At 43.2% G+C, this 72,089-nt stretch overlaps 1 protein-coding gene across 1 annotated transcript; it reads right to left on the bottom strand.

Moving 5' to 3' along the window:
- Positions 1-17,288: 17,288 nt before the first annotated feature.
- LOC139374909 (spermine oxidase-like) lies at positions 17,289-47,832 on the bottom strand. The gene is made up of 7 exons (XM_071116128.1): positions 47,683-47,832; positions 39,423-39,657; positions 38,102-38,328; positions 29,117-29,290; positions 22,682-23,432; positions 20,404-20,564; positions 17,289-17,828 (listed from the first exon to the last, which is right to left on the bottom strand). Exons 2-7 carry the CDS (start codon positions 39,628-39,630, stop codon positions 17,679-17,681), a joined length of 1,671 nt encoding a protein of 556 aa, XP_070972229.1. The 5' UTR covers positions 39,631-39,657; positions 47,683-47,832; the 3' UTR covers positions 17,289-17,678.
- Between the last annotated feature and the right edge of the window lie 24,257 nt (positions 47,833-72,089).

Genomic DNA, 72,089 nt, shown 5'->3' with positions numbered 1-72,089 from the left:
TGAGTCAGGTAGGCCTCCTTGCTCGAACACGCTTTTTAAGTTCTGCCCACAAATTTTCTATAGGATTGAGGTCAGGGTTTTGTGATGGAAACTCCAATACCTTGACTTTGTTGTCCTTAATTAAACCTGTCTAGGACTGGGGTTCCGCTAGCGGAACACCTCGCCAAAAGCCAATGAAATTGCAGGGCGCCAAATAACAAAAATCTCATAAATCAAATTTCTCAAACATACAAGTCTTAGGCACCATTTTAAATATAGAATTCTCGTTAATCCAGCCATAGTGTCTGATTTAAAAAATGCTTTACAGCGAAAGCTCCACAAACGATCATGTTAGGTCACCACCAAGCCACAGAAAAACCCAGCCATTTTTCCAGCCAAAGAGAGGAGTCACAAAAAGCACAAATAGAGATAAAATGAATCACTAACCTTTGATGATCTTCATCAGATGACACACATAGGACTTCATGTTACACAATACATGTATGTTTTGTTCGATAAAGTGCATATTTATATCAATAATTCTCATTTTACATTGGCGCATTACGTTCAGTAGTTCTAAAACATGCGGTGATTGTGCAGAGCCACATGAATTCACAGAAATACTCATTATAAATGTTGATGAAAATTCAAGTGTTATGCATGGAACTTTAGATACACTTCTCCTTAATGCAACCGCTGTGTCAGATTTCAAAAAAACTTTACGGAAAAAGCATAATCTGAGTACGGCGCTCAGAGCCCAAACCAGCCAAAATAAATATCAGCCATGTTGCGCAGTCAACATTAGTCATAAATAGCATTACAAATATTCACTTACCTTTGATGATCCTCATCGGAATGCACTCCCAGGAATCGCAGTTCCACAATAAATGTTTGTTTTGTTCGATAATGTCCATTTATGTCCAAATAGTTTATTTTGTTAGGGTGTTTGGTAAACAAATCCAAAAGCGCGTTCAGATCCAGTCGGACGAAAAGTTCAAAAAGTTATATTACAAGTCGAAGAAACTTGTCAAACTAAGTATAGAATCAATCTTTAGGATGTTTTTATCATAAATGTTCAATAATGTTCCAACCGGAGAATTCCATTGTCTGTAGAAAAGCAATGGAACGGAGCTACCTCTCATGTGAAATGTGCGTGACCAGCGCGTGACTCTCTGCCAGACCACTGACTCAAAGAGCTCTCATCTGGTCCCACTTCACAGTAGAAGCCTGAAACAACGTTCTAAAGATGGTTGACATCTAATGGAAGACATAGGAAGTGCAACTTGACCCATATCCCATTGTGTATTCGATAGGGCTGAGTTCAAAAACTACAAACCTCAGATTTCCCACTTCCTGTTTGGATTCTTTCTCAGGTTTTTGCCTGCCATATGAGTTCTGTTATACTCACAGACATCAATTCAAACAGTTTTAGAAACTTCAGAGTGCTTTCCATCTAATACTATGCATATATTAGCATTTGAGACTGAGTAGGAGGCAGTTTACTCTGGGCACGCTATTCAACCAAAAGTAAAAATGCTGCCCCCTATCCCAAAGAAGTTTTAAGACATTTTGCCACAACTTTGGAAGTATGCTTGGACTTTTACTGTGGATATAGATACTTTTGTACCTGTTTCCTCCAGCAACTTCACAAGGTCCTTTGCTGTTGTTCTGGGATTGATTTGCACTTTTCGCACCAAAGTACATTAATCTCTGGCAGACAGAACGCGTCTCCTTCCTGAGCAGTATGATGGCTCTGTGGTCTCATGGTGTTTATACTTGCGTCCTATTGTGTGGTACCTTCAAAAAAAGTGAGCAAGTGACAGAGAGAAAGAGTGACAGTATATGTATTAACGTCTGACTTTGAGCTCTCTGTCGTTGTCTCTGCCCTTGATGTGTTTCATCATATAGGCAGACTCCCTGTCTCCATTGGCGTCCATGGTAACGTCCAGAAAACAAACATGTGGGCTATCCACACCTGAAGTGTCATTATGTTTTAAATACAGTCATATACAAGTAAATTCCAAAATAAAGGAAACACATTTTAAGGCATGGGCCAAAATAATGGGCTACTGGTTATTTTTATACAAGACGCAAAGCATGATGGAATGTAAATTGCTTAATTAACTCAGGAACCACACCTGTGTTGAAGCAATTGCTTTCAATATACTTTGTATTCCTCATTTACTCAAGTTATTTCTCTGTTTTTGCAGTTACCTGTACATCTCTTTGTGAGGCAAAGAAGCTGCCTTCTTGGCCAGGTCTCCATAGAAAAATAGGTATTTTGACCTCAATGGGACTGCTGTGCAAAACATAAAGAATAAAATGAAATAATAAACATAAAGAATAAAATGAAATAATTGTAGTTTATAACTGTAAATAATATCTGTATATAATCTCAATGAATTTTTAACTGCAACCATTAACCATTAAAGTTACCTATCTGATAACATACAGGTGAAATGAATAATACAAAATGGCTGACCTGTGAAGGTTCGGTTCCACATCTTGCGAGTTATGGTGAAGCCGTCGTATGGGTCTCCACGTTCCGCCAGGGTTTCATTCAGAGCCTGAGCGTACAGCCATACAGTCATGGGCTATGGCTGCCAGGACCGACACCTGCCATTGGACAAACAGTTAAGAAACAGAGAGTTACATATACTGTAAAAGGATTCTTCGCAGAACCCATTTTGGTTCCAGGTAGAATGCTCTGTAGAAAGGGTTCTACATGGGACCCAAAATAGTTCTACCTGGAACCAAAAAAGGTTCTTTAAAGGGTTCTCCTACAGGGACAGCCGAAGCACTCTTAGGTTCTAGATTGCACCTTTTTTTCCTAAGAGTGTACAGTATATAGAGTTAAACATAGTAGCTAAGTACCAGACCCGGTTTCAAAATAGTATTTGGAAATTGGTCAAATCTTTTAGCTGCGCTTAATTGAGCTTGCCTGGCGCAATGGAATGAATGAAATAGTCCCAAAAGTACAAAGGCCACCCCATCTGGCACTCCAGACAGGTTCAAGCGACAGGTGTGTGTGTGTTTTATCGCACACCTTTTCGTTGGGTGAGTAGGCATAGCCAAAGTCCTCTCTGGATCTGCGGATGACGTCATTGGAGAAGTTCCAGTACCTCTGGTCGTTGGGTTTGTACAGAGAGAGTAGAAACAGAGCCTGGTAAGGCCTGCTTAGCCACGGAGTCATCCACATCTCCTACAACACAGCAACACCATTCATTGATTCGTCCTAAGGTTATAAAATTCCAGTAGCATTCCCAAAATTCCCATGTAGTATTGTGTTGTATTGTAGGGTGCCAATTGGGACACACTACACGATTATTGCTTGGATTACTTTTGAATTAAAAAAGGTTTGAGAAAACAATACATTGACACTTTTCTGTGTTCTCAATGACATTCAATTCAGAATTGAAAAAAGGTGCAAGTTTAAGTTTGTTCCACCTGAGTAAGTCTCACTGTAAGTCAGAGACCACTATGATGACACACCAAATATGTTTAACGGACCCTTTTTGTCTTCTTTTAATGCTTCTTAAATTAAAGCAATACAAAAGTAACAGAAAGTGATACAATTTCGTTACAGAATTTCAGGTAATCCAAAAGTTTAGTGATTGATTACAATTTTGGACAGGTAACTACTAACTGTAATGAATTACATTTAGAAAGCAACCTACCCAACCCTGAGATTGTTAATGGTTAATAAATTAAGTTGTTCAGGTTTACTTCCTCCTTGGGGCTACAGTCCCAACTGGGATGTTACATTGAATTTAATAGATTTCTCCAAGTGCAGTTTCAAACAATTCCCTTTTTAAGAATGGTTGTTTTCTCATTTGTCTTATTTCACAGGGGATTTGGGAAGTAAAATAGCCAAAAGGTTTATGAAAAACACACATATGAAAGAAAAATATATCTAATTTTTTTTATTGACAAAAGTCCCCTTATCTATAAACTGTGAGAAAACAGGATCATGGGAAATGGCTTGAAGCTCCAACCAGGCTGAAAGCCAAAGGAGGCCTATCGCTACTGCAAATAGATTCAACACCACTAGTCTGCATGAGAAATAAAGACAAATGGTGTCTGCTCAGCCTGAAGAAGGACGTTTCAGAAAAGAGTAGCTTCCTCTTAGAAAAACAGCTATGTTTATATTGAGGACTGGACCCAAGTCAGTGTCGTAGCAATTATTCAGAAGTCAATGTTAAAACAACGTGATAGCACGTCATTTATGGTGGCGATGTTCCAGAAAGAAACTGAATTCATAAACATCAAAATATTGAATTGTCACATTGGGTAGATAAGATTTAATTATAAGGGCCAGAGTCTCTGACCCGGATTAAACCTACTCCTGGACCAAAAAGCACTGAGCACAAAATCTGGGTCAGTTAAACCGCTATGGGGTTATACTTTAATCTTATCTCAAAAAATAATGATCACACAATAAGGCCCTCTGGGAAGTTTCCCCTTCTATCCCACATGCACAAACGCACACTTCAGTTTTTTCCTATCCAACAGTTTCATCAGCAGGTTTGGTTAGACTCGAACCTTCCCTCCCCTTTCGGTCTCACCTTTGTCATTATTGAGTCAGAGGTCAATCTCACCCCCTTAACCCTAACCCCTGACACTAGTTGGTCATTAGTCCGATATCGGTCAGCCATTTACTCTCCGTCACTGATGATATTGCATGTGTGCCTACAACTGCGTGAGTGAGGGCGAAAGCGAGAGAGAAAGCTTGAGAGCGAGTAATGTGTCAGTAGGCCTACCATAGAGAGGTGTTGATGTGGTTCTAGGCGACCTTCCATTACTATCAGGTCATGGACTGTTGCTTTGCTGTAGTGATTTATTGTCAACAAGATCATGACAGGCATGAGTGCTGGTGGCTGCTGAGCTAAATGGTGGAGATGGATTGACTTGTTTTTTTTTGCCAATGTCATAACATAGAGTTGAAGTCAGAAGTTTACATACACCTTAGTCAAATACATTTAAACTCGGTATTTCACAATTCCTGACATTTAATCCCTGTAAAAAATGCCCTGTCTTAGGTCAGTTAGGATCAACACTATATTTGAAGAATGTGAAATGTCAGAATAATAGTAGAGAGAATAATTTTTTCAGCTTTAATTTTTTTCATCACATTCCCAGTGGGTCAGAAGTTTACATACACTCAATTAGTATTTGGCAGCATTACCTTTAAATTGTTTAACTTGGGTCAAACGTTTCGGGTAGCCTTCCACAAGCTTCCCACAATAAGTTGGGTGAATTTTGGCCCCTTCCTCCTCACAGAGCTGGTGTAACTGAGTCAAGTTTGTCGGCCTCCTTGCTCGCACACGCTTTTTCAGTTCTGCCCACACATTTTCTATGGGATTGAGGTCAGGGTTTTGTGATGGCCACTCCAATACCTTGACTTTGTTGTCCTTAAGACATTTTGCCACAACTTTGGAAGTATGCTTGGGGTCATTATCCATTTGGAAGACCCATTTGGGGCGGCAGGGTAGCCTAGTGGTTAGAGCGTTGGACTAGTAACTGAAAGGTTGAAAGTTTGAATCCCCGAGCTGACACGGTACAAATCTGTCGTTCTGCCCCTGAACAGGCAGTTAACCCACTGTTTCTAGGCCGTTATTGAAAATAAGAATTTGTTTTGAACTGACTTGCCTAGTGAAATAAAGGTAAAAATAAAATAAAAATTGCGACCAAGCTTTAACTTGAGATGTTGCTTCAATATATCCACATAATTTTTCTTCCTCATGTCATCTATGTTGTGAAGTGCACCAGTCGCTCCTGCAGCAAAGCACCCCCACATCATGATGCTGCCACCCCTGTGCTTCACGGTTGGGATGGTGTTCTTCGGCTTGCAAGAGTCCCCCTTTGTCCTCCAAACATAACGATGGTAATCATGGCCAAACAGTTCTATTTTTGTTTCATAAGACCAGAGGACATTTCTCCAAAAAGTGTGATCTTTGTCCCCAACTGTAGTCTGGCTTTTTTATGGCGGTTTTGGAGGAGTGGCTTCTTCCTTGCTGAGCGGCCTTTCAGGTTATGTCGATATAGGACTCATTTTACTGTGGATATAGATACTTTTGTACCTGTTTCCTCCAGCATCTTCACAAGGTCCTTTGCTGTTGTTCTGGGATTGATTTGCACTTTTTGCACCAAAGTACGTTCATTTCTGGCAGACAGAACGCGTCTCCTTCCTGAGAGGTATGATGACTCTGTGGTCTCATGGTGTTTATACTTGCGTACTATTGTTTGTACAGATGAACGTGGTACATTCAGACATTTGGAAATTGCTCCCAAGGATGAACCAGGCTTGTGGAGGTCTACAAGTTGTTTTCTGAGGTCTTGGCTGATTTCTTTAGATTTTCCCACGATGTCAAGCAAAGATGCACTGAGTTTGAAGGTAGGCCTTGAAATACATCCACAGGTACACCTCCAATTGACTCAAATTATGTCAATTAGCTTATCAGAAGCTTCTAAAGCCATGACATAATTTTCTGGGATTTTCCAAGCTCTTTAAAGGCACAGTCAACTTAGTGTATGTAAACTTCTGACCCACTGGAATTGTGATACAGTGAATTATAAGTTAAATAATCTGTCTGTAAACAATAGTTGGAAAAATGACATGTGTCATGCACAAAGTCGATGTCCTAACTGACTTGCAAAAACTATATTTTGCTAACAAGTAATTTGTGGAATGGCTGAAAAACGAGTTTTAGTGACTTCAACCTAAGTGTATGTAAACTTCCGACTTCAACTGTAGCATGACATAACATGTCCTAACTTCCAGAGCTCTCCGCTAACTTTTTCCCCTAGGAGTACATGTGCTTCTAAATGAAAAAAATGTAGGAGCACACAAAGAAATGTAGGACCACCGTGAAAAATGTAACACAGAGTTTATTAACAAACAATTGATTACATTCATATTCATACTGCATGTGTGAGTGTGTGTGTGTGTACCAAAGGACACACATCTGTGGAACAGCACATACCACCAAAATTACACATTGACCCATGCCTACTAGACGCAAAGGATATCAGTTGTCCAGCTGCTTTTGTATGTCGGCCGTCTGGCACGCTTAGAGGTCAGCCGTCTGGCACGCTTAGAGGTCAGCCAGCAGTCCACGGCAGGAGTGGGATCCACAACTCCTCGACAGAAGGCCCCTCCAGGCTGATCCTCATCAGGTCTTCGCTGGTGGAGACCCCAAGGCAGCTTCTTGTCTAATTCTTAATCCGGTTCTGCGCAGAGAAGCCTCGCTCACACCGGGCGGCTGAAATGGGCAGCACCAGCATATTACTGCACCAACTCCAGTATGTTCCAGGGAAAAGACGATATCTTTCAATTTCATTTAAACTCTTACCATTAACTTATCAAAACCAACCACAGGATACCATACATAACCACTCAGGACTCGTAGTCTTCTTTTGTAATCGTACCTGCAGGGGTTCTTTGTCAACATGGTCTCCCACAGGCCACTGTAGGACTTGTCCTTGAAATTGTGGCTGACCAGGATTTTCAGCCCCTGCCACTCATCCTGGATTGCAGCCATGTTGCACCCCAATCTGCAAAATTGAACAGAGCAAGTGAGTTTGCAAATATGCAAACATAACATTGTCTCATATGGCAACGCAGTGTCAAATAAATTCTTAACTCTCTAGAGGCTCCTTGAAAAATGCCTCATCAGGTGTGCCACACCATCATCGCCAAAGGTGAGGAGGCTGGCCTGGTCTTCTGGCCATGTGTCAGGGTGTAGCACTCTGAAAGACTCCACTGGGGTCTGGACATCCTCATCCTTCAGCAGACCACCAAATCTGGCTTTGAGATCATCCACGCCCATGTTGATGGCCGCCTCCACGTGTTGCTTCAGCTGGGGATTGGTGAGGTCCGTGAAGCCTTTCAGATTCCCCTTCAGTGTTATTCCCTTCACACACAGAGAGACACACCCAACACACAACAAAATGTCTGGCCATTTGTCTGTCTCCCATGTAAAGACTTCTCCACGGCATTTCCCTCCTTATCCTCAAATCGTTCTATTGGGCAACGAATACATTGATTCTCACACTGAGAATCTGTCTTAATCATCCATTTTAATACATTTCTCTTACATCCTAACAAGCTCTCATCCTAACACACCTGGAATCTCCTCTCATCACTCTGCTGCTTAGCAAGCATGGTCTGGATCTTTTCCAGCATGACTCCTGCCTTTGCCCTAAGTTTTAGTGCTTCCAGTCTGGTCACTGTCTTCCTCAACTCTGATGTGACTTGGGGGAGGGTCAGGTCATTCCTTTGCAGGGTGAGGCTAAGTGAGGATAGCTCCTCAAACATGTCTGAAAGAAAATGGCAGAATACACAAGAGTGCATTCTCCATTTCCCGCTTTTTCTGTTAAGTAGTAAGTAAATAAACTGTCACCTGTCAATTACTTGATTCTGAAAGTTAATTTGAGTCTTGAACCTATTTTTTAAAACTAGGGTGGTATTACATTTCCCGTGTAAAACTGACCTTCTTCCCCGCCCTTGAACTTCAGCTGTTGTTGATGCTATACCGATACTATTTTCCAGTGTTGTTCACCATTCTCTCTCTGACTGGACTGCCTCATCACAGAAAACTATACTGTGGTTGGCGCATGCCGCTTGTGGAATGTGGGACTTGTAGTTTTTAAACAATTAGCAGCGGGGGGGGAATAGATTACGGTAGGTTGTAATCTTTAATCGCACACCGTGCTCGTAAATATTTTTTCCGGTTCACACATATCTATTTTTAGGGGCAAATACGAGTGAAATACTTGCACTGAACTTGTTAGGTTCATATTCGGCATCCCAGGTGGAACCTGGGTCCTGGATTGTAATAATTTTGACATGTAAAATGTGCATTTTTACATTAAATTCAAGGATATTGCATTGGAGGGTTCCCTTTCCCGTTTCTACCACTGGTCATAGTCTAGGCTGGTGATTAACTGTTCTGTACATTAAGTATATCAAGTACCTAGAGACAACAGATGGAAAAACTGCTAGGACTACCATACACTTGAGTCCCATATCCAGTACATAATATTATGCAGTAGATGGCAGTCATATCCTTTCTAAACTCTAGGCAAATTGAATCAAACTCTGGGCTGTATTCATAAAGTGTCTCACAGTAGGAGTGCTGATCTGGGAACAGGTCGCTCTGTCTGTGTAATATTGTTTGTGTGTGATCTTAAAGGCAAAACTGATCCTAAATCAGCAGCCCTATCCTCGTCACCAAGCTTAGTACTCTGGGTCTGAAAGTCTCCCTCTGCAACTGGAACCTGGACTTCCTGACAAGCCGCCCCCAGGTGGTGAAGGTAGGCAACATCCCCTTCAGCACACTGATCTGTTTGGGAAAGGCGTGCCACTAGCGGGACACCTTGACAACATCCGGTGAAATTGCAGAGCGCCAAATTCAAATTAAATTACTATAAATATTTAACATTCATGAAAATACAAGTGTAATACATCAAAATAAAGCTTAACTTGTTGTTAATCCAAAAATACTTTACGGCGAAAGCAAACCATGCGATTATCTGAGGACAGCGCCCTTTCAACCAGGCAGGTGCGACACGAAAGTCAGAAATAGCGATATAAACAATGCCTTACCTTTGATGATCTTCTTCTGTTGGCACTCCAAAAGGTCCCAGTTACATCACAAATGGTCCTTTTGTTCGATAATGTCCTTCTTTATATCCATAAAAACTCAGTTTAGCTGGAGCGCTTCAGTCAATAATCCATCCAGTTTCCCTCCAACAAAATGCATACAAAATTAATCCCAAACGTTACTAATAAACTTTTCCAAAAACCAGCCTGAAACTCTTTCTAAATACTGACATCTAGTGGAGGCCCTAGGAACTGCAATTTGGGAGGACTTGGGCTTATAATTATAGCACTAGCCATTGAAAACAGTGGGAAGGTTAATTATTTTGGGGGGGGTTGTCCTCTGGGTTTCGCCTGCCATATCAGTTCTGTTATGCTCACAGACATAATTTAAACAGTTTTAGAAACTTTAGAGTGTTTTCTATCTAAATCTAACGTGAAAATACTGCCCCCCTGCCCCCTATTCCAAAGAAGTTTTAACTTCACTAGGGTAGGGGGCACTATTTTCACTTCCGGATGAAAAGTGTGCCCAAAGTAAACTGCCTGCTACTCAGGCCCGGAAGCTAGGATATGCATATAATTGGTAGAATTGGATGGAAAACACTCTAAAGTTTCCAAAACTGTTAAAATAATGTCTGTGAGTATAACATAACTGATTTGGCAGGTGAAAACCTGATAAAAATCCATCCAGGAAGTGGGATTGTTTTATGTTTGTAGTTTTCTATTGAATGCCATTACAGTATCCATTGACTCAAAGGACTCCAATTACACTTCCTATGGCTTCCACTAGATGTCAACAGTCTTTAGAAATTGTTTCAAGCTTGTATTCTGAAAATTAGGGAGTAAGACCACTCTGAACGAGTGGACACTACAGTGTCCCAGAGCTTTTTCATGCGCGCGACCGAGATCGCGCCTTTCTTGTTTACCGTTTATATTGACAACGTTATTGTCCGGTGGAAATATTATCGATTATTGAGGCTAAAAAACAACCTGAGGATTGATTATAAACATCGTTTGAAATGTTTCTACGAACTTTACGGATACTATTTGGATTTTTAGTCTGCCTGTTGTGACTGCGTTTGAGCCTGTGGATTACTGAACAAAACGCGCAAACAAAACTGAGGTTTTTGGATATAAACAGGGACTTTATCGAACAAAACAAACATTTATTGAGTAAATGGGAGTCTTGTGAGTGCAACCATATGAAGATCGTCAAAGGTATGTGATTAATTTTATCTCTATTTCTGACATCATGGTTGGATAACAAGAAGTTAATCTTAAAACCGATGTATAACACTTGTATGTTTTATGAATTTTTATAATGAGTATTTGTTTTGGAATTTGGCGCGCTGCAATTTCACTGGATGTTGGCCAGGTGGGATACTAGCGTCCAACGTACCCTAGTGAGGTTAACACAGGGGCCCCACAGAAGTGTGTGCTTAGTCCTCTCATGTATTCCCTGTTCACCCACAACTGGGTAGCAACGCTCGACTCCAATTATTATTTTTTTGACAACACGACGACCATTATTTATTTATTTGATAACACAACGGTGGTAAGCCTGATCTACAGGGAGGAGGCAGGTAGACAGCTTCAAGTTCGTCGGTGTCTAAATCACTAAAGGCTTAAAATTGTCCAAGCACACACGCACAGTTGTGAAAAAGGCGAGACAGTGCTTCTTTCCCATCAGGAGGTTGAAAATGTTTGGCATGGGCCCTCAAATCCTGAAAAGGTTATACAGCTGTACCACTCAGAGCATATTGACTGGCTGCATCACTGCTTGGTATGGCAATAGCACGGCCCTCAATCACATGGCGCTACAGAGGGTTGTGCGGACAGCCCAGTACATCACTGGGGCAGAGCTCCCTGCCATCCAGGACCTCTATATCAGGAGGTGTGAAAATCGAACGTCCCCAACCACCCAAGCCATAGACTATTTTCTCTGTTGCCCCACGGCAAGAAGTACCAGTGCATCAAGTCTGATACCAACAAGCTCTTGAACAGCTTCTATCCCCAAACAATACAACTCACAGGGCCCTACACACACACTGTCACTCCAACACACACACACACAAACACTCACTCATTTGCTCACTCACACATAATATGCACATACATTTATACTGACTCTACACACCCACTCACATGTAAGTTGCTGCTACTCTGTTTATCTAATATCCTGTTGCCTAGTCACCTTATACATCAGGGATGCAAACTTCTGAGGGCTACTTTTCTTCTTCTTTTTGTGCACTGAAACATGCAACAAAAAAAAATCTATGCTATGGGGAAATGCAGGTTTTAACTAATTAACCAACAAATAATATTATCTACAGTGCCTTGCAAAAGTATTCATCCCCCTTGGCGTTTTTCCTATTTTGTTGCCTAGTCACCTTTATACATCAGGGATGCAAACTTATGAGGGCCCAAAAAGGTGACACTTTTCTTCTTCTTTTTGTGCACTGAAACATGCAAAAATTCTATGCTATGGGGAAATGCAGGTTTTAACTAATTAAACAACAAATAATATTATCTACAGTGCCTTGCAAAAGTATTCATCCCCCTTGGCGTTTTTCCTATTTTGTTGCATTACAACCTGTAATTTAAATGGATTTATATTTGGATTTCATGTAATGGACATACAAAATAGTCCAAATTGGTGAAGTGAAATTATTATTATTATTATTTTTTTTAAATCGAAATAATTAAAAATTGAAAAATTGTGCGTGCATATGTATTCACCCCCTTTGCTATGAAGCCCCTAAATAAGATCTGCTGCAACCAATTACCTTCAGAAGACACAATTAGTTAAATAAAGTCCACCTGTGTGCAATCTAAGTGTCACATGATCTGTCACATGAGCTCAGTATATATACACCTTTTCTGAAAGGCCCCAGAGTCTGTAACACCACTAAGCAAGGGGCACCATGAAGACCAAGGAGCTCTCCAAACAGGTCAGGGACAAAGATGTGGAGAAGTACAGATCAGGGTTGAGTTCTTTTTTTAAACTTTGAACATCCCACGGAGCACCGTTAAATCCATTATTAAAAAATTTAAAGAATATGGCACCACAACAAACCTGCCAAGAGAGGGCCGCCCACCAAAACCCACGGACCAGGCAAGGAGGGCATTAATCAGAGAGGCAACAAAGAGACCAAGGATAACCCTGAAGGAGCTGCAAAGCTCCACAGCAGAGATTGGAGTATCTGTCCATAGGACCTGTACATTCCACAGAGCTGGCCTTTACGGAAGAGTGGACAGAAAAAAAGCCATTGCTTAAAGAAAGAAAGAAACAAACATGTTTTGTGTTTGCTAAAAGGCATGTGGGAGACTCCCCAAACATGTGGAAGAAGGTACTCTGGTAAGATGAGACTAAAATGAAGCTTTTTGGCCATCAAGGAAAACGCTATGTCTGGCACAAACCCAACACCTCTCATCACCCAGAGAACCTCATCACCACAGTGAAGCATGGTGGTGGCAGCATCATGTTGTGGGGATGTTTTTCATCGGCAGGGACCGGGAAACTGGTCAGAATTGAAGGAATGATGGATGGCACTAAATACAGGCATATTATTAAGGGAAAGAGATTTGAGACTGGGGCGGAGGTTCACCTTCCAGCATGACAATGACCCTAAGCATACTGCTAAAGCAACACTCGAGTGGTTTAAGGGAAAACATTTAAATGTCTTGGAATGGCCTAGTCAAAGCCCAGACCTCAAATCAATTGAGAATCTGTGGTACGACTTAAAGATTGCTGTACACCAGCAGAACCCATGCTACTTGGAGGAGCTGGAGCAGTTTTGCCTTGAAGAATGGGCAAAAATCCCAGTGGCTGATGTGCCAAGTTTATAGAAACATACCCCAACAGACTTGCAGCTGTAATTGCTGCAAAAGAGGGCTCTACAAAGTATTTAATTATGGGGGGTGAATAGTATTTTTTTGTTTCACAATAAAAATATATTTTGATCTTCAAAGTGGTTGGCATGTTGTTTAAATCAAATGATACAACCCCCCCAAAAAAACAAATAACAAAAATGCCAAGGGGGGTGAATACTTTCGCATGGAACTGTACATGATCAGTCTCTGTGTGTAAAATGAAAAGTGGTTCATGTGAACCTAACTCACAGCTAAAATAATGTCAAGAAAGCAATCCAATGTTATTTGTTGCCTAGACTTCACTACAAATGAGAAAGAACAATACACTAATATTGCAGTTATCCATGATAGCCTTTATAATAGAAAGCTTGTGACCACACACATCTAAATATTACACTTGGGGGGAAAAAACATCTTAAAGTAGAAATAGAATGAAACAAACAAGCATTCTATTTTTGATCTATTATAGTGGCCACTATAGACATTGATCAAGTGCACAAGGCTACATGTGTGCAAAAATAACGTTCACCGAGTACAAAATGTATCAATCCCCCCTCACTCACACACAAATGTTACTGTCAAGTTCACACAACAAAGCAATATCTTTGGGATACACTGCACATCATTACATTGTACACTTTCTGTCTGTGGAAATCTACTCTACAACGTGCCAGCAGAGCATGATACCCTTTCTTGGCATAATTGATCTCTTTCAGGCAGAGAGTACACCTGGCATACCCCTTTTTATGCAATGTATTGAAAAAGTGAGAAAGAGGGAAAGTGTGTGGCGTTCCTTTCACCTCTATAGTGGCATCCAGCTTAAGCCAGGCCCAGCTCAAATCAAATCAAATCAAATTGTATTGGTCACATACACATGGTTAGCAGATGTTAATGCGAGTGTAGCAAAATAATTGTGCTTCTAGTTCCGACCGTGCAGTAATATCTAACAAGTAATCTAACAATTTCACAACAATTACCTTATACACACAAGTGGAAAGGAATGAATAAGAATATGTACATATGGACTAATGAATAAGCAATGGCCGAACGGCATAGGCAAGATGCAGTAGATGGTATAGAGTACAGTATATACATATGAGATGAGTAATGTAGGGTATGTAAACATTATATAAAGTGGCATTGTTTAAAGTGACTAGTGAAAAATGTATTACATCCAATTTTAAATTATTAAAAGATATAAGTTGTTTTTCAGTCTCTCGGTCCCAGCTTTGATGCACCTGTACTGACCTCGCCTTCTGGATGATAGCGGGGTGAACAGGCAGTTGCTCGGGTGGTTGTTGTCCTTGATGATCTTTTTGGCCTTCCTGTGAAATCGGGTGCTGTAGGTGTCCTGGAGGGCAGGTAGTTTTCCCCTGGTGATGTGTTGTGCAGACCTCACTACCCTCTGGAGAGCATTACGGTTGTGGGCGGAGCAGTTGCCGTACCAGGCGGTGATACAGCTCTCGATTGTGCATCTGTAAAAGTTTGTGAGTGTTTTTGGTGACAAGCCAAATTTCTTCAGCCTCCTGAGGTTGAAGAGGCGCTGCTGCGCCTTCTTCACCACGCTGTCTCTGTGGGTGGACTATTTCAGTTTGTCCGTGATGTGTACGCCGAGGAACTTAAAACTTTTCACCTTCTCCACTACTGTCCAGTTGATGTGGATAAGGGGGTGCTCCCTCTGCTGTTTCCTGAAGTCCACGATCATCTCCTTTGTATTTTTGACGTTGAGTGTGAGGTTATTTTCCTGACACCACACTCTGAGGGCCCTCACCTCCTCCCTGTAGGCCGTCTCGTCGTTGTTGGTAATCAAGCCTACCACTGTAGTGTCGTCTGCACCCTTAATGATTGAGTTGGAGCATGGCCACCCCCCTCACCACCTGGGGGTGGCTCATCAGAAAGTCCAGGACCCAATTGCACAGGGTGGGGTCGAGACCCAGGGTCTCGAGCTTACTGACGAATTTGGAGGGTACTATGGTGTTAAATGCTGAGCTGTAGTCAAACAGCATTTTTACATAGATATTCCTCTTGTCCAGGTGGGTTAGGGCAGTGTGCAATGTGATTGCGATTGCGTCGTCTGTGGACCTATTGGGGCGGTAAGCAAATTGTAGTGGGTCTATGGTGTCAGGTAGGGTGGAGGTGATATGATCCTTGACTAGTCTCTCAAAGCACTTCATGATGACGGAAGTGAGTGCTATGGGGCAATAGTCGTTCAGCTCAGTTACCTTAGCTTTCTAGGGAACAGGAACAACGGTGGCCGTCTTGAAGCATGTGGGAACAAGCAGACTGGGATAGGGAGAGATTGAATATGTCCGTAAACACATGCTCTAAGGACACGGCTAGGGATGCCATCTGGGCCGGCAGCCTTGCAGGGTTAACACGTTTAAATGTTTTACTCACGTTGGCTGCAGTGAAGGAAAGCCAGCAGGTTTTGGTAGAGGGCTGTGTCAGTGTTATTTTATTGCCTCAGCTACACCTGTTTAATAACAAGCAACGCCTCATTTTCACCTAATTCTCTCATTCTGAAAATTAACCACATAAATTACTGTAGAGGAAAAACAGTTTGTTCGTTAGCTAACCATAACTCGTAAACATTCCACAGATTGCCAGGGTCCAGTAAGCAACTAACGCGTTATAATTTGAGGAACGGCAAGGAGTCGAGGCGAATTGGTTAGGTTACCAACGTTAGCACATCTGTTGTAACATTAGACTTTATTAGCCAGCCAGTTTTCACACCATAAACTCAATTATTTGATCAATTACGTTGGCCAACGCTCATCATTTCTCTGGCTAGCTAACAGATCATTCGAAACAGCTAGCAAGCTACTTAACGCGATGATGTCCTGGTACACCACACTTTCTCCCTCACCTCAAACTTTCCTATAGCCAGTTGTTTTTTCCCCGGTTAAGGCTAATGAAGTACGCTTCATCACCTTCTCACCCCCGTCTCTGTGGTCAGACTTCTCACCTACCCCTTCGTTATCGTTCAGGGGACGCACTGCTGTAAATGAACTGACAAACTGCCTTTCCCCTCTCCCGCTGTATTTCCAGAGCTGATGCTGCAACTCCTGTAGCAAATCGGCTGTCTTTTCTCTCGTCGGTAGCTGTTCCATTCTGTTGTTATGGGGCGGCAGGGTAGCCTAGTGGTTAGCCCGTTGCAAGTTCAAATCTCCGAGCTGACAAGGTACACATCTGTCGTTCTGCCCCTGAACCCACTGTTCCTAGGCCGTCATTGAAAATAAGAATTTGTTCTTAACTGACTTGCCTAGTTAAATAAATGTAAATAATAAAATGCATGTTAACTGACTGGCTGAGTAATGCCTACTATACTTATGTCTTTAATTTTGTTCTTGTAAAACATGATTATTGTATTGTTGGGTTTTGAGTTTGAAAGGCATTTCGCCGTCCTTGTGGATGTGACATTGAAACTTTAAACTGTTCTGAGACGCTCGATACATATGGCCACAGATCAGTCCTGTTGGAAGGAACTGAACCAATTGTGTTGCATTGCATCCCTCAAATCTAGTTCTGCTAATTGAGCCAATATTTCTTTGCAACTGTAAGTACCTGATGTAGCACGCACCACAACACGTTGTTTCATTTCCCCCACAAGGAAAGAACAAACACACATGATAACACATCTGAGAGGTGTGAAGACTTGCCTGAGGCTCCATTGCCACCTGCTACCTTGGCACAGTTACACAGTGTGCTTCAGTGTCCTCGTCTATGATTGGTTGAGATTAAGGAACATAGTGTCAACGCATGCCAATGTCTGTCCTCGACTGGCATCTTCTGGTGCACATTCAAATGGTGTTACATTTACAATTAAACATGACCATTTCTCACATTAATAAACAAGTTTATTAATTCTTGCCATTATTTTTTGTTTGTTTTTCAATAACATGACATTAAATACAGAAGGCACTTACAAAAAACAGTTCAATTATAGACATGTTATTATAAACATTAACTTATCAATGACATTTTTTTAAACGTACAGATTGATGAAGGACCAGAGATGACGGCACCCTTTGCCTTTTTACAGTACATCTCATATTAGTGGTAAAATCTACCGCGCAATACAGTAAAAACAGTATTAATCGTTATAATTGTTAATGCCCCTATTATGCTTTTACATGTATAACTTAATCTAAAAAACTTAAAATATAGAAAGCATAAAAACAAGTTGTTTATTTTTTATCACTAGTCAGTGGTTCATTTGTCATTTTTACATGTTAGGCTTTATGGTTTCTTTGTGCAAGCCCTGGTACATCTCTGTAAGACGAGTGGCCTCTCTCTGTCCTGACAGCAATGCACCATGGGTAGTGGAATAGTATTTCCGGTGGGTGGCTTCCCCAGCGAATAACACCTGTAGAGGCTGAGAGGGTAAAGAGGAAAGGAAGGGTGAGGAGAGAGGTTGGAAAAAAGGAGAGGATAGAGAAGAGATATGATATGATATACAGAATAATATAATAGAGAAGGAGATAGGTGGATAGAGGAGGGCAGAGATAGAGATGAGGAGCGGGAGAGAAAAAAAGACAAGATCTAAACAAACCAGTGAATGTCGGCATGACCCAACATATGGCATTACTGCCTCCGAGCCATGGGCTGTCATCCCAAATGGCCCCCTATACTCTACATAGCACACTGCCTTTGGCTAGAGCTCCATGGCCCCTGGGCAAAATTAGTGCACTATATAGGGAATAGTGAACCATTTAGACGCAGGCACGGGGAGCTATTTTAGGCTCTAGACAGAGTGTATCTGTCTATATGTAATAAGGCTGCTTGTGACGATCTGTCGCTCTTTTGACGGTAGGGTGGATTTCTCAAAGGTCACACTGCTCATTTAGCAGTCTTTAAGTGGCCACACACACAGTAGACACGCGCACACTCTAAGATAAGAACACATGCATCAAGTTTCAGGGGCTACGCTGCTGGCCAAGACCCATGATTCATAATCGATCCAACACGGACTGTCATGTCCCTTGCTGCCTTATTTGGTGACATAGTGATGACACAGGCACTTTGACAACATGCTACGAGTTCCTCTGGTGGCTGTAAACAAGCGTCACGCCTCCAAAGACCCATGAAAGTTTTAAAACGTCTTGCTACGGTGTGCCCTAATTAACCCGACTAATTACACTATATCCAGTCTGGGTTCAAATACATACATATTTAACTATGTGTTATTTAAAATACTTATTTTCTGTTAGAGTATTTCCAAATAATGTGGCCAAATCAACCTCTTCTAAGTAAGTATTTTGAAGTATTTTCAAACGACTTCCTATAAAATATACAAAACCATTTTCAAATAGCCCTAGGACCAAACAGACCTGGGTTAAAATGCATGGAGTATTTAAAATTTAAAGAAACGTCCTCTCACTGTCAACTGCGTTTATTTTCAGCAAACTTAACATGTGTAAATATTTGTATGAACATAAGATTCAACAACTGAAACATAAACTGAACAAGTTCCACAGACATGTGACTAACAGAAAGGGAATAATGTGTCCCTGAACAAAGGGGGGGTCAAAAGTAACAGTCAATGCAGCTGGTGGTCACACCAGATACTAAGTACTGCAGTGCGTCTCCTCCTCGTGGACTGCACCAGATTTGCCAGTTCTTGCTGTGAGATGTTACCCCACTCTTCCACCAAGGCGCCTGCAAGTTCCCGGACATTTCTGGGGGGGGGTGGCCCTAGGCCTCACCCTCCGATCCAACAGGTCCCAGACGTGCTCAATGGGATTGAGATCCGGGCTCTTCGCTGGCCATGGCAGAACATTGACATTCCTATCTTGCAGGAAGTCACGCACAGAATGAGCAGTATGGCTGGTGGCATTGTCATGCTGGAGGGTCATGTCAGGATGAGCCTGCAGGAAGGGTACCACATGAGGGAGGAGGATGTCTTCCCTGTAACGCACAGCGTTGAGATTGCCTGCAATGACAACAAGCTCAGTCCGATGATGCTGTGACACACCGCCCTAGACCATGAAGCGCCCTCCAAATCAATGTACATGCCTCGGTGTAACGCTCATTCCTTCGATGATAAATGCAAATCCGGCCATCACCCCTGGTGAGACAAAACCGCGACTCGTCAGTGAAGAACACCTTTTGCCAGTCCTGTCTGTTCCAGTGACGGTGGGTTTGTGCCCATAGGCGACGTTGTTGCCAGTGATGTCTGGTAAGGACCTGCTTTACAACAGGCCTACAAGCCCTCAGTCCAGCATCTCTCAGCCTATTGCGAATAGTCAGCACCGATGGAGGGATTGTGCGTTCCTGGTGTAACTCTGGCAGTTGTTGTTGACATCCTGTACCTGTCCCGCAGGTGTGATGGTCGGATGTACTGATCCCGTGCAGGTGTTGTCACACGTGGTCTGCCACTGCGCGGACGATCAGCTGTCCGTCCTGCCTCCCTGTAGCGCTGTCTTAGGCGTCTCACAGTACAGGCATTGCAATTTATTGCCCTGGCCAGATCGGCAGTCCTCATGCCTCCTTGCAGCATGCCTAAGGCACATTCACGCAGATGAGCAGGGACCCTGGGCATCTTTATTCTGGTGTTTTTCAGAGTCAGTAGAAAGGGCTCTTTAGTGTCCTAAGTTTTCATAACAGTGACCTTAACTGCCTACCGTCTGTAAGCTGTTGGTGTCAGAACGAACAGAATGTTCATTAATTGTTTATGGGTCATTGAACAAGCATAGGAAACCGTGTTTAAACCCTTTACAATTAGGTTATTTGGATTTTTACAAATCATCTTTGAAAGACAGGGTCCTGAAAAAGGGACATTTCTTTTTTTTTTGCAGAGTTTAGTATTTTCAAATACAAGCCAATACTTTCCAAGTGTACTTCCAGATGCATTCCAAAATACTTACTTTGAAATGTCTTGAAAAATAATTGAAATACCCTAAATAGTATTTGAACCCAAGTCTGCATCCAGATCCAGATGCGGTTCTTACCGGAGCCTTGGTGCTCTTGGTGTAAGGCAGGGGCATGGCTAGCTTCTCCACGTCACCCCCACTGGAGCCCACCCGGGTGAAGGAGTAGGAGCCCCGGATGTAAGGGTTACTGCCCCACGACGAGCGCAGGATCCGCCTCGGCTTCGGAATGTTGGGGTTCCCTGAAGGAGGGAGAGAAAGGAACGGTGAGGTGGATGGTGAGGACGGTCAGTCCAATATAAAACCTTTGGATGGACACGGAAACATCAAGGTCCACACACACCAACGCTCTCTCACACACACACACACACACACCCTCTCTTACAACTCTTCCGCAGGTGGAAATAAGCCATTGAAAACTTCCCAAGGTAATGGCGATGCATGGTGAGTGATCCTCTACCAATCTCCCATAGGTGATCCTCCAACACATCCAATCCAATCTCCTGTATCGGTACTAATAAGCTATGGTCCCTCTCAGAAGCCATACACACACTCTAGTCTGTTTGTGATTAATGTGCTTCGTAGGGGGATTAAACCGCACTGACCTACATCAGGGGAGTGTGTCAGTGTGTGGGTAAATGAGTTCCCGTGAGTGTGTCCTTCCTATGGAAGTAAACAAAGTGAGGGCAGGAAGCGAGTATTGCTCAGAGCGGAAGGCGGGGTTTGGGGTTTACTGTGTCCGTTGGCTTGGCTGTATAGGGAGTAGTAACTGCATTGAGGTGTGTATGTGTTTGTGTGTGTCCAGGAAAGCCTCTGACGTCATCATTAAGTGATGGTAACAGGGTCGGAGACATATGCTAAGCTTAGACCTGACCTATTTGTCAGCTAACTGGCTTGACCAGAGGATAACTTAGTCCTTGAAGGAGGACAATTGTCACTTACTGTCTGCCGTAATACCGAGCTTTGTCCACCCATGAGATGGGATGCATCCCAAATGGCAACCTATTCCCTAGTGCATTACTTTTGAGCAAGGCCCATCAGACTCTGGTCAAAAGTAGTGGACTCTGTATTTTATGTTCATTCCACACACACACACACACACACACACACACCTTTATCTAAACTATTTAAAACCAGGACAGCGTTCTTATATCTCTTAACCTATTTTCTCTGTCAATATGAAACAGACTGAAGCTATACAGAGCCACATACAGAGGGCTCATCTCTATCAATGGTCATTATTTTCTTCCCGGTGTAGGGCATCCCAAGAACGACTGTGTGTGTGTCTCGTCTACACTATCATTTACAGTGTTTTCCAGGGAGCAGAAACTTAATATGGCCTTAACGTAAGAGAGCAATGATTCCCGTCTCATGTAGAGAGACCCGTCGAATCGGACAATTGATTTTCTGTCAGGTTTTCTTTAAAAATGGCCGGTTAGTCTCGACGAAAGTTATAGCCAATTTCAATTTGCTGTGTTTCTTTTTGTCATCATTACTCGTAAAAAGGGGGCTGCTCATGGGTGAAAGACAGAAATGAACAACTTGATAAAGTCGAGCAGCTATGGCATTGACTCACTCATCTCTTCTGTGAGAATACTGGGTCATTCATAAAGTATGTCTGGGATGCAAACACACAGGCAACTCCTCTACCAACTTTTGTAGGATCAGCATTTCTTCATCCCGATCCTTATTCCACCTATAAAGAGCACAGTGACTAAAACTGACCCTGGACCAGTTGTTACGGGATGCACATGTATTCAACACCTCCACTCTGCCAGACATCTATGTGACTGATTCAGCATCATCCCCCCAAAAGCCCATTCTGGGAGAGGACATAACTCAAGGCTCAGGAATGATGTCACATGATGATGTCATTTCCTGTATCTAATGTATACCTAGAGGCCCACTAAGGCTGAATAAGTGGAATTGCTCTTCAGTGCGTCACCGTGACTCACTGGGAGTACAGTAGTGATGCACCCATTCAGCCCTCAAGGTCACAGTGTGCTCGTAACAGTGTGCGTGATGTGTGTGAGAGTATTCCTGCTCTATACTGATGAGTTGAAGCACAGAGCTTGATTCATACTCAGTGAGGGAATGCTGATGATGGCCTATCTCAGTGAGTTATTTAGGTCAGTGGTCCCTCACTCCATCAAGAACATATGATTTGATTCATCAACAAGGCCTTTAAGTACCTGAAATCTAGTGTTAGTGCAAGACGTGTACAAAAGCTGCGGGTTCGATTCAGAAAACTCTGATTGTTACTGCATATCACACACACACACACACACACACACACACACAAATGTCAACTGACCTATGTCAACGTCACAATGACAAACACACAGACATGCACACTGACCTGTGAAGCGTCGCAGCAGCTTGGTGCAGGTCTCAGCCACCGTCTCGTCATCGCAGCGCTCCATGAGCAGTGCCTCCTGGCCACAGATCCAGCCACTCAGCATATGGCCGTAGCGCTCGGGCGGGTACAGCACATCAAATGAGCAGATCTTACGGTACCACAGCTCCTCGGGGTAGACCGGTTGCTCCAGCTGCGCCTCGTCCTCCCACACAAACTGGATGCTGTTGCACTCGGGGCTCCAGAAGGGATCGGCGAACTCCAGGAAAATCTTGTCAGTGGTGCTGATGCCGAGCTTCTCGATGGCGAGGACTTTGTCCTCGGGCAGCGAGGGTGAGAAGAGCGCCTCATGGCGGTTCTTGAGGACGCCGAGAGAGGCGGTTACGATCACGTGGTCGGCGGGGAGCGACTCGAGGTCCTCGCACTCTACGCTGATGGGGTACGTGTGACCCGGATTGGGGTTGGGCTCACCATGGCAACGTCGGTCGTCGTTATGGTCGCCGTCGTCGTGCCGATTGTTGTTGTCGCCATGGGCGATCTCCTCCTGTCGCTGGGCGGAGTAGTTCCAGTGGACACAGCGGACGGGTTTCCCCAGGCGCATCAAGCGGGACGGAATGTCCTGCGCCAAGAGGTCCACGATCTTCATGAAGCCTCCCGGGATGACGTGGTGGGCCCCGGGGATCTCCGTCCACTCGCCAAACTCACTCAGCGAGACCTCATCCATGCTGGGGGACGAGCTCTCACAACTCTCCACCTTGGGAACGACACACATACAAACAAACAGTCAGTTTGACTCAGATCAAATTGAGCTCCTTTATCAGCTGCTCTCACAACTCTCCACCTCTTTCCATCAATCAATCAACTCATCAATCAGTGAATCAGTCAAATGTATTTGAGCTCTTTTTAATATGCAATCCTAGAAGCCCAGAGAGCAAGCAGCAGAACAGTTGAAAAACTCATTGGATGGAAGAAACCTAAAAAGAGGAACCAGACACTGGCTTTTACCGTATAGAAACACAGACAAATAAGTCGGTTCAATTCTGGTCAAATGTATATCCTCCATCTTGGTGTATCTACTTAGTTTCAAATATATACACTGCTCAAAAAAATAAAGGGAACACTTAAACAACACAATGTAACTCCAAGTCAATCACACTTCTGTGAAATCAAATTTTCCACTTAGGAAGCAACACTGATTGACAATAAATGTCACATGCTGTTGTGCAAATGGAATAGACAACAGGTGGAAATTATAGGCAATTAGCAAGACATCCCCCAATAAACGAGTGGTTCTGCAGGTGATAACCACAGACCACTTCTCCATTCCTATGCTTCCTGGCTGATGTTCTGGTCACTTTTGAATGCTGGCGGTGCTTTCACGCTAGTGGTAGCATGAGACGGAGTCTACCACCCACACAATTGGCTCAGGTAGTGCAGCTCATCCAGGATGTCACATCAATGCGAGCTGTGGCAAGAAGGTTTGCTGTGTCTGTCAGCGTAGTGTCCAGAGCATGGAGGCTCTACCAGGAGACAGGCCAGTACATCAGGAGACGTGGAGGAGGCCGTAGGAGGGCAACAACCCAGCAGCAGGACCGCTACCTCCGCCGTTGTGCAAGGAGGAGCAGGAGGAGCACTGCCAGAGCCCTGCAAAATGACCTCCAGCAGGCCACAAATGTGCATGTGTCTGCTCAAACGGTCAGAAACAGACTCCGTGAGGGTGGTATGAGGGCCCGACGTCCACAGGTGGGGGTTGTGCTTACAGCCCAACACCGTGCAGGACGTTTGGCATTTGCCAGAGAACACCAAGATTGGCAAATTCGCCACTGGCGCCCTGTGCTCTTCACAGATGAAAGCAGGTTCACACTGAGCACGTGACAGACGTGACAGTCTGGAGATGCCGTGGAGAACGTTCTGCTGCCTGCAACATCCTCCAGCATGACCGGTTTGGCGGTGGGTCAGTCATGGTGTGGGGTGAAATTTCTTTGGGGGGCCGTACAGCCCTCCATGTGCTCGCCAGAAGTAACCTGACTGCCATTAGGTACCGAGATGAGATCCTCAGACCCCTTGTGAGACCATATGCTGGTGCTGTTGGCCCTGGGTTTCTCCTAATGCAAGACAATGCTAGACCTCATGTGGCTGGAGTGTGTCAGCAGTTCCTGCAAGAGGAAGGCATTGATGCTATGGACTGGCCCGCCCGTTCCCCAGACCTGAATCCAATTGAGCACATCTGGGACATCATGTCTCGCTCCATCCACAGACTGTCCAGGAGTTGGCGGATGCTTTAGTCCAGGTCTGGGAGGAGATCCCTCAGGAGACCATCCGCCACCTCATCAGGAGCATGCCCAGGCGTTGTAGGGAGGTCATACAGGCACGTGGAGACCACACACACTACTGAGCCTCATTTTGACTTGTTTTAAGGACATTACATCAAAGTTGGATCAGCCTGTAGTGTGGTTTTCCACTTTAATTTTGAGTGTGACTCCAAATCCAGACCTCCATGGGTTGATAAATGTGATTACCATTGATAATTCTTGTGTGATTTTGTTGTCAGCACATTCAACTATGTAAAGAAAAAAGTATTTAATAAGAATATTTCATTCATTCAGATCTAGGATGTGTTATTTTAGAGTTCCCTTTATTTTTTCAAGCAGTGTATTTTTTTCTATTACTCTTTGATTGGCTAAAACTCCTTATTGAATTGAGGCCAAATGAACCTCCTCTATCAAAGTGCTACTTAGTCCAAGTTGAATGACCTATTTATTGGCCATTATGTATTAAACTCTCGTTGGGATATCGTTTTATGGCTCAAGTCTATGAACCCAATAGCTTGTTTACCGAACTAGAGCGACAGTAAGGATGTTATCTGCATCGGTGGCTCTGTAGCCTCAATAGAGCCTAACGTTTCCCTGAGGAAAAGTTTTAATCGTGGCCTTGGCTGCCACTAAAGGAAACTTTTGACATCAGGGGATGCATCTTAAGTGGCACATTATTCCCTAGATAGTACATAGGGTTTTGGTCAATGCTAGTGCACTACATTAGTAATATGGTGCCATTTGGGATATAGCCCTAATAATTGAGTATCGGCGGACCAGGAAATTAATTGAATAAATATACAAACATAATAAGGCTTGCAATAGCTACATTTCCTGAGGTAAATGTTGGATGCCCTGCTGTACCACAGTATGCTCTAGGTCACATATGTCAGAGTCAAGGCCCGCGGGCCACATCCGGCCCGCAAGAAGGTTTTTTACGGCCCCTGGGATGATCTTGATTTATTATTAGAACCGGCCCGCAGCAAGCCGGCAGCCCGCAGATCTTTTACACGCACCAATACTACATTTCCCACAATGCAAAGGTGACGCACCGAGCAGTAGGCTGCTTCATTTCAATATTTATTGGCACAGCAGTCGTCAGCATCACAGTAAAATTAACTTTCAGATACCCATCAAAAATGGCAAAACGGAAGGTGGATACTGAGAACCGGGGGTTTCAAACAAGGTGGGAGTCGGAGTATATGTTCACGAAGGTAGCTGGAAAACCTGTGTGTCTTCTGTGTGGAGAAAGTGTGGCGGTACTGAAAGAGTATAATCTGAGACGACATTATGAAACGAAACACGCGGACACACACGCGGACGCAACTGTCAAGGCCAGTTTTATTTTGGCAGAAGAGATCGCTAAATCAGCCCGGCCATTTACGGAGGGGGATTTCATCAAAAACTGCATGATTAAAGTTTGTGACGAAGTTTGCCCAGATAAAAGGCAACTCTTTTTAAATGTGAGTCTGAGCAGAAACACCATTGCCGAGAGAGTAGACCAGTTGTCCATCAATCTAAAAGAGCAGCTTGTGAAAAAGGGAAAAGATTTTATTGCATATTCCTTGGCTGTGGATGAGAGCACCGACATTTCTGACATTGCCCAGTTGTCAATTTTCATCCGCGGAGTGGACTCCAACCTAAGCGTGACAGAGGAGTTTTTGGCTTTACGTCCTATGCATGGCACAACTACGGGGCATGATTTGTATGAAGAGGTGTCAAGATGTGTAAATGAGATGGAGCTGCCTTGGGAAAAACTCGTGGGTTTGACAACCGACGGAGCACCTGCGATGTGTGGACACAGGAGCGGACTGGTGGCGAAGATACGGGAAAAGATGCAAGAGGAAAACGCGACAGGTGAGCTGACAGCTTATCATTGTATCATACACCAGGAAGCGTTGTGCGGTAAAGCCTTGAAAATGGAGCATGTAATGAGCATCATCACGCGCACAGTTAACTTTATCAGAGCCAAAGGTTTGAATCACCGCCAGTTCAAGGCATTTCTGACGGAGTTAGAAACGGAGCATGGTGATTTGCCTTATCACACAGAGGTGCGATGGCTAAGCCAGGGAAAGGTGCTTCAAAGATGTTTCGAGCTTCGTGAGGAGATTTGTCTGTTCTTGGACAGCAAAGGGAAAGACACAACACAACTCCGAGACGAAATGTTTCTGTGTGAAATGGCTTTTCTGTGTGACATTACGAGTCATCTGAATGCTCTGATATGTACAGTACAGTGAAGGCATTTAAAACCAAACTGACTCTGTAGGAGACGCAGATGCGGAAAGAAAATTTGAGCCACTTTCCCAGCTGCCAGACCATGAAAGAGAAGCTCTCTACCAGTGCGTTCCCGAGCACACAGTTGGCTGATAAAATAGGTATGCTTGCCGCTGACTTTCGACGCCGATTTGCTGACTTTGAAGCACAAAAAAGCAGGTTGGAACTGCTCGGTAACCCATTTGCTGTTGACGTGGAAAGCTCACCACCAAACCTCCAAATGGAGTTGATTGACCTCCAATGCAATGATGCACTGAGGGCAAAATATGCGGCAGTGGGTGCTGCGGAGTTCGCCCGTTTCCTCCCCGGCACAATGCCCCAGCTGCGCATCCAGGCTGCTCAAACGTTGTCTATGTTTGGCAGCACATACCTGTGTGAACAACTGTTTTCTTTGATGAACCTGAACAAAACATCACACAGAAGTCGACTTACTGCTGAACACCTCCACTCAATTCTGAGGATTTCTTCAGCTCAGAGCCTTACCCCGAACATTGATGAACTTGTGGAAAAGATGGGACACCACCAAGTATCACCCTCAACCTCAAACAAGTGAACATTACTGTGCAATCACATATTTAGAGTTTTTACTCAGTTCAAGTTTAAAAGTTAAAATTTAATATTTGTTTTCACTGCATGTTACTTCTCCTTAAACAAAGTGTTGTTTTTGATTAATAGATTTTTGCACTTTATTTTTTTGTATTTCAATCCAATTATATTTTAAAAATATTTCAGTTGAGTGGATGATAGAAAATTGCTATTATTGTTTTTTCTTTGAAGTAAATTTAGCCCACTTTTGCTAAAATAGAAAATATAGTCTACTGATGGTGCCTTGAATACCGGTTTCTTTCATTTAATGTTCATGTTATGGGGATATTTATATAAAGGAAATTTGTCTTTTGTGTCTGTTGAAAATTAAAGATTACTGACAGAGCCATAAGAAAATATTGCTTTATTTATCTGATCATATTGTAATATATTTGTTAGGTTTTCAGTAGGTTCAATTAGGTTCACTAGACTATATGCGTCATTTAAAAAATTTTCAATGAACATTCGAACAGTCCGGCCCTCGTCTTGTAGCTGATTTTTTTATTTGGCCCTCCGTCCATTTGACTTTGACACCCCTGCTCTAGGTGTAATAAAAAGGGCGTCCATTTTGTTGTCCGCTGTGTTACTATTTCATTAGCAAACTGACCTTTAAGTGATCAACACTAATTTGAATCCAATGAGTCATTGGGTATAATTACAAGGAGCAAGGATCACCGACAGAACAATAACATTAACAAGCTAATTAAGCTATTGCTAACATAAACAAGATAATGTAGCTATAGCTAACAGCAATGCCAACATTAGCATTTGGAGATGGAAGTCAGAGTTTTACACTTGATTTCCTGACCTGCTTGTTCAGTTGAGTCATAAAACATGCCGTAAACTCTTATATTGTTTGAGACTAAACATAGCAGGAGCATCACATGTGCTACTTCAGCCATTGATCAGAGTATAAAGAACTGTTTTGAATCAGAACTGTGAGAGAGGCTAGAGGTGCACCAATTCTCGGCAGAGATGAGTGATTCAGAATACAGCACTGTAGATTTAATATGGGAAAAAAAAAAGTCATGCCTTCATGCCTGATTTTTACAACTGTTTTTCTTGCAACACAGAGCAAACCTACATTCCGAGAAGGAAACCATCATTTTCTCTAATTTATTGGATTTGCATGTTTGTCTAGGCTTACCACTGCATTCCAACCATAAACCAGAGCTCTAGCATCTTTTATTGTCTCTTACAAGGACCCCCCCCCCCCCCCCTCACATACACACACCCCCATCCCTACCCACCCTCCACAAACACACACCTTGAGGTACTGCTGGAGCATGGACAGCTTGAGTCTCTTGGTGCTCTCAGAGTCGTCGGGGTCCAGCATGATCTTCTTGCGCACCACGTCCCTCGTGAACACCCCAACGCTGTTCTGGCTTTCAGCACACACAGGCTTCCCACTCTGGAAAAACTCCTGAGTCAGCTCGTACACCTAGGGAGGAGAGGGGGGGAGAAGAGGAGAGGGGTAGAGGGGATGGCAAGAGGGGAGAAATGTGAGTTTGATGGTCATGGTATAAGCAGTAATGAATGTGCTGAGGGACTGCATCCCAAATGGCACCCTTTTCCCTTTATAGGGCACTACTTGTGACCATGGCAAATAGGGCTCTGGTCAAAAGGGTTTGTTGCCAGGGTTTGTCTGGGTGCCAGTCTGTTTTCATTCTGGTTCTACAATGGACAACCCAGAGTTTCATAGACAGGCAGTATTTTGCTACTACCTTATCCAACAGCCAAGCAATCCAAAATAGCATAGAGTGTCCCTGCTACTGTGGCTATAACGGAGTCTGAACATTCAGAATCTACTGGGGTGCTTCTAAAACTTTAAAAAGGGGCAATCTGTAAGGTGATCTCTTTGTGATCACGTTGTTTGAATGCCAAATTTGCCCTTTAAAGGGTGCCGCCAGGAGAGAATTTATAACATCATTTAACACCTTGGCATGGCTACATGGGAGGGTGGACCATAGTACATTATTCACCAACAGATCGTTTAATTTATCAACACTTTCTTCCGAGGTCCGTGACTTCTACAGTACAGGATATACAGCAACATGCATGACAGAACTTCTTTATCCAAAGCACACACCTCTTTTAGAAGGAACTGCCCACTCATTGCACAATAGGGGGAGCATCATTGTGTAGGAGGTCACACAGTGAAGGGGGTAGCACTATATCCATTGGTATTTACATGGAATTGACTAGGAAATTGTTTTTTTAATGAATATCTTCTGGTACTTAGTTCCAACAATTCAACACAATTGGCAATGACCTGGTACCAATTGGTGCCCGTTTTAAAAATAAACCGTGCACCATTTCACATGTAATTTCTCAGTAAATACCTGGGATGATGCCAAATGGCAGCCTATTTCATATTTAGTGCACTACTTTTGACCCATAGGGCTCTGGTCAAAAGTAGTGCAGTATAGGCAATATGGTGCCATTTGGGATGCAGCCCTAAAATAAAGTGCAACCGTGAAGGTGTCTTATTTAAATAAGTTAAACAGTGAGCTGAAAAAAAGAGGCAGGAGGGAACTGGAGCTGAGCTGTCAGTCAGTCACGAGACTGGTGATCGCCCGGGGGCCATTCCTAGGGAGTGCCGGGTTACAACAGGTAGACACCACTGGCACTGGGAAATAAGATCTATGGTAGGCTACCGCAAAGTAGCCGAAAGGCTGTGGGTATTCTGCCCATGTATGAGGGTGATGGGGGTAGGCTACCACAGAATATCTTTGGTTGATACAGCACCAAAACCTGTGGCATGAGTGATACCATGTCTTGAAGCCAAAGGCATCCACCTATTCCGTAGCCTGTGCGGGTGATGTGATTCTGCCAAGTTATGAGTGTGTTGTAACCACATATTATTATTGTGTGCAATAATAATAATAATAAAAAAAAATGTTTTTCAAGGACGCTTTCAAGGACCCAAAGTCACGGTTGATACAGTACTGTCACGGATACCTCCCGGTATTGCTGCTCATTCCGTTCACCAGCTCAGGAGGTCTACGTCGCGGCCTTCTAGGCGTCACCGAACTGGATGAATACCACCAAACCCGGACTGTCTGTCTCATTACGCACACCTGGTTCCCATTCCCCCTGATTAGTATGTGTATATATGTGCCCTGTTCCCCATTGTCCTTGTCAATCATTGTCCTAGGACCGTTGGTCTTGTGAGCACCTATGCTCGTTTTTTTTATGATTATTTAGAGGTTTACACCTCGCTCTTTTGTTTTAGGGTAGAGAATTTAAAAACCCTATTACTTATTCATGCACATGTCTCCCCTCCTTATGCAACGTGATAAGTATAAATACATGTGTCATGTTGGGGTGTGAACGTTTAAACGTTAAAAGTTTAAATAACATTGGGATACTTAACTTTAACTATGAAACAGAAAGCATGTGTTGGAACGTGGTAACAGCTTCTTTTCATAACAACAAAACAAAAATTTAGCAGACACTCTTGTCCAGAGCAATTAGGGTTAAGTGTCAAGCTCGAGGGCACAGACAGATTTTTCACATCAGGGATTCGAACCAGCAACCTCTCAGTTACTGGCCCAACCTATTAACCGCTAGGCTCCCTCCCACCCTTTACACTTAGATAGTGGCTATCTAGAACCTAAAATGATTTTTCACCTGTCCCCATATGATAACCCTTTGAAGAACCCTTTTTGGTTCCAGGTAGAACCCTTTTGGGTTCCATGTAGAACCGTTTCCACAGAGGAAAAGGGTTGCCCGTAGAACCAAAAAGGGTGCTCTTATGGGGACAGCTGAAGAACTCTTTTGGAACCTTTTTTTCTAAGAGTGTACCCTAAACATCCTTATAAGCGCCAAGTGTGCTTGATAAATAGTGAAAATCAGCACAAAAGCAATAAATGGCATTATAATGAGTAAGCGCCGATATGACAATAGTCAGAAATAGTAAATTATTGTCAGGTCTTGCTTACATGGTGTGTCTTAACGCAATTGCATCAGTTGGAGCATGTCCATGTCACATAAACAACAAAGTTGGTGAGCGCGTTACTGATGTTGTTTTTTGCTTGAGGGCCTGCTCTCTCAGTGATTAAATTTTGTGCTGATAATAGTCCCGTAGCATTATTACCGGCTTGTTCGATCCAAACCGTGCAGTCCCTTCCTCTCTCCGGTCTCACCGTTTCATTTGGTGGAGGCTCGGACACCTGCTCAGTGCGCACCGTTCAGGCTTTTTTGTGCTTAGGCAACTCAGATGGTGGAAAGAAATGAATCATGACATCTCTGATGATTATTCTTCTGATTCTGAGCCTCAGCCTGAACATACTGTACACCGCCGAGGCCTAAGCACAAAAAAACTAGAACGGTGAGCACTGAGCAGGTGTCCGAGCAACCACCAAATGAAACAGTGTGGATATATGGAAACAAAGTGGTGGCAACAGAGAGGGGCGCCTCGCTTCTAGTCCTTAGGAAACTTCGCAGTATATTGCTTTTTTATGTATTATTTCTTACATTGTTTGCCCAGAAAATCTTAAGTGTTATTGAACAATTACATATTAGAGCAGCGTCAACTTACCAGCACTTCGACCAGGAATATGACTTTCCCGAAGTGGATCCTTTGTCCGAACTACCCAAGGCATTTGACCTAATTCCAGAGGCTGACCCAAAACAATGCCGCCAGAGAAGTGGTAGACGGAGCGGTCTTCTGGTCAAACTTCGAAGGCGCGCAGACCATCCACCGCTTCAGAGTATATTACTCACTAATGTCCAGTCTCTAGATAACAAGGTAGATGAAATTAGGGCAAGGGTTGCTATCCAGAGAGACATCAGGTATTGTACCATACTCTCTCGTGATATGCTGTCGGAGTCGATACAGCCACCTGGATTCTTTGTACATCGCGCCAACAGGAATAAACATATCTCAGGGAAGAAGGGCGGGGTTGTATGTTTCATGATTAACGACTCATGGTGAATTTTTTTATTTAGCTAGGCAAGTCAGTTAAGAACAAATTCTTATTGACAAAGACGGCCTACCCAGGCCAAACGCGGACGACGTTGGGCCAATTGTGCGCCGCCCTATGGGACTCCCAATCACAGCCGGATGTGACTCAGCCTGGAATCAAACCAGGGACTGTAGCGATGCCTCTTGCACTGAGATGCAGTGCCTTAGACCGCTGCACCACTCGGGAGCCCCCTAAACATACAGGAATTCAAGTCCTTTTGTTCACCTGACCTAGAATTCATCAATCAAATGCCGACCATATTATCTCCCAAGAGAATACTCCTCGGTTATTGTCACAGCCGTTTATATCCCCCCTCTAGCCGATACAACGACGGCCCTCAAGGAACTTCTCTGGACTTTTTGCAAACTGGGAACCATATATCCCGAAGCTGCATTTATTGTAGCTGGGGATTGTTACAAAGCAAATTTGAGAACAAGGCTACTAAATTATATCAGCATATTGACTGTAGTACGCATGCTGGCAAAACTATGGATCACTGCTACGCTAACTTCAGCAATGCATACAAGGCCCTCCACATGCCCTTCTTTTGGCAAATCTGACCACGACTCCATTTTGCTCCTCCCTTCCTATAGACAGAAACTCAAACAGGATGTACCCATGTTAAGAACTATTCAACACTGGTCTGACCAATCGGAATCCATGCTTCATGATTGTTTTGATCATGTGGACTTGGACATGTTCCGGGTAGCCTTAAATAATAATATTGACGTATACGCTGATTCAGTGAGTGAGTTTATAAGGAAGTGCATAGTAGATGTTGTACCGACTGTGACTATTAAAACCTACCTTAACCAGAAACCGTGGATAGTTTGCGCAAAACTGAAAGCACGAACCACCGCATTTAACCATGGAAAGGTGACTGGGATTATGGCCAAATACAAATAGTGTAGTTATTCCCTCCGCAAGGCAATCAAAACAAGTGAAATATCAGTATAGAGACAAAGTGGAGTCGCAATTCAACGGCTCAGACGCGAGACGTATGTGGCAGGGTCTACAGACAATCACGGACTACAAAAAGAAAACCAGCCACGTCACGGACACCGACGTCTTGCTTCCAGACAAACTAAACACCTTCTTTGCCCACTTTGAGGATAATACAGTGCCACCAACGCAGCCCGTGGGATCTCCTTCTCCTTGGCCAATGTGAGTAAGACATTTAAACGTGTTAACCCTCGCAAGGCTGCCGGCCCAGACGGCATCCCTAGCCGCGTCCTCAGAGCATGCACAGACCAGCTGGCTGCTGTGTTTACAGACATATTCAATCTCTCCCTATCCCAGTCTGCTGTCCCCACATGCTTCCAGATGGCCACCATTGTTCCTGTACCCAAGAAAGCAAAGGTAACTGAACTAAATGACTACCACTAGCACTCACTTCCATCATTATGAAGTGCTTTGACAGGCTAGTCAAGGATCATATCACCTCCACCCTACCTGTCACCCTAGACCCACTTCAATTTGTTTACCGCCCCAAAAGGTCCACAGACAATGCAATTGCCATAACACTGCCCTATCCCATCTGGACAAGAGGAATACCTTTGTAAGAATGCTATTCATTGACTATAGCTCATCATTCAACACCATAGTACCTTTCAAGCTCATCATTAAGCTTGAGGCCCTGGATCTCAACCCCACCCTGTGCATTTGGGTCCTGGACTTTCTGATGGGCCGTCAACCTCAGGAGGCTAAAGAAATGTTGTCACCTAAAACGCTCACAAACCTTTATAGATGCACAATTGAAAGCATCCTGCCGCCTGGTACGGCAACTGCACCGCCCACAACCACAAGGCTCTCCAGAGGGTGGTGCGGTCTACACAATGCATCGCCGGGGGCAAACTAACAGGACACCTACAGCACCCAATGTCACAGGAAGGACCAAATGATAATCAAGGACAACAACCACCCGAGCCACTGCCTGTTCACCCCGCCACCATCCAGAAGACGAGATCAGTACAGGTGCATCAAAACTGGGACCGAAAGAATGAAAAGCAGCTTCTATCTCAAGGCCATCAGACTGTTAAACATCCATCACTAACACAGAGAGGCTGCTGCCTACAGACAGACTTGAAATCATTGGCTACTTTAATACATAGATCACCAGTCACTTTAATAATGCCACTTTAATTTAATAATGTTTACATATCTTGCATCATGTATTTTATACCATATATTGCATCTTGCCTATGCCGCTCTGTCATTGCTCATCCATATATGTATTCCTTTACTTACAGTAAAGATTTGTAGTTTTTTTGTGTGATTAGGTAGTATTAGGTAGTTTGTGTGTATTTGTGTGTATTAGGTAGTTGTGGAATTGTTAGATTACATGTTAGATATTGCTGCACTGTCGGTACTAGAAGCACAAGCATTTCGATATACTCGCAATAACATCTGCTAACCATGTGTATGTGACCAATGCAATTTGATTTGATTTAGACTTATATATGAAAAGGCAAGGACAGAGGGGGGCATGACTTGAAAAATGTTCAAGAGCAGTTCAAATGACTGTTTTAGCTGTCCAAGAGTGAAGTTCACATTCTTTTCCCATGGAATCAGAACGTTTACGTTTATCATTTCTGCACTGAGTTGCATTGTAGCCACAAAGGTCATGTGATAATATGACATGATATTCGATTCCATAACCTTATCATCTTGTCTTACCTCCCTGGTGGAATGTTTCACACACAAAGACCAGGCTCCTGACCAGGCACCAAAACGGAAGAAAACAGTCTGAAACGGGGAGGGACTACCCGACAAGTGCATTTTTAAATTCCTTTGCAAAACTTGAAAACCTTTTCTGTTGCATGACCTAATGACCCCGACCCAGGATGCAGCACACCTTTGTTGACAATATAAAACAACCTCCGGTTGAAATGGGATCCTCAAGAAACACATTTTTCAAAGACTAAATAAAACGTACAGCTATTTCTTGTCTGTTGCCTCACAGTCACGAAACACTAGACCTAAACCAACAGGATGTCTACGTACCTCACATCGTCATGCGAAACAAAACAACAAGTCAGGCTTGTTATGCTAATCCTACAGCTTAGTTAATTATGCTGATTTCCAGTTGTAATGATACATGGTGGGGATAACCGTTTCCTGCTACTGTAAGGATGCACGTCGGGGGGGGGGGGGGGGGGGGTTAGCCTAATGCATAGCGATGCTCTGCTGTGTCGATGCTGCTGCAGCACAGAGGTATACAGACTGACACGCAAGCAATCAGGAGAAAAGCATTGATCACACTGTATGTTGCAGCTCCCTAATTATTACCAACGATGGTTTTAGTATGAAGATATGTAGAAGCGGCTTCCAGTAGGACTCCTCAATCGCGCTTGTTGGCGATGCCATAGAGACGTTGGCTAGCTAAGCTCATGCGCAGAAACACGTTATCGGGTATAGCGGTCGTCTCACGCCGAACTGTGCATGCGCAGGCCGTCTAAATCGAAAGGCACTCCTTAGACACAAAGTCATTTTGAACACTTTCACCATGTTGTAGTCATAACAAGTTCAGTTACTTATCGGCTCGAATCGAAGACGTGCTTTTAGATTTCAAGAAAATCAACAGCTGAAAAGGAAGAATTTTCCCACTTCTCTCATTAACTTCTCGGAAGTCTCGCAACGTTGCGCCTTTGGGTTTAGAAACTCTGCGTTACTACCGTGTATTATTCCTGTTCGTACAGTGTGTTCTTAAAGGAACGGGTGCTGCTGTGGAGAATGCTGTGTGAAGGTGAATAGAGAAAGTGCTTCTGTGTTCAAGTGCCTTGAAATGGTTCCAGTTCCGTAAGCGTTCCTGAACATCCGACGTCACCACAAGCTTGATTACATCTCTTTCTGGCCCACCCAATGTGAATCCTTTAAGAACTGACTGGCATGTGTTCTTTATTGGCAACTTCTTTGCTTGCAACACTTATGGAACGGAACTATTGCGAGATTTACTCAGGAACACAGACAAAGGGAAGTGTGTCGAAAGCGTCCCCCTTTGCTCTTCACCGTGTCTAATTGCACAGATCTGAATGGTAGTGGGGGGGGGAAGCCAATGTTGTGTGACTAACACAACGCCCTGAGGTAGCTGAACAGGGAATGACACGCTTCACTGGACCACGGTGAGTTTCCCTGCACACCTGTATTATACACACGCACCTGTATTATACACACACACACACACACACGTATTATACACACACGCACCTGTATTATACACACACACACACACACACACCTGTATTATACATACACACACACGTATTATACACACACGCACCTGTATTATACACACACACACACCTGTATTACACACACACACGCACCTGTATTATACACACACCTGTATTATACACACACACACACACACACACACCTGTATTATACATACACACACACGTATTAGACACACATGCACCTGTATTATACACACACACACACGTATTATACACACACACACGCACCTGTATTATACACACGCACACCTGTATTATACACACACACGCACATGTATTATACACACACACGCACATGTATTATACACACACACCTGTATTATACACACACACGCACCTGTATTATACACACACGCACCTGTATTATACACACACACGCACCTGTATTATACACACGCGCACCTGTATTATACACACACGCACCTGTATTATACACACACGCACCTGTATTATACACACACGCACCTGTATTATACACACACGCACCTGTATTATACACACTCGCACCTGTATTATACACACTCGCACCTGTATTATACACACTCACACCTGTATTACACACACGCACACACACACCTGTATTACACACACACGCACCTGTATTATACACACTCGCACCTGTATTATACACACTCGCACCTGTATTATACACACACGCACCTGTATTATACACACACGCACCTGTATTATACACACTCGCACCTGTATTATACACACTCGCACCTGTATTATACACACTCGCACCTGTATTACACACACGCACACACACACCTGTATTACACACACACACACGCACCTGTATTATACACACGCACCTGTATTATACACACACGCACCTGTATTATACACACTCGCACCTGTATTATACACACTCGCACCTGTATTACACACACGCACACACACACCTGTATTATACACACACACCTGAGCATATGTGCCACTGTGTACGTACAGTATCTACATTCAGTCATGGGTGGCTCCCTTCATGTGCACACATCAGTGGTAATCTGGACACACACACACACACACACACCTCTCTACCCTCACCTCATTGTAGAGGTCACTGAACTCCTCGACCAGGTCCTTGGGGATCCTGGTACCGCTGTTGGTCTGGTAGTGGGCCACGCCGTTCTTGGTGTACAGGCTGATACGGCCCACGCTGTGCTCGCCGTCCGTGGTGTGCTCCAGCAGCCCGTTGTCCTCCGCCAGGTGGTACACCGGGTTCCCGTTAGCGCCATGGATCCAGGTGGCGCCGAGCTCCAAAGTCGTTTGTCCTGGAATAGAGAGAGGAGAATAAGATGAAGAAGAATGTGGTCCTCTCTTTAGCTCAGTTGGTAGAGCATGGCGTTTGCAATGCTAGGATAGTGGGTTGAATTCCTGGGACCATACATACAAAATGTAAGCTTTGGATAAACGCATCTGCTAAATGGCCTAAAAATATATAATAGACTTAGTCTCTGTCCCAATATGAAACTGTGTTTTGGCATAGCAAGTAGTGGGGATTTTGGGACAGGCCTAGGTTCTGGTCAAAAGTAGTGCAATATATTGGGAATAATGTGCCATATCAGATGCACCTTTGGGGTTACACTTGATTGTTTGTGTCAATTCATTTGGGAATAAGTTGAATGGAATGGAACTTGAATTCAATTAAATAAACAGAGAAATGAGAACAGGAAGTTGTTTTAATGGAATGGAAGTGCAAAGTAAGTGCAATTAGAGGGAGTCAAGTCAAAGAATGTGACTGCAGCCTACAGGACATTTTGAGGGTGCCACAACCACCTATTCGAGAGATACTTGTGATTGAAACGACTTCGTAGAGAATGAGGAACAGGGATAAATATAGATATTTTTAAATATTGAATTAAAGCCATGTGTGGCAATGGGAGTAATCTTCTAACTTGTTCAGCTCAAAGGGGATTTCGCAGGACTAACCACACATCCATCCGAGAGATAGAGACAAATTCCCCTAACACATTTCAAATTTTTGAATTGGGAAAGCTTAATTGGACTTTGCAAAGCACACATTCTGATCCAGTGTTATTTTGGGAAGGCTTTTAGTATTAGCACTGATAGCGTAGCCCCACAGAGAATAGACGGGGGAGGGGGGGTGGGGGGGGGGGACTGTTTGACAGCTAGATGCGAGTGCGGGGGAAACAACCTGATGATTACACACAGACATGTCGAATGTCTCAGTGAGTGAGGTTTGGAGCTTTCAGCTTACAGAAACTGTAAACTATTTAAGAAACAAAAAAAACACCAATTGAGTCATAACCCATGAAATTCCAAGTTTGGGTTTAGCATAATTTCCACCGCGTGTTGTTTCTTCACTCACTCTTTGTACTGTAAGGTTCACAGCATCATGTCTTACCGTGCTGAATGCTTTGAACTCTCCCTCCGACGCGGTCTGACGCCTCTAGGACTGTGACATCCGTGAAGCCGCTCTCCAGGAGGCTCTTGGTAGCTGCGAGGCCGGCCAAGCCCGCGCCGATCACTACTATTCGAGGCTGTCGACGAGTGCGGAGGTCTCTACTAAGGGGGTCATCAGTGCTGTCTGAAGATATTTCGCAACTTTGCATGCCGTCCAAGCTCCTCTTCTAGGGGGTCTGAGGGGGAAGCAGAAGCAGAGAAGCCGTTAGTTAAAAACAAGGAGCCTTGGGGGGTCTAGCGGTGTAAAGCGCTGACTGTGGAACCCATACCGCTGCCAGCACGGGTTCGAATGGGACTCCTTGCCCTCTCATTCTTCCTCACTGTCCTGTCCAATAAACATGAACGGAATGGGACAGATATTTCGTGGCCTAGTGTGGTCTAGCTGTCTAAGCCACTGTGTCTGGAAAACATACCTACCCTAGACCTGGTTAAAAACATCTCACTGTTACATGGCTAACAAGTAGCTGCGCTGTGTAGTTGGGGCTTATTATATTTAAGCAATAAGGCCCGAGGAGGTGTAGTACATGGCCAATATACCATGGCTAAGGGCTGTTCTTATGCACGACGCAATGTGCCTGTATATTACCCATATACCACAAAACCCTGAGGTGCCTTATTGCTATTGTAAACGGGTTACCAACGCAATTAGAGCAGTAAAAATACATGTTTTGCCATGCCCGTGGTATACGGTCTTGAACCACTCAGCGTATAATAACGTACAGACAAAACTGTGTCTGAGGCAACAAACGCAAAAAGGGAGCATATTTAAAGCGCATCTCGCTGATCCCATTATACTAATCTAATATTGTCTCGAAACAAAAACGCTAAGCAACACCAAATGAACGAGGCCCATTCGGGTCCTTAATGGACTGTTTTGGGGCGACAGGGCATTGCAGGGTCGAAACGTGGAGGTGAAATGAAACACGTTTTTCCCCTCACAGACTTCCTTCCACCTCTCTCATTGCAGTGGTAGTGTGTGTGTGTGTGTGTGTGTACACAAGTGAGCTGAACTGTACCCCAGCACCTTTGCCAAATGGAAAATAGGCACATTTGACACAAAGCAGGCAGAGGAAGAAAGGACACAGGAGAAGAGAGAGAAAGAAAAAAAAATTAGGAAAAGCAAGGAGAGTCAAAGAGAAAAAAGTATGTCTGTGTGAGAAAGATGAGGAGATGGAGGGACCAGGGAGGAAAATGCATTTATGAAACAGACTAAACAGAGTAGTAATGTGTTCCATTTCCCCTCCCCCCCCATCTTTCAATTGTTGCATCCCTGAGAGCACCCCCCCCCCCCCCCCCCAGAGGTGAGACCATATGCTACCTTCAGTTCCTACATGTGACGCACTGCACTCCACTCCACCCCAAAAAACCTCCCCGCTCTGTCACCGTGGCAACGCTGCTGCACATGGAAATGCTGCTGCACCATACTGAGAAATGTCTCGCAAAACACACAAGAAAAAGGCAGTTTCTCCAGGAATCGGGGTCAAAGGGTCACACCGGTTCAGTGAATCCGTTACCCCTTCTATTTAGAACTGTAGCTCCGTCTGAAGCATGCTGCTCATCTGAGCTTCCCGAAGGTTTGCTGTTTCCTGTTTCAAATCACACCATATTGGTACACAAAGTGCAAGAGGATGCAGCCAAAACGACAAACCAATTTGAGTACACTTACTATCACCCAGACCAAAATGTGGATTATAAACTGGGCGGTTTCAGCCTTGAATGCTGATTGGCTGAAAGCTGTGGTATATCAGACCGTATTCAATGGGTATGACAACTTTTTTTTTATTGCTTTAATTAGGTTGGCAACCAGTTTATCATAGCAATAAGGCACCTCGGGTGTTGCCAATATACCACGGCTAAGGGCTGTAACTAGGCACTCCGCGTTGCCATAATATAATGGCCATATACCACACCCATTCGGGCCTTATTGCTTAATCATATCACATGCAGTGTAGAAACTCTGGGAACTAACTGTCTCTTTACACAATGTGACATGGGCAAGGCGTCTCTTCGAAACCGGTTTCAAACTAGCTGTGTGTAATAAGGCTCGAATAGAGTACACAGTGGGTGTGTTTACACAGGCATTTTTTCACTAATTTGTCTTTTGACTAATCAGATCAGCTCTGAAAAATATCTGATGTAAAAAGATCTGATGTGATTGGTCAAAAGACCAATTAGTGGAAAAATATCAGAATTGGGCTGCCTATGTAAACGCAGCCTAAATATCTCACGAAAGTCAGACACCAACATTACAGGCGCCAAGTGCAGTGTGGATCATATTCAAAATGCTGTACAGACTATGGGAACTAATATAGTTCACAGTGTGTCGCAGAAAGGTTAGATACATTTCAAGCACAAGCAGCAGTGATTGCAACACTAGAAGTTCAAAACCTTCTTCCCAGCTGTGTTCACCTTTAACCTCACAGCTGTCTGCATCCCAAGACTGAGAGTGTTAACTTAGTAGTGGGAAATGATCATCGTAGCGGGCTGAGAAGGAAGAAAAACATGTCTGGACAAGTGCTAGCTGGCTGGGTGCATCCCAAATGGCACCATATTACCTATATAGTGCACTACGTAGGGAATAGGGTTCCATTTGGGATGTGTCCTCTTTCTGCATCTGTTTTGTAGCACTTTACAAAGGTCAAAAGTAGTTGTAATATATAGGGAATAGGGTGTCATTTGGGATGTTCTCTGTCTGCATCGATTTCTTCACATTTTAGATGTTTACATACCCTACATTGCTCATCTCATATGTATATACTGTACTCAATACCATCTACCGCATCTTGCCTATGCCGTTCTGTACCATCACTCATTCATATATGTTTATGTACATATTCTTCAACCCTTTACACTTGTGTGTATAAGGTAGCTGTTGTGAAATTGGTAGGTTAGATTACTCGTTGGTTATTACTGCATTGTCGGAACTAGAAGCACAGGGCATTTCGCTACACTTGCATTAACATCTGCTAACCATGTGTATGTGACAAATAAAATGAGATTTGATTCATTTGACTGTGATGCCTTACCTGGAATATTCACACGATCCTGAAAAGTGCTGATCATATCTCAATTAACTCAATCAACAAAGTTGTGGTATTTGTCACAGATGACAAACATTTAATTCTAAAAAAAAGCATAATGCAGTGATATTACTTATTATTTCAGAATGGGTTCTCATTTGGCATAGCCATGGCGGTTTCTACGTATATAGGCCATGTTTAGGAACAGAGGATTAGTCTTGTGGCCTTGAGGCATGGAACGAATAGCCTCAACCGAGCAGCAGGGGGGGGGGGGACCTTATCAGCAAGAATTGAGTGCCTACACACACATACTGTAACATCCCACTGTTTGAGCAGGCTAAACTAGCTAGCTGCATTAGCTAGCTGCATTAGCTAGCTAAGTAAATTAATCCCTCCCTCCCTCATTTTGGAATAAATGCATTTGTTCAAAACTGTGCTACTATTGTCTTTCTCTCTCTTTGAGTCAACAACTCACCAAATTGTATGCACTGTAGTACTAGCTGGCTGTAGCTTATGCTTTCAGTACTAGATTTGTTCTCTGATCCTTTGATTGGGTGGATAACATGTCAGTTCATGCTGCAAGAGCTCTGATAGGTTGGAGGATGTCTTCCGGAAGTTGTCATAATTACCGTGTAAGTCTATTGGAGGGTGTGAGAACCATGAGCCTCCTAGGTATTTGTATTGAAGTCAATGTACCCAGAGGAGGCCTGAAGCTAGCTGTCCTCCGGCTACAACATGGTGCTATCCTACAGAGTGCTGTTGAGGCTACTGTAGACCTTCATTGCAAAACACTGTTTCAATAAATTATTTGGTGACGTGTATATATTTAGCTCAGTTTTATAACAAAAAGTATACCTTTTTAAATGTTTCACTGTTTTTATGAAATTCACTGAGGACGGTCCTCCCCTTCCTCCTCTGAGGAGCCTCCACTGGTAAACACACAAACACACACACAAATAATGCTCCCGATAATGACGATCCTAATTATGACAATTCCTCCATTTCTTTGGGCTAATAGGCATCCCCGGGTCACCTCACAACTGAAACGATGGTGGAGTTAAGAGTCAGCTGACTAAGTGCCTGCGGGCTGAGGAAACAATGAAAAGGTATTTTTACTGCTCATGATTGTCTTTGATTGTCATGATTGAAATGTTGACACACACCAACACACACGTGCTCTTCTCATTTGTGGTGCAGCTTGTTTCACGGACCCCCAAAAAATACAAAAGTAAGTTGTTTTAATGTAATTGAAATGAGAGGTAACGGGGGATGAAATGGACCTCTTGCTAAGTTCAGACAGACACATGTAAGATAAGCCACGAGCACACCGCGGGCCTCCGTGAGGATACAGCGGGGTGTGATGTCTCAGTGACCTTATTGTAGGTCACTGAGACATTTCCTGTTGACCCGGGAGGAGGACCCAAAGGCGTCCGCACGCTTCCCAGCCAAAACAGCCCAGAAGAGTTTGTGCATATACTATGACGACATTGCGGAAAAAAATTTCATCCGTTTTCGACATCGGTGAAGGTTTTTTTTCTCGCTTCCAGCCGAAATTTGGAGCTGAAGTCGGTGATTGGTCAACAGTAGGGATTCTTCAATAAAGTCTTTGTTGTCATTCAACGAGAGACGACTCATTTTCATGCACATCTTTTCATTGATAACTACGGCATCAAACGTCTTAGCTAGATAAAAAAATTGGGCCACTAAGATCTCCTCTTGGTACTAGGGGGCAGTATTTTCATTTTTGGAAAAAATACGTTTTACACAGGATATTTTGTCAGGAAAAGATGCTAGAATATGCATATAATTGACAGCTTTGGATAGAAAACACTCCAACGTTTCCAAAACTGTAAAGATATTGTCTGTGAGTATAACAGAACTGATGTTGCAGGCGAAAGCCTGAGAAAAATCCAATCCGGAGGTGCCCCAGGTTTTGAAAGCGCTGCGTTCCAATGACTCCCTATTCAGCTGTGAATGTACCAACAGTAGCGATGATCACGCTCCCCGAAGGCGGGTTTGGGAGTCACAAAAGGTTAATTCAGACTATTCTGAGGAAGTCTATACTGGCTAAGACGTCTCAAAATTAACAAACACCACTATTTCCGTTTTTTTCCTAATTTTATTTTTAGGGCCAAAACCAAAATGTGGAGATCTTTTTTTGTTATTAGTGCTAAGGCTGAGTCCTCAATCTGTGTTAGGGCTGCCTCTCATCAAGTGAGAGGGAATACGAGATGAAAAAGATTAAGCAAACACGTTTCCCCATGTGTTCCTTCTCCCGTCCCCACAACACAAGGTGACACGCCTAAACAGGCAAAGTACCCCTACTCATCCTTAAGACTACAGTCACTCTACAGAGGCATGTAAGCCTAGGGGTTAGAGGTCTCTGGTTCAAAACCCCTAAGGCGGAAAGGTGGAGAAATCTGCAGTTCTGCCCCAGTTAACCACCAACAACTGCTCCCCCGAGTGCCGTGGACATTGATTAAGAGAGGTGGGGTTAAATACGCAAGACACATTTCGGTTGAATGCATTCAGCGTGCAACCGGCTAGGTATCTCCCTTTCCCAGAGGCTAGAAGGGCCTGTGACTATGTAATAAATGAGACACAGAGGGTCCCAAATAGTGCACAACTTGGGGCCCCGGTCAGAAGTAGTGCACTGTATTGGGAATAGGGTGCCATTTGGGACAAACTGTTAGCGGGCCCTGGATTCCTTCAGTGATTCTGAAGAAAGATTACAAAAAAATCGGAAAGGAAAGGAAGTAACAGAAAAGCCTGCTCGTGACATATGCCTCTCCAAAGCTTTATTCCTGCATCCACATTTACTTGGGAAGCAATTGGTGATGCGTATGCAAGCACTACCATACATCACTGTGTAAAAATGGCATAACACGCAAACTCAGCCTTAAATTTCGGAATCACAGGAGAGCAAAAAGATATTGAACGTCCCAGAACAGTGTATTTACAGTGTTGCATATACAGTGAAGCTGCCTACTGTAGTCCTATTACAGTAGTACTATGATACTACTATACTTTACTACAAAACAGCTGTAAGATTGTTTAAGATCACAGAATGGGGTTGCTGTTTCACAGGTCACATACACGCTCTGTCACACTCACGCGTGCATGTGCACACCCACACAGACACACACCTCTTTCTCTCTCTCTCTCCTTGGACCTAGACATAGAGCCGCTGTGATTCTATTATCCCTGGCCGGTGAATGCACTCGCCACATGTCACCACTCCTCTCTCACCCGTCATGCCGCAGCATGCAGATTAATGGGGGGCTGGACCCGGGGTGAGGAACTCTACAGGGTGTGACCTAGAAACGAGCAACCTAGCCTACATTTGACTGACGTGGCTCGAGTTTGCTCTTTCCAGGGGCGGGCCAGGGCATAAAAGGGACTGTATAAAAACAATCAGTCTGCCTGTCATTTGTTGAGTTGTAAGGTCACCACAACACCCTTTTCCTTCCCAAATACCAGCCTTCCTAAAAAATAAATAAAAAAAAACACACACACCATTCCTCCATATGCTCTATGCACTTCAGTCCACTCCACAGCTGCTTTCATGCCATACCCGACAACCCTGGAACATCTCTGGTCTGGATCAAACCCCCTAGTGTGCCCTACGGTGCTTGCTAGTGTGGCAACATGACATCTCACTTCCTCAAAACCTCAGACATCAAAAAGGACAAGAGCCCTCTAGCCTTAGGGGCCCAGGCCCCGTGCCAGACAGGCCCCAGACATTCCACACCTCTCTCCCAGCTCCGGTGTTCCAGAGCTGGGATGTTAGGGCTAGGGGACGGCCTCTGGCTGGCAGTGCTAGAACGGATGCTTGGGTGTCATCCATTCTGGAGCCATATAAACAGGAGTGTGGTGCTCCTAGGACTAGAGTGGCAATGCCAAAGGTAAGCAGCAGTTAAACGGGTACCGCCCCGTCAGGGGAACAGGTTGGAATGCGCTCCTTCACGGCAGTATTCATTTGTGTACACCGTACCAAAACACTTTGCAACCGAAAACGCAAATGAGTGTTTCGTATTGGACAAATTCAGAGTATTCCCTCCCTATTTCAGTCTGTTTTCTTACATTTGGTGCCGAGTGAAGACCCAGGTTGCAATAAACTCATTCACAAGCAAAAAGGGCAGGGACAGGAAGGGAGATTATCAAGTCAGGTGGTGCACAATGGACAGTAGTGCCTTTTGAAAAGGTTGAAAACAAAGAGCGGTAATTCTGAATGGTGAAGATATGTGGATACCACCCGACAGCATGGAGTTCAGACAGATCATATTATTTACCTCACGTAATGATAATACTTCACTTGATTTCTAGAACAAGGCTATCACACCTTCAGGCAATGTGCATATGCTGGTAATTATTAATGCATAAACTAGTGGAATTTCGCAAGAACCGATGTGGTTATTTTTTGTCCATCTATTTTCTTATTCATTGGGTTACAGATAAGGGGCTGGGATTTAATCAAGTTACAATAGCATTGTAAAACAAGTCAATTGAATGAAATGATATTGCATCCCATTAATATTATATTCAATTCATTAAAAAATGAAGAGGGATAAATAATAAGGGCAAGATAGAGACGGAAAGAGAGAGAAAATGTCACTGAAATGATCTCAAGTTTATTTTGCTGACCACAGAGAAAGTAGCCTTGAGTTCCAGACAGGCTATGCACGGCTATGTGTATCTCATCCTCTGCCACGTAATAGTCAATGTGGCAACACAGACCACAGTTGGAAACAAAGAAGAACGACTAGTTATTTTCCTGTGAGATATCCTGATTCCCTGTAACCATTCAACCGGGAGACATATCGTGTCAAAACGGAATAGAAAATACAATATAATACACATTTTTACACAGAATGAAACTTAGGCTATAGCCATAATGCTTTGAAGAGCTAACCGCATAATTTCACAAAGCGATGTGAATAATGGAATTGCGATCATTTGCGTTAGATTTTATTGGCCTAATACAGCGGCACATAATTCAACATTTGGCATAAATAGACTTTGCCTACAACAAGTACACACCATAGCCTACTGACAGCTGCAGCTCAGCTGTTTACTTCTTTGCTGTCCACAATGTTGATGAATATTATAACCTGCGACAAATGGCGTTTCACATGTTTTACCTTCTACGAAACAAGCTTGATTTCAGGAGGCGCTCATTACCTGACTCCGTTAGTCTTCAGTTTTAAACGTGAGAATTCTCCTCTTTTCCTTTGTGTTTTCCTCGTACCCGGCTCCGCTTTGTATTTATATGTGCCTAGAAACCAGAAGCAGCCAGTTCCCTGTTGCCGCTGCCTCCCTGCTTAAAGGAGCAGTGCAAAAACGTGATTTAATTTATTATTATTATTTATGTATTTACATTTTATGGTATTTCCGCGCAATGAGATCGCAATAACATTCTGAAATTTGGGAAATTATGATAATGCACTGTTAGTTTAAGAGCTTTTGGAAAGGAAAAAAAACGCATAAAATGTCAACCTGTTCAGGTGGGATGGAGTTTTGGTCCTTGTTAATTGGGATCCTTAGGACTTCCCTTCCCTGACTGAAGCTGATATTTACAATGGTTACGGTAAGGGTTAAGGTTAGGGTTGGGTAAGGGTTATGGTTAAGGTTATGGTTATGGTTAAGGTATGGGTTAAGGTATGGGTTAAGGTTAAAGTTAGGGTACGGATGTCCCAAGAATCTCGGATAGCACTGATCATGGAGTTTTTGGCCTAGACGATGACATCACAACCTGAATATTCTGACCAATCACATCTTTTATTTGTATAATATGTATCCTCTTACTTTGAAGTGGTATGTGGCTATGCTCTAGACTAGTCCAGACAATCATATCCGCCAATCAGGGCTGTGTATGTAAATATATTTGCAACTGCATCAACACACCCACACGATCAGACTAAGAATTTCAATGGCAATTGAAATATATTTGGAGTTATTTTCATTAAAATAAACACACACAGTGATTTATTAGACATACAGTGATGATTAATTTTTTTTTTTTTAAAGACTGCATTGGGTCTTAATTAATATGAGCAACCCTGACCTGCCCAACCAACAGTGCCTGAGGTGAGTGCCCACAATGGCTAACTGAGAAAGGATCATTTGAGACACCACAAATTGTAATTGTATATTGGCCAAAAGCTGAGCTATTCACGTGCCAGACTCTAGGGAAAAGTGTTCAAGAGAAAAGGAGAAAAAAAACAGGAAAAAAAGGTTGTTTTATAGAAGGCCTACAGTAAATTAACTCTGCAGGTGCTGGTTTACGATGTAAAAATGCTCAACTAAACTACAACCAGGGCTAGAGTTATAAAATTCTAAACTTCCCTAAAATTCCCAGTTTAAAAAAAAAAACCTGGTTGGAAGAACCCTGGAATTAAATTAAAAACGAATCAAATTTTACTCGTCACATACAGATGTTTGCAGATGTTTGCAGAAGACACCTCTTTTCATGACATAGACTGACCAGATGAATCCAGGTGAAAGAAAGATTTAGAAGCCTTGGGGGGTGCAACTCAATATTAGGAAGGTGTTCCTAATGTTTGGTATACTCAGTATATATATGTATATATATATATATATATATATATATATATATATATATACCAGCCAGTTTATTAGGCACACCCACCGGGTCGGACCCCCCTTTGTCTCCAGAAAAGTCTGAATTATTTGGTGCATGGATTCTACAAGTCGGAAACATTCCACAGGGATGATAGTCCATGCTGACGCGATGGTATCATGCAGTTGCTGCAGATTGGATGGCGGTACACCACCACCAGCAGCCTGTACTGTTGACACCAGGCAGGATGGGTCCATGTCGCTTCGGTCACTTCTTTTGCCAATTCTAACGTTCAATCAAACAGTAACTGAATGCCTCATAAACTACATGGCCCAAAGTATGTGGACACCTGCTCGTCGAACATCTCATTCCAAACTCATGGGCATTAATATGGAGTTATTCCCCCTTTTGCTGCGATAACAGCATCCACTCTTCTGGGAAGGCTTCCACTAGATGTTGGAACATTGCTGCAGGGACTTGCTTTCATTTAGGCACATGAGCATTAGTGAGGTCGGGCACTGATGTTGGGCGATTAGGCCTGGCTCGCAGTCGGCATTCCAATTCATCTCAAAGGTGTTTGATGGGGTTAAGGTCAGGGCTTTGTGCAGGCCAGTCAAGTTCTTCCACACCGATCTCAACAAATAATTTCTGTATGGACCTCACTTTGTGCACGGGGGAATTGTCATGCTGAAACAGGAAAGGGCCTTCCCCAAACTATTGCCACAAAGTTGGAAGCACAGAATCGTCTAGAATGTAAATGTATACTGTAAAGTTAAGATTCCCCTTCACTGGAACTAAGGGGCTTAGCCCAAACCATGAAAAACAGCCCTAGACCATTATTCCTCCACCACCACACTTTACGGTTGGCACATTCGGGAAGGTGGTGTTGTCCTGGCAACTGCCAAACCCAAGATCATCACTGCAAAGAACGCATTTCTACTGCTCCAGAGTCCAATGGCGGCTAGCTTTACACCACTCCAGACAACACTTGGCATTGTGCATGGTGATCTTAGGCTTGTGAAGCTCCCAACAAACAGTTATTGTGCTGATGTTGTTTCTAGAGGCAGTTTGGAACTCAGTAGTAAGTGTTGCAACTGAGGACAGATGATTTTTACACGGCGGTCCCGTTTTGTGAGCTTGTGTAGCCTACCACTTTGCAGCTAAGCTGTTGTTGCTCCTAGATGTTTCCACTTCACAATAACAGCACTTACAGTAGACCGGGGCAGCTCTAACATGGCATAAATTTGACAAACTGACTTGTTGGAAAGGTGATATCTTTTGACGGAGCCTGGTTGTAAGTCACTGAGCTCTTTAGTACGGGCCATTCTAGTGCCAATGTTTGTCTCTGGAGATTGCATGGCTGTCTGCTCGATTGTATACACCTGTCAGCAACGGGTGTGGCTGAAATAGCCGAATACACTAATTTCAAGGTGTCGCCACATACTTTTGGCCATGTAGTGTGTAAATATACACATTTTTTAAATAAAAACAAATAACCTTTATTTAACTAGGCAAGCCAGTTACAAATTATTATATACAGTATAATGACGGCCTAGCAACAGTGGGTTAACTGCCTTGTTCAGGGGCAGAATGACAGATTTTTACCTTGTCAGCTCGGGGATTCGATCTAGCAATCTTTTGGTTACTGGCTCAAAACTCCAACCACTAGGCTACCTGCCCGAATATATACATACACTACTGTTCAAAAGTTTGGGGTCACTTAGAAATGTCCATGTTTTTGAAAGAAAAGCACATTTTTTGTCCATTAAATAACGTCAAATTTATCAGAAATACAGTGTAGACATTGTTATTGATGTAAATGACTATTGTATCTGTAAAAAGCATGTTTTTTAATGGAATATCTACATAGGCGTACAGAGGCCCATTATCAGCAACCATCACTCCTGTGTTCCAGGCAGGCCCAGGGTCAGGCCAGGCCAGGCAGAGGTCGGTAATCCAGAGCAAGGGCAAAGGCACAGGATGGTTGGCAGCCTCAGAGTCAAGACAGGTAATGGTCAAAACCAGGAGGACGAGAAAAAGACAGACTGAGGAAAAGCAGGAGCTGAGACAAAACGCTGGTTGACTTGAACGAACAAGCCGAACTGACACAGACAGACAGAAAACACAGGTATAAATACCCAGGGGATACGTGGAGAAGATGGGCGACGCCTGGTGGGGAGACAAGCACAAGGACAGATGAAACAGATCAGGGCGTGACACCAGGGACTGAATGTTAGAGAGTAATATACTCAGAAGAGGTGGATGGTACGCACGCCTCCTGAGTCTGACTAGGAGCCCACTCCTTCTTTCTCTTCTCTGGCATCGGGCTTTTTGGTTCAGCCCCCGGGATGAATGGAACTGACTCTGGGTGTTCAAACAAAGGATCCAATTCAGGGTTATCGCATTTCTGGTTGAAATGCCAATCTAATATGCAAAGGTTATTTTTGGCTGTGGGTAATGATGCAAGCAACGTTCTGAGCAAATAATGTAAGAAATAACACAAAAACAACAAAAAACATTTTTAATAAATAATGCAAAGTTGGCTAGAAGCTAGAAACAGGGTCGCCATGTCTGCTGACGCCATCCTGTGTGTGTAAGCAGGAAATCCAGCATCCAACAAGGATTTCAGGAAACCTGGGAATTTTTGGGAAAGTTACTGACATTTTTCAACCTGAGTTGGAGTGAATTCCATTTTCAATTCAGTCAATTCAGGGGGAAACTGAAATTCCTATTTCATGTTTTACTTATAGAGAAGCATTGTGGGAAATAATAATTGGATTCTCTGTTGACTTCTTGAACTGCATTGAAAAGGAATTGTACCCAACCTTGATAATAACCAAATGTTTTTGTAGACATCTCAAAACGACAACCATTGTAGTACGGTGTACTGTTGAAATATGCGTTCTCAGTGTGTTCAGCAACCATCATGGCCAAACTATAAACTGTCTGTTCCTACAAATAGGTCTTTGTCAGAGTTTGTCGGAGAGTAAGAGTGGGCAGTTGGCAAAAGCAAAGCCCTTTCATTGCATATACCCACAAATATCCATCAGTGGGTGCTCCAGGGGCCCGAGAACTAATCTGCCTTTTGTTTCCAGAAGGTCATTAATAGCCCATGCACAGTCCTGCAATCAGTTAAACCTTTTAGTATTAGTTGATTAAAGAGTATCTTCAACCCTCCCATCAGAGAGCACTAGACTAGAAGATAGAAGGGATGTGAGGACAGCTACACTCCCCTACGTATGTCACGTTCTGACCATAGTTCTTTTGTGTTTTCCTTGTTTTAGTGTTGGTCAGGACGTGAGCTGGGTGGGCATTCTATGTTGTATGTCTAGTTTGTCTATTTCTATGTTTGGCCTGATATGGTTCTCAATCAGAGGCAGGTGTTAGCCATTGTCTCTGATTGGGAACCATATTTAGGTAGCCTGTTTTGTGTTGGGTTTTGTGGGTGGTTGTTTCCTGTGTCAGTGTTTGTGCCACACGGGACTGGTTTTGGTTTGTCACTTTGTTTATGTTCAGTTTTTTGCATTAAAAACCATGGACACTTACCACGCCGCATATTGGTCCTCTGATCCTTCTCGCCTCTCCTCTTCAGAAGAAGAGGAGGAAATCCCTTACAACGTATCTATTTGGTGAAGCATATTTTTTTTTAGATTTGGCTCTATACTCCCGCATTTTGGATTGTTTCATGAGGTGACAGTACAGAATGTCACCTTTCATTTGGGGGTATTTTCAGACATCTCTGTTTTACCGTTTAAAGAAATGAAAGCACCTCATGTCTCTAGTCCCCCCATTTGAAGAAATTATTTTTTCCAGAAGTATTTGGACAAATTCACTTTTATTAAAGTAGTAAAAAAAATTTTTGGGGGGTCCCATACTCCTGGTACGCAATGATTCCATCAAGTTTTTTACTCCATGATGCATTTGCAGTTTGTTTTGGTTGTGATTATGGTTCAGATTATGTTTTGCCCAGTAGTAACTGAACGGTGAATGATGTATTGTGTCATTTTGGAGTCACATTTATTGTAAATAAGAACTGATTATGTTTCTGAACACTTCTACATTAATGTGGATGCTACCATGATTATGGATAATCATGAATTAATCCTGAATAATAATGAGTGAGAAAGCTACAGAGGAACAAAGGTCATACCCCCCCAAAAATCCTAAACTCCACTGTTATTGGTAATGTTGAGAGGTTAGCATGTCTTGTGGGTATGATCTTTGTTCCTCTTTAACTTTCTCACTCATCATTATTCACGATTCCTTCATGATTATACTGTATGGAATCATGGTAGCATCCACGTTAAGGTAAAAGTGTTCAGAAACATATTCTATTGTTATTTACAATAAAAGTGACTCCAGAAATACTTATGACACCTTCAATTGGGAGGACTAGATACAGTACATACAGTGCTTTCATTTCTAAACGGTAAAGCAGATAGGTATGAAAATACTCTCAAACAAAGGGTACCCTCAAAAACCCTCAAATAGAGGTGACATTCTGTACTGTCGCCTCATATAAAACAGTTTCTCTCAAATCCAAAATGCTTGAGTGTAGGCTAGGGACAAATTACATTTTAGCTTCACGCTCCAAATAAATACAGTACAGTACAGTACAATACAGTACACAGGGTGAGTGTACATCTCTCCTTTAGCTCTCCAACACCTGTTTACAATGAGGGGCCTTTGTGTTACAGGGTCTTCTACATGAGCATCACTGGAAACCAGTCCTTTTGTGTTCACAACTTTCCACGGACACCCCTCAGGCAGTAGGGGAGTTGTTTGTTTTGGTGTGCCCTGTGCATACTGACCCTTTAACAACTGGTTTCCTCTGCAGGTTCCTGGAAACAGCCCTTAGCTGTGGTATATTGGCCATATACCACAAACCCTCGAGGTGCCTTATTGCTATATAAAATGGATTACCAACACATTAAACCAATTAATTACATATTTTGATTTCAATATAGTCAATTCAGGCGGAAACCTGACATTCCTATTCCACTGTTTTCCTATAGAGAAGCATTGCAGAAAATGAGGGATTAGATTTTCTGATTACTTCTTGAATTTACTTAATTAAAAAGGAATTGTCCTCAACCCTGATAATAGTAACCCAATGCTTTTGAAGATTTCCTAAAATAACAACATTGTAGCATGGTGTACTGTTGAAATACTGTATGTGTTCTCATTTTGTTCAGCATTCATCATGGCCAAAAAAGAGTTGATTTGTGGTTAACAGGTGTGTGTGGGTGTGTGTGTGGACATGTTTAGCTATACTTTTACCAACTGGGGGACCTTTTGTTAGTCCCAACAAGGTCAAATGCTATTTCTAGGTTGTTTAGGGTTAAGGTCGAATTAGGGTTAGGTTTGGGGTTAAGGTTAGGGTTATGTTTAGGGCTTGTGTGTGTGTGTGTGTGTGTGTGTGTGTGTGTGTGTGTGTGTGTGTGTGTGTGTGTGTGTGTGTGTGTGTGTGTGTGTGTGTGTGTGTGTGTGTGTGTGTGTGTGTGTGTGTGTGTGTGTGTGTGTGTCTGAGAATGAGAAGAAATCTCCACTCTGGGGCCTTCAGGCAGTAGGGGACGTGCCCTGTGCTAATAGATCCTTTAACATGTCTAAAGGCCCCTTCTTCCAATTGTTTTGTCTGCAGGTCTTAGCGCATAAATCAACAGGGAGACTTGGGGGGAAACTCAAATCAGAGGGTGAACTTCCATGGAAACGTCATCAGCATTTGTCTGAGAATTAGCCAATAATCAGTGGGCTTCATCCAACAGGACCCTCAGGTCGACTCCCATCCTGCCCTGGTTTTGTCACTTTGTTCAGAGTTTATCATAGAATGGAGACATTTTTATTTAAAGGGGTAGTATTCATCACAGGTATGACAGTTGAGTTCCTTTGTGTTCATATCGAAAAGGAGCACGTGCAGACAGGCTGACTGTGAGCAGAGAATGTTTTTTTTCATTGTTTATTTTGAAAAGCAAATTTTGAACATTGAAAACTATAACGGGGCTTGGGGAGTGTCAGTCATTCACGTGCTATATCACTCTCTTTTCCTCTTTCTTCCTTTCCTTTTCCTCTTTCGTCCTCTTCTTCAATCTTTTTCCTCTCTGTTTATTTCTCTCTCATCATGGCCTCTGATTATGGAGATGTTTCAGCCTCCGAGCAGAAACTAACGACACTTCTCCTACAGCTTTTTGTCTTGTTACTTGTGATCTATTGTCATTCTGTGTACCTCTGTTCGCGTGTCTGCGCAAACTGCAGAGATCAGAACGCAGGCGTTGAAACAGTCCACCAACACCCACAGAAATAGCTCATAGGAGCCAAAAAAAGCAGATCTAGGAGCTGCATATGCAATTGTGTTCGATAAAGTGAATTTGTGCAGCTTGTAACAAACAACGATCACTATTAGACAAGAAAATTGAAATGTCTGGGATGAAAATGAATGATATGAACCTGTTTTGTTCTTCTCGGATGACATTCGTCAGAACACTGGATACGTTCAGAGGGACAATTTAATTTCAAAAAGGTACAATCTGTGAGAATTGAATATTTCTTCAAATGTAATGTGACAGCCAAGTGTGCTATTATCAAATGAGACGATTCGTTTCTGAAGATAATCATTTGCACAATTTTTTTAACAAAGGCTTCAATAAAAAAATCATATTATTGAAAATTGTCTCGGTACAAGTTGGCAGATGGGTTTTTTCACAAGGGGCTGAAGGTGGACTGTACTATCCCCTTGTCTGTGTACCAATAGACCAAAAGAAATGAACCAGAAATAACAATCACACAATGTGGTCAGAAATGACAGATGCTGTTTCTTGAACAAAATCTGCACAAAAGCACTGTGTCGGAACACTTATCCCCTTGTATGGCTCCATTTGAGTGGTTGGCCACTGAGTTTTCTTAAAAGAGTGTGTACATGCACTGGGTTTTGTAAAGGTCAAGTGTGTTTCATGGGGTAGTTTGGGAGGAAAGGGAACAACATGACGACCACATGACAAGTCCCCTGTAGCTCTGGAAGAAGAAAGGGGTAGTGGGCAGTGGTGACAGGGGGCACAGATTGTCAAACAAGGCTGACAGAGGAGAGTCCAAAAGCTGTGGTTTTTAACACACACACGCACGCACACGCACGCACGCACGCACGCACACACACACACACACACACACACACACACACACACACACACACACACACACACACACGCCAGCTAAATCTGAACTCTAAATAAATCCTTTGGTTTATTCAGGGTCATGTGATGAAAGTAGACCCTCTGGTCAGGCTTTAGAGGGAAACAAAAAGATTTACTTGTACATTCCAGACATTCAGACTTTCACACAGCTTTCATTTTCATGCCTGTACTTATGCCCCAAGCATAGCTGAGTATAATCATAGCTCATTGTGTCCTATTTATAGCCATAAACCATGGCAGTTTTAAAATATCCTTGTTTCACATCAGCAAAACTTGAATGATTTCTATATCATTACCCACCCTTGTGCTATGACGCTGCTAAAATGTGTAGTTAGGAACTTAACCACACTTACGTTGTCATTCCTTTAACCAGTATAATTGACTTAAATGCCATTTTTAGAGCCAAAGATTTTAGAGCCAAACCTGAAATAAGTGTTTCCCCCATTGTACTGAAATTATCCAAATTCTCACAGCATCTACATAAGAATATTATACATGCCATTTATCAGACGTTTTTTTCCAAAGCAAATTACAGTCATGTGTGCATACATTTTACGTATGGGTAAAAACACTACCCTGGTGTTACAAGCGCCATGCTCTACCAACTGAGCTACAAAGGACTGTTGAAACTCTTCCATTTCTGTGGTAAAACGTTCTGTTAAAGAGTCAATGTGTGATTGAAAGTACATTTTTGACTTTTTATATTCATGTTATAGTATATAACCAGTGACACCAAGTCCAGGGGAAAAAAAACATAAACTGTTGCTTATCTCTTGAAAATACAGTACTTGTAGATACTGGCAGAATAGGAAGATAGGAGGATAACGACATGCGAGTAACTAGGACATCATGTTCCTGCATTCAAATAGTGAAGCTACAGTGAAGGGAAATGTAGCGGTTCCATCACGCCACATCAGCAGGAAAGCACATTGTCATATCTACATTTTTTCCATGGTCTGTTTAAAGGGACACTTCATCACTTTTTAACCTCATTACCTCCAGCACCAAACCAGTGCCTACCTATTTATATACAGTCTATCGTTCAACTTGTGTGTGTCACGGGCGCAAAGACAGTGAAAAGCTTCACTTGCAAGTCCTACCCAACAGTGCGGTATTTAACATCAAAAAAGTATAATTAATCATCTTAAATAAATACAAAAACATGAGAAAAAATAAATAAGAAAGGAAGCTACAGTATATACAGGGTAAGTGCCAGTACCAAATGTAAAATGTGCAGGGATACTGGAGAATGTACAGTGCCTTGCGAAAGTATTCGGCCCCCTTGAACTTTGACCTTTTGACACATTTCAGGCTTCAAACATAAAGATATAAAACTGTATTTTTTTGTGAATAATCAACAACAAGTGGGACACAATCATGAAGTGGAACGACATTTATTGGATATTTCAAACTTTTTTAACAAATCAAAAACTGAAAAATTGGGCGTGCAAAATTATTCAGCCCCTTTACTTTCAGTGCAGCAAACTCTCTCCAGAAGTTCAGTGAGGATCTCTGAATGATCCAATGTTGACCTAAATGACTAATGATGATAAATACAATCCACCTGTGTGTAATCAAGTCTCCGTATAAATGCACCTGCACTGTGATAGTCTCAGAGGTCCGTTAAAAGCGCAGAGAGCATCATGAAGAACAAGGAACACACCAGGCAGGTCCGAGATACTGTTGTGAAGAAGTTTAAAGCCGGATTTGGATACAAAAATATTTCCCAAGCTTTAAACATCCCAAGGAGCACTGTGCAAGCGATAATATTGAAATGGAAGGAGTATCAGACCACTGCAAATCTACCAAGACCTGGCCGTCCCTCTAAACTTTCAGCTCATACAAGGAGAAGACTGATCAGAGATGCAGCCAAGAGGCCCATGATCACTCTGGATGAACTGCAGAGATCTACAGCTGAGGTGGGAGACTCTGTCCATAGGACAACAATCAGTCGTATATTGCACAAATCTGGCCTTTATGGAAGAGTGGCAAGAAGAAAGCCATTTCTTAAAGATATCCATAAAAAGTGTCGTTTAAAGTTTGCCACAAGCCACCTGGGAGACACACCAAACATGTGGAAGAAGGTGCTCTGGTCAGATGAAACCAAAATTGAACTTTTTGGCAACAATGCAAAACGTTATGTTTGGCGTAAAAGCAACACAGCTCATCACCCTGAACACACCATACCCACTGTCAAACATGGTGGTGGCAGCATCATGGTTTGGGCCTGCTTTTCTTCAGCAGGGACAGGGAAGATGGTTAAAATTGATGGGAAGATGGATGGAGCCAAATACAGGACCATTCTGGAAGAAAACCTGATGGAGTCTGCAAAAGACCTGAGACTGGGACGGAGATTTGTCTTCCAACAAGACAATGATCCAAAACATAAAGCAAAATCTACAATGGAATGGTTCAAAAATAAACATATCCAGGTGTTAGAATGGCCAAGTCAAAGTCCAGACCTGAATCCAATCGAGAATCTGTGGAAAGAACTGAAAACTGCTGTTCACAAATGCTCTCCATCCAACCTCACTGAGCTCGAGCTGTTTTGCAAGGAGGAATGGGAAAAAATTCAGTCTCTCGATGTGCAAAACTGATAGAGACATACCCCAAGCGACTTACAGCTGTAATCGCAGCAAAAGGTGGCGCTACAAAGTATTAACTTAAGGGGGCTGAATAATTTTGCACGCCCAATTTTTCAGTTTTTGATTTGTTAAAAAAGTTTGAAATATCCAATAAATGTCGTTCCACTTCATGATTGTGTCCCACTTGTTGTTGATTCTTCACAAAAAAATACAGTTTTATATCGTTATGTTTGAAGCCTGAAATGTGGCAAAAGGTCGCAAAGTTCAAGGGGGCCGAATACTTTCGCAAGGCACTGTATATATGTTTCATGTAGGCATAGATTAGGAGAAAGTGACTGGTAGCAGGATAAATAATAATAACAACAATAATAATAATAGTAAATAGTATGGCAGCAGCATAAGTGGTGGGTGGGCGGGTGGGTGGGTGCGTGGTAGTGAGTGGGTGGGTGGGTGGGTGGGTGCGTGGTGGTGAGTGGGTGTATGTAAGTGTATATGTGCGTGTGTGTTAAATCAAATCAAAAGTTATTTGTCACATACACGGGTTTAGCAGATGTCATTGCGGGTGTAGCGAAATGCTTTATGCTTCTAGCTCCAACAGTGCAGTAATATCTAACAATTTCACAAAAATGCACACAAATCTAAAGTAAAGGAATGGCATTAAGAAAATATAAATATTTGGACGAGCAATGTCAGAGCGGCATAGACTAAGATACAGTAGAATAGGATATAATGCAGTATATGCATATGAGATGAGTAATGCAAAATATGTAAACATTAATGAAGCGACTTGCGTTCCATTATTAAAGTGGACAGTGATTTTGAGTCTATGTATATAGGGGCAGAAGCCTCTAATGTGCTAGTGATGGCTATTTTAACAGTCTGATGGGCCTTGAGATAGAAGCCAGTGTGAGTGTGAGTGTGTGTGCAAGAATGTCAGTGTAGGTGTGATTGGCAGATATGCATGTAAACAGGCCTGAAATGCGACTGGTAGCAGGAATATATATATATACTTATGGTAATATACTAATGGTATTAACAGGAGTAACAGTGACCAGTAGTAGGATAAATAGATAGATACTAATGGTAATCACAATCAATAATCAATGAACAGCAGCATAGTGGCAGTAATAAGTCAATAATAATTTTAGCAGCAGCGTAGATGTGTCGGGAAGCAGCAGTTGTTAGCCATTCAACAGTCATATGGCCAGGGGATAGAAGCGGTTTAGGAGTCTGTTGATCTGAGCCTTGATGCACCGGTACCACCTGCCAGTAGGGAGCATGGAGAACAGTCCATGTCTCGGTGGCTGGAATCTTTGGCAATTTTTGGGGCCTTTCTCAGACATGTACGTCCTGGATGGCTGGGAGATCACACCCATGCAGTGGGCCGTCCTCACCACCCTGGTAGCCTGTTCTTCACCCAAAACCACTCATTCCTATAATTAACTGTGTTAAATAACACTAATATATGAGAACAATATTTTTTGTGAACAAATGTTTCGTTTTGTAATTATAATAAGTTTACTAGCAACATGTGAACATCGTTGTGGAAATCTGTTGCAGCTCAAGTAGACTACAAAACTCACAATGCAATGTTCTCTCTATGGGCTGTGTCACGCCCTGACCGTAGATTGCTTTGTATGTTTCTATTTTTAGTTTGGTCAGGGTGTGATGTGGGTGGCTATTCTATGTTGTATGTCTAGGTGTTGTGTTTCTATGTTTAGGCCTGGTATGGTTCCCAATCAGAGGCAGCTGGTTGTCTCTTTGTCTCTGATTGAGAACCATACTTAGGCAGCCTGTTTTCCCACTATGGGTGTGGGTAGTTGTTTTCTGTTTAGTGTATGTCACCTTACTGTTTAGTTTCTTCCATTCACTTTGCTATTTTTTTTTGTGTGTTCAGTCTAATAAATAATTAACATGGACACTTACCACGCTGCATATTGGTTTGATCCTTCCTACTCCTCCTCAGACGACGAAGAAATTAGTTACAGAACTACCCACCACAACTGGACCAAGCAGTGTGGTAACCAGGAGCAGAGGGTTCTGGACTCCTGGACATTGGAGGATATTTTGGACGGTAAAGGACGCTGGGCACAGGCTGGGGAATATCGCCACCCCAGGGAAGAGCTGGAGGCAGCCAAAGCCGAGCGGCGGCGATATGAGGAGTTAACAGGCAGCGCAACAGGGACGAGCGGCAGCCCCAAAAATGTATTAGAGGGGGCACGTGGGGAGTGTGGCTAAGTCAAGCAGGAGACCTGAGCCAACTCCCTGTGCTTACCGTGGAGAGATGTTGACCGGGCAGATACCGTGTTATGCTGTGAGGCGCACGGTGTCCCCAGTGCACACGCATAGCCCGGTGCGCTACATCGCAGCTCCTCGTATTGGCCGGGCTAGAGTGTGCATCGAACCAGGAGGAATGAAGCCGGCTCAGCGCATCTGGTCACCAATGCGTCTCCTCGGCCCGGGTTATATGGCACCAGCCCTACGCACGGTGTAACCGGTTTGCCAGCACAGCCCAGTGCTGTCTGTTCCACCCCGCCGCACTTGCCAGGCTACAGGGGGTATCCAGCCAGGACAGGTTGTGCAGGCTCGGTGCTCGAGACATCCAGTGCGCCTCCACGGTCCGGTCAATCCGGTGCCTCCTCCACGCACCAGGCCTCCTGTGGCAGCCCGACACACCAGGCTGTCTCTCAGTCTCCTCCCTCCAGGTGGAGCGCCTGTCCAGCGCTTCCAGAGTCTCCCTCCTGTCCAGCGCTTCCAGAGTCTCCCTCCTGTCCATCGCTTCCAGAGCCTCCCTCCTGTCCGGAGCTGCCAGAGCCGCCCGTCAGTCAGGAGCTGCCAGAGCCGCCCGTCAGTCAGGAGCTGCCAGAGCCGCCCGTCAGTCAGGAGCTGCCAGAGCCTCCCGTCAGTCAGGAGCTGCCAGAACCACCTGTCACTCCAGCGCTGCCAGAGTCGCCCTTCACTCCGGCGCTGCCAGAGTCGCCCTTCACTCCGGCGCTGCCAGAGTCTCCAGTCTATTCGGGGCCCGCTGCAAGGGTCCCCAGTCCGAGGTCGGCGGCGAGGGTCGTCGCTCCAAAGATGCCACTTAAGTGGGCCAAGACTATGGTGGAGTGGGGTCCACGTCCCATGCCAGAGCCGCCACCGCGGACAGATGTCCACCCAGACCCTCCCCTATGGGTTTAGGTTTTGCGGCCGGAGTCCGCACCTTTGGAAGGGGTGGGGTACTGTCACGCCCTGACCGTAGATTGCTTTGTATGTTTCTATTTTTAGTTTGGTCAGGGTGTGATGTTGGTGGGTATTCTATGTTTTGTTCTATGTTTGTATTTCTATGTGTTTGGCCTGGTATGGTTCCCAATCAGAGGCAGCTGTCAATCGTTGTCCATGATTGAGAACCATACTTATTGAGAACCATACTTTGTTTTCTGTCACTGTGTCTGCACCAGACAGAACTGTTTCCTGTTGGTCTATTTTTGTTATTTCGGTCCGTAGTGTTCTGAGATAAAATAAATATACATCTTGAACACATACAACGCTGCACTTTGGTCCTCTTCACCTTCTTCAACCCACGACAGCTGTTACAGGTTGGCTGGCTAACTAGCAAACGTAGCTCCACACAATAATACCAAAGTGAATATCAGCATGTGTGTTGGCTGTAAAATCACCAAAACAAACTGCACTATCAATTTAGGAGTCTACAATATCACCATGTTCAACCTGTAGATTGATGTTGAGTCTGACATTCGTAACGGCCATGCAACGACACCATGCAATGCACCCTGGACTGAAGAGGCAGAGAAATGTGGTGGACCCTCTGTTAAATTACGCATTTCTCGAGGTAGGAATATTGCAAAAATATGATCAATGGCTCATTCGAGAGAAGAGAACTAGTATTGACATCTGACATGTATGATAGACATTTCCACAATCTAAAAATGTCTACGTCGTGGGCAAATTATTAGCTCGTAAAAGATTGTTGGTCGTCTTGGTTCGTTCAGCGTGAGAAGGTCTGCTGATTAAGTACCACCACGTGCAGTCGTAGGGTCCAACAAAGGTCTGTCAGTTTCAGAAATGTTGAGCATTTATCGTGTGGTGAGGCTAGTGTTACAAGACGATTCCGGTGAGTGACTAATATGAACATGCACAAAATAAAGTCCGATTAATATAATAGTTTGATTTAAACATTTACATGCTTTGCAAGAACTTTGATTTCCCTAACAATCTTGTTTACCTGACATCTGAAATCCGGATACCTGATGCGATTTTGATAAATGCACAAAAAGGGCAATCAAAATAAACGTTCTCCCACAACGACTGATTTGATTTATGAGTTCAGACATATTATATCAGACCTCAGGATAAGACCCAGATGCAGACAGTTCGAAATAACAAATGGTTATTTATGAAACAGGGGCATGCAAAACGACAGGTCATGGGTAGGCAGAGGTCAGTAATCCAGGGCAGAGTCTAGAGGTACAGAATGGCAGGCAGGCAATATGGTCAAAACCGGGAGAGCTAGAAAACAAAACTAACAAGAAACGGTGGTAGCCTTGATGAGACAAACTTGCAACAGACAAACAGAGAACACCTATAAATGTACTGGGGATAATGAGGAAGATGGGCAACACCTGGAGGGGGGGTGGAGACAAGCACAAAGACAGGTGAAACAGATCAGGGTGTGACACAAACTTTATATGTATGTGAAAACTATTTCTAATGCAAAATGTCAGTTTTTCCCAAGACACTTGGGAGGCTTGCACTGCTGGTGCATGCTCATGCAAAGATCAAACACACTGCTGCAGTTGGCGTAGGCTACGTCGGCTGATGTAGCCTTGCAAGCAAATCACAGAATGTGTTGGCAGGACTGAAGCAAATTGTACAATCTGGCCAGGTTGATATCCAGATTTTAATTTGGTAGCGTTTCCTCTTGGGTATCCCGAAGATTTGGTCGGAGGTACACAAAGAACCCAAGGCAGATCAAATTAAATCAAATTGTATTTGTCACACGCGCAACCTTACCATGAAATGCTTACTTACAAGCCATTAACCATCAATGCAGTTTTAAGAAAATAGAGTTAAGAGGTGAGGGGGGTTCTGGGTGGCTATTTGATTAATTGTTCAGCAGTCTTACAGCTTGGGAGTAGAAGCTGTTTCTTCAGCATCCAGGGCAGTGTTCGGAAGTTCGGATGACTGACGTGCCCAAAGTAAACTGCCTGTTCCTCAGACCCAGAAGCTAGGATAAGCATATAATTGCTACTATTGGATAGAAAACACTCAGAAGTTTCTAAAACTGTTAAAATAATGTCTGTGAGTATAACAGAACTGATATGGCAGGCGAAACCCGAGGAAAATCCATCCAGATTTTTTTTAATTTTGAGGTCACAGACCATTTCAATGCTAGCCAATGGAATATACAAATAGATAGGACCCAGACTGCAGTTCCCATGGCTTCCACTAGATGTCAACAGTCTTTAGATAGGGTTTCAATAGTTGTAGTTTTTCCAAGGTGTCTCTCATTAGAAAAGTAGTCTTGCTGTGCGCGTGAATGAGGTGCGCGCTCTTCGTTATTAATTTTCCCTAAATATTATTGTTTATTTAGATATCAGAGTACCTGAGGATTAATTAGAAACATCGTTTGACTTCTTTGGACAAACCTTACCGGGAACTTTTTGGATTCGTTTGTATGCATGTTGAACGAGTGGATTACTGAGATCATTGGCGCCAACTAAACAGATTTTTTGGGATATAAGGAAGGATTTTATCGAACAAAACGACCCTTCATTGTGTATCTGAGACCCCTGGGATTGCAAACAGAGATCTTCAAAGGTAAGTGATTTCTTTAATCGCTATTTGTGATTTTGTGACGCCTGTGATGGTTGAAAAGTATTTTGATGTGGGGCGCTGTCCTCAGATAATTGCATGGTATGCTTCGCCATAAAGCCTTTTTGAAATCTGACAACGCGGTTGGATTAACAAGAAGTTAAGCTTTAAAATGATGTAAGACACTTGTATTTTCATGTGGGTTTAACATTACGATTTTTGTATTTTGAATTTCACGCTCTGCAATTTCATTGGATGTTGTCGTAGGTGTCCTGCTAGCGTTTCATGCGCCCTAAGTTAAGGAGCCTTTTGGAACTAGACTTGACGCTCTAGTACCACTTGCCCTGCGGTAGCAGAGAGAACAGTCTATGACTTGGGTGGCTGGAGTCTTTGACCATTTTTTGGGCCTTCCTCTGACACGCCTAGTATATAGGTCCTGGATGGCAAGAAGCTTGGCTCCAGTGATGTACTGTAGCAACTTATGGATGCTGAGCAGTTGCCATACCAGGTGGTGATGCAGCAGGTCAGGATGCTCTCGATGGTGCAGCTGTGGAACTTTTTGAGAATCTGAGGACCCATGCCAAATCTTTTCAGTCCTGAGGGGGAAAAGGTGTTGTCGTGCCCTCTTCATGACTTTTTTTATTTTTATTATTATCATTTATTTGTGTTACCAACTTTTATCTCCCCAATTTCGTGGTATCCAATTGGTAGTAGTTACAGTCTTGTCTTATCACTCGGGAGAGGTGAAGGTCGAAAGCCATGCGTCCTCCGAAACACAACCCAACCTAGCCGCACTGCTTCTTGACACAATGCCCATCCAACCCAGAAGCCAGCCGCACCAATGTGTCGGAGGAAACACCGTACACCCCCCACAGGAGTCGTGAGTGCACAATGAGACAAGGATATCTCTGCCGGCCAAACCCTCCCTAACCCGACGACGCTGGGCCAATTGTGCATCCCCTCATGGGCCTCCCGGTCGGGGACGGCTGCGACAGAGCCTGGGCTCGAACCCAGAATTTCTGGTGGCACAGCTAGCACTGCCTTAGACTTTCTTGATGTGTTTGGACCATGACTGTCCTACACGTGATCCATCATCTAATGACATGGTGTGTGGATGATCGTTGTCAAATATGTAAGCTTGAAGCCTGTCTTCTAACTGTTTGGACAACCATTTGCGTGACTGACACAATCTTTGAGTTAATCAAAAGGGCAGGATGTAATACACAGTAATACAGTAGTAGAGAATCACTATTAATGTAATCAGCAGTTTGACATGAGATGGAGCCTGGGAATCCTAGTCTCATTTATGCACAGGAACTTGGTGGAAGACGAGTTAGTCAGCCGGCTACAACTGGCTTTTCCACGCCCCATCTAGCGATTCTCCAGCACCAACCGATGTGAATCCTGGGCATTTTTCCAACTCTATCAGGGCATGGGCGCATGGAAGGATGGAAATGGACCAGACGGAGAGCCAGTGTTTGATGGCTGTTTGTTATTGTGTAATCAGCATTGGTTGACAGGCAGGAAGGGCCTTTTTAGAGTGTGATCCCTGTACCATGGAAACTCAGTCCCAAATGGCACTCTATTCACTCTGTGGTGCACTACCTTTGACCAACGCCCATATCGGGTCCTTTATACTGCAGAATAACGTTTTGCAGTATTAGGGACTTGCATGATGGTTTATCATTGATGAACAGATCAATATCAAAAAAAACATGTTTGATGTGTAACTATTTGTCATTATAAAGTGTTTCTCATGGTTGCAAAGTTGAGGGACACAGGAGTCATCGCAGTTCAAAAATGATTCAGACACTTGTGAGGGCAGAGTTATCGTCGACTTTTCTGTAGACTTTGATGACAAGCCATCTAAAGGCAGTACGATACAGTAAGAACAAAAGTAGGTCAAAAATAATGACAGATAATAATAGGAACAAAGACTTACTTTAGATCTACTTGCGTAATACAATTTGCTTGCGCAAATTCCCCACGGACGATGATCAGGCTGGCATATCTCTAAATTCCAACTGGAGTAGAAAAGCACAAACCAAAGCTATTCTATTTCAGTCTCAAATTCAATTGTCTCTTAAATGCAGTGAGCAAAGCTGGTTGAAATGACATTTACAACCAGTTGTATAACCAGTTGTAATCTGGTTATAATAATGTCATTTCAACCTGTTCTGCCCACTGGAATTGTTCTAACAGACATGAGGAGGTTTAAACATTCTAATATTTCCCTTTTATGAAGAATAATGTCTTATTAAGTTTGTGTTACGTTATGTTATGAGGAAGAGGATGCAGTTAGTATTCTCCAATCTCTATTACAACAACTTGGATATACGATTTTATTCACTAGAATTCCAAGCCATCATTTGCTGAAGTTGGCTGAGTTACGAAATGCAACGGCTACAAATTGACACTGCTTGCATTCCAAATGGCACCCTATTTACCAATAGTGCACTTATTTTGACCAGAACCCTATTAACCCTGGTCAAATGTAGTGCGTGTGTGTGTGTGTGTGTGTGTGTGTGAGAGAGACTCACATAACATAGGACAAACCTGAAAAAATGTGTTCCTCACAATAAAATGACAGGTTTTAATAAATATTGTTTTTCTAATTATTTTTTATATTTTTAATAATTATTGTTTTATTATTATGAATTTTTCAGATGTTACATTAATTACTAAAATGTCATCACACAACAGAGGACAAAACAGAAAAAACACAGCCAAGTTTACATTTCTACTGTGGTAAGACATGGTAAATTCCCACCTCCCACTTGGTTATGAACAAACCATAACATTGCTGACCATCCACTGTAGAGCTCTAAACATCCACTGTGTGTGTGTGTGTGTGTGTGTGTGTGTGCGGGCGTGCTTGCGTGCGGATGGCTATAACTTGGATTAAAACGAGAACAAATAAAGGAAGCCCAGCCAATTCAGGCACAGCTGTAACACACACACAGCTGTGCCAAGCTGCTACAGATTGGCGAGGCAAGAGACAATCACTTCAAACAGCCCAACAGTAGCTCAGCAGTAAGGGACTGTACATTATTGATAATGAGGGATACCTGGAGAAAATCAGACCTCTCTGAAATGAAAATGCATGGGCCTCCCTTCAGTAAAACACACAGTACCAGTCAAAGGTTTGGACACACCTATTCATTCAAGGGGTTTTCTTTATTTTTACTATTTTCTAAGTTGTAGAATAATAGTGAAGACATCAAAACTATGAAATAACACATATGGAATCATGCGGTAACCAAAAAAGTGTTAAACAAACCAAATATACTCTATATTTGAGATTCTTCAAAGTAGCCGTCCTTTACCTTGATGACAGCTTTGCACACTCTTGGCATTCTCTCAACCAGAATGAGAGAATGCGGAAGTCAACTGAAATGGAATTTACTTCCTTCTTAATGCGTTTGAGCAAATTAATTGTGTGTGACAAGGTAGGGGTGATATATAGAAGATAGCCCTATTTGGTAAAGGACCAAGTCCATATTATGGCAAGAACAGCTCAAATGAGCAAAGAGAAACGACAGTCCGTCATTACCTTAAGACATGAAGGTCAGTCAATCCGAAAAATTTCAAGAACTTTGAAAGTTTCTTCAAGTGCAGTAGCAAAAACCATCAAGTGCTAGGATGAGACTGGCTCTCATGAGGACTGCTACAGGAAAGGAAGACCCATAGTTACCTCTGCTGCAGAGGATAAGTTCATTAGAGTTAACTGCACCTCAGATTGCAGCCCAAATAAATGCTTCACCGAGTTCAAGTAAAAGACACATCTCAACATCAATAGTTCAGATGAGACTGCGTGAATCAGGCCATCATGGTCAAATTACTGCTAAGAAACCACTACTAAAGGACACCAATAGTAAGAAGAGACCTGCTTGGTCCAAGAAACACGAGCAATGGAAATAGACTGGTGGAAATCTGTCCTTTGGTCTGATGTGTCCAAGTTTGAGATTTTTGGTTCCAACCGCAGTGTCTTTGTGAGATGCAGAGTAGGTGAACGGATTACCTCTACATATGTGGTTCCCACAGTGAAGCATGGAAGAGGAGGTGGGATGATGTGGGGGTGCTTTCCTGGTGACACTTTCAGTGATATATTTAGAATTCAAGGCACACTTAACCAGCATGGCTACCACAGCATTCTGCAGCAATATGCCATCCCATCTGGTTTATGTTTAGTGGGACTATCATTTGTTTTTCAAAATGGCAATGACCCAAACAAACCTTCTGGCTGTGTAAGGGCTATTGGACCATGGAGAATAATGGAGTGCTACACCAGATGACCTGGCCTCCACAACCCACCGACCTCAACCTAATTGAGATGGTTTGGGATGAGTTGGACCGCAGAGTGAAGGAAAAGCAGCCAACAAGTGCTCAGCATATGTGGGAACTCCTTCAAGACTGTTGAAAAAGCATTCCTTATGAAGCTGGGTGGAAGAATGCAAAGCTGTCATCAAGGTAAAGGTTGACTACTCTAAAGAACCTTTATTTAACACTTTTATGGTTACTACATTATGTAGTAACACACCATGTGTGTTATTTTATAGTGTTGATGTCTTCACTATTATTCTACAATGTAGAAAATAGTTCAAATAAAGAAAAACCCTTGAATGAGTAGGTGTGTACAAACTTTTGACTGGTACTGTATATATTATATATATTTAATTTTCACCCCCTTTTTGTGATTATGATCTTGTCTCATCGCTGCAAGTCCCCAACGGCCTCAGGAGAGGCGAAGGTCGTGTCATGCGTCCTCCGCTCGCTTAACCAAGATGAAACTGTTCTTCATTTTGTAAGCATTTTGTAATGAAGGTAGCCAGAAAGATGTGGATTCACAGACCACCGCAGACACTGGTAGGGGTGAATGATGGCAGGCCTGTGTGTAAAATGACATGTTTGTATGAAGGTATAAAGGTCTACTGTAGCTCTGATTGGCTATAGTGCACCGGTCTGTGTAGACTCTGGTCCTGGACAAGACAGATGTTATTATTCATTTTTTATTTACTGCAGTGTCTATTAATTGTCCAAGTGCACGTCCACTTTCCAACTCTATATCGCTATAGAATTTTCACAAACGCCTTAGTATAGGTATTTCCCAAACATTCTAAGAATTTATGAAAACGTGAAAATAACCATGTCTATGTGGTTAACACGTTTAAGGTAAGACCCAGATGCAGACAGCGTTGATGAAACAAAACAACAGGGGCAGGCAAACAACAGGTCAAGGCATGCAGGAGTGAATAATCCGGAGAAGGTATAAAGGGTCCAGAACGGCAGACAGTCTCAGGCTCAGGGCAGGCAGAACGGTCCAAACCGGGAAGGACTAGAAAACAGGAGCAGGAAAACAGGGAGGAGCAGGGAAAAACGCTGCAAGGAATGAATGAACAAAACAAACTGGCAACAGACAAACAGAGAACACAGGTATAAATACATTGGGGATAGTGGGGAAAAATGGACGACACCTGGAGGGGGGTGAAGACCAGCACAAAGACAGGTGAAACAGATCAGGGTGTGACAGTGGTCGCTGTCAGAATTTTCTTTTTTAAGCATCATATTCTTCCTGGGGGTGTATATAAACAGATTTTTAATACGATTTCATGTTGCTAAAATGCTGTCAGTTCCACTTTAAATGCAACAATGTTTCATACACAAGTTATTTTCAAAGAGATGGCTAACAACAGCAAGTGCACTGCAATAAAAAAAAACACAGTTCCACTCACCAGATGATGATCATTTGAAACTTAACTTCCTGTTGAAAGTTATTCCTGAAAAGGGAGAAGCTAACAAATTATCAACATTCATTTCATGCCATTCTACGCCATTTTACATGAGTGGAAACAAGCAGAATATATTTTAATACCACAACAGAGCATGACAACGAATGTGCACCAGCCACAGCACCGGGGACATTTTGATTTCTATACAGGCTAAATGTTAAAAAAGGGGGATAGTCTAAGTTTGGAACAGTGCTAAAGTTGTCTATCAACTGTAAAAAAATAAGCGCGACAGAACCATCTGATCAGCCGCATATCATCAGTTGGGCCTATAACCAAAGACTGGCCAAACCTGTGTTTTCTAACAGTGAATTCAAAGGCCCTGTATAGCCTAATAAGGCATTTTTTGGTTTAATTATTATTTCATTCAAAGCCTTTATTTTCTATTTTCTTTATTTTCTCTGTTGTGCGAAATTAATAGGCATGTTGTTGAAGTGCCGTTGTTGATGAATTGTTGAAATGCTGAGCACTCCTGCCAGCCCTTTTAAATAATTCAAATATGTTCCTTCTTAGGCCATCTGGCTTGCTCTTGACTGATTTAGAGTTAGCATGTTGTTTCATAGCCTGTTGAAATGTCTAACATGTTTTGTTTCCATGGCTATATAAAGTTGTAGCGCAGCCTCTGAATGTCATAGAGACAAACCAAAGATATCACATATGCATGGAGTCATGTCTTTCTCCGGCTTGTTTCTAGCGTAAAGCATTGCAGACTAAAGCGTTGTTATAGATTGCTTTATATAATCAAGTCCATTCAACTCCTATCCATTGCGATGTGTAGTACAGTGTAGCTTAGTTTTACATACACCATCCCAGCAGCTGCCAAACTTATGGAAGGAAGTACATTTTCTTAGAAATGTGCACTGTGCTTCTCTGAGCATGCTCTTCGTATGGCTTAGGCCTATAAACCTATAGTATAGGCTATGAATAATTTGATTGAAACCACACTAGGCGCACTTGATATTGCGCACCCTGCAGAGAATCAGGGCATCATCTGGCACACAGTCAAGATACTATAATAAGTAACTACATCTGAAACCCAGAACAATATGACATTTCATACAAATGACATGACCCTCCCCTGGACTAAATTGAAAAATACTAAACCCTCCCCCTAATTTAAGTGAAAAAGCATGACCCTCCCCCATTCTCCCTTGGGTAACAATTGTGTACATTTTGACCGCTCACGAAGTGGTGCCATAAACTCTCATGACAGGTTAGATGGGACAGGCTAGATATGAGGACACTTCAGCCAGTACAAACGGGCATAGATTTGTCATAGCTATTGTTAGTGTTCAAATACTGGAGAGTTGAGACCAAATCACGGACGCTGGACAGAGTGGATTTCAGTTGTAACAAAAGACAGTTTTAATGAGTCAGAGATATCTTGTCCCGCAGTTTTACGTGCACGGACCTAGTTCACATAACTCGGCAAGGAGCCAGGTGAAAAAGAGGCCTATACAATGGTTACACACATTTTTATACATAGAATAAAGTAGGTGGAGTCTTGTCGTTTCGGTCTTCTTGACTGGTCGGAGGGTTGGAGGCGGGCCTTGCTCTAGCCAGAGCGGGCCCCATTGGTGCACAGCAAAAGTTCTTTGCTCTTGGGACCGGCCAGTTAGAGGGAGATGAGATGTGTGTT

Source organism: Oncorhynchus clarkii, chromosome 19 (assembly GCF_045791955.1).
Source record: "Oncorhynchus clarkii lewisi isolate Uvic-CL-2024 chromosome 19, UVic_Ocla_1.0, whole genome shotgun sequence".
NCBI lineage: Eukaryota > Metazoa > Chordata > Actinopteri > Salmoniformes > Salmonidae > Oncorhynchus > Oncorhynchus clarkii.
This window is presented reverse-complemented; position numbering and strand designations above follow the sequence as displayed.

What these genes read in the sequence shown, in the direction of transcription:
- LOC139374909 (XM_071116128.1), bottom strand. Translation starts at nt 39,630, where the DNA reads ATGCAAAGTTGCGAAATATCTTCAGACAGCACTGATGACCCCCTTAGT. An exon ending in AGTTCAAAGCATTCAGCACG is followed by an intron (nt 38,329 to 39,422) that starts GTAAGACATGAT and finishes TCTCTATTCCAG; the next exon opens with GACAAACGACTTTGGAGCTC. An exon ending in TGCTCCAGCAGTACCTCAAG is followed by an intron (nt 23,433 to 29,116) that starts GTGTGTGTTTGT and finishes GTCGTTCCCAAG; the next exon opens with GTGGAGAGTTGTGAGAGCTC.